The sequence below is a fragment of the Oryza sativa genome, chromosome 9 (genome assembly GCF_034140825.1).
Source record: "Oryza sativa Japonica Group chromosome 9, ASM3414082v1".
NCBI classification, from domain to species: Eukaryota; Viridiplantae; Streptophyta; class Magnoliopsida; order Poales; family Poaceae; genus Oryza; species Oryza sativa.
This window is the reverse complement of record NC_089043.1, coordinates 13,400,815-13,472,903: the sequence shown is the minus strand read 5'-3', so window position 1 is coordinate 13,472,903 and position 72,089 is coordinate 13,400,815. Positions and strand designations below refer to the sequence as shown.

The window sequence follows — 72,089 nt, the reverse complement described above, 5'->3', positions numbered from 1 at the left end:
AGTTCTTTCTGTTTGATTCTACAAATTTAATAACCAACTTTTGATGAAAGTCTTGGAAGAGATATGTTGAGAACAACAGAGAATGATAGCATTATAGCTCATCAACATAATGCAATTGGGAACAACATAATTTCTAGCCATGAATTCAAATTTTATCGTACAAGGTGATGATTAAGTAATAGCTCAAATCCGGAGTAATACTCCCTTCGGGCTGACAATATTAGTCGCTTTGAACAAGGGTAAAGTCAAACTTTGAAATCTTTGACTATAAATAATTTCCAAAATATTTATCTTAAAAATATGAAAACCATATGCGTAGAGTAGTGTTAAAAAATACTTTAATAAAATCATATATGTTTTGATATTTTTATATATTATAATAAAAAATAGTTGTTCAAACCACAAGTATTATCAACCCAGAAAGAGTAAATATACTAGAAAAAATCTGCGCGCCTAGTGGCACGCCGATAAATTCATAGCATGTATATCTTATTTTAGGACTCATCTACAATATAGAAAATTTACCTACCTTTTTTTAATTATTTGTTACTCTAGCAAATTTCACATCACACAAGAACTTACTGCAAATTACCTTGTTATGCTCATTAACTATATTTTAATAGTATTAAAAGCAATGTTAACTTTGATTACCAGTTATATGTGGCATTAATGAAAGGTGCAGATAGAGGATCACAATCTAAAAGTTGAAATGTCAGAACGATATGTAATTTGATACGGACGGAGTAATATATTTTTACATGAGTAAGTTTCACACCATAAAATATCATTCAAAAGACAAATTAATGGAATTTAATTTTGTGTTTGTCCCAGAAGAAAGAAATTTAATTTTGTGTTTATCCTGTAAGAATGAGAAAAACCAAAGTACGATTGTAATTAGTGATTGCCAATAACTTTACTTGTGATTAGATTTGCTAACTAAAAAATTAAAGTTATGTTTCCTCAAAATTGTTGCGATTTCATTAACCAAAATATTATGCATATAGTATCAATTGTAATATAGTATTGGAAAGTTTTCATCCAATCTTTCAACTTATTTCTGTTATTTAGTTTTTATTTCTGATTATTATTTATTTGTAGAAATATATAATATCAATATGTATGGTTAGGTACGCGACTCAGTTTCGAGTTTTCACCATAATAAATTTTATTTATTCAGATGGTTTTGACAAAATTATTTATACTTTTTTTCTATTTTTACCTTGTTTTATACTATTTCTGCTTGGTCCTAACTGCACAATTAACCTGACAAGACAACAATGCAAATGTTGGCCTCCGGACAACCAGGCCTAGAGCTGACTGGGCTGTGCAGGCCAGCATGGTGTGAGCCGGTGCACACGCCAATAGGCAATAGCCTTTTTTTCTTTCACGGTGAAACGGCAAAGCCATAACACATTCCCAAATAGCTACTACCTCCGTTCCGAGATATAGCTATTTCTAGCATAATGTTTTATCATAAAATGAAGCTATTTTTACACCTACCTTGTCCTGTCAACCAATCACAACCATTCTTCTCACCTACTTCCTCTTTTTAACAAATCACCCACTTTCTCTAATCATTCTCACCTACTTTTTTAATACCCGTGCCAATCTTAAAAATGACTACATTTTGAGACGGAGGAAGTAAAAAACTAGTCCAGAGTTGCCGTGTGGACCAATGAAATGCTGGCAGAACGGCCGGCTTTGGATTGATAGATAGATAGATAGATTAATATGTGAACCAATGAATTGTTATACACATCTGCACCAAATATTTGTGTATAGCTGATAACGTAGGTTTTAGGTAATATGAGGTGATGTTGATGATCAAGGAGTAAACATTATTGTGATCTCAGAAAGTACGAGACACTTCATCCCTCTCTGCAGAACATCGCCCACACTTTCCTCATGCTTTCCAAGCCAAAATTGTTTGTCTCTTCAAAATTGGGTGTCTTATTGATCAGCTGTTTTTAGTATGTAGCAGCATCAGAGATGACCTAAGCGAGAATTAGGACAGAGCAAGAGTGCAAAGTAAAGTTGTAATTGTTTTATCAATGTGTTATCACTGTCTTTTCTTACTGATAGTTAAGATAGGGTTCGAAGATAGACAGTAGAAGCTAGCAGATGGAAGGCTAAAGAGGAAAGCTTTGGCGAGGCAGGAGAGAAGACCATAAGAGACGATACAAGTGAATGAAAGGGATCGGTTGTTTTGGTCGTGCATTGTTACACCTTACAGCTACACCATATATTTATGCATGGTCTTAAGATGTATCCATAAGAAATAGCCTAACAGATACTCCTAACCATGGTTAATCCTGGTCTCTTCTTGTAAAAATGAAATCATTGTGTCTACAGATATGGTGTTACCATGTATTCTTAGTTTGTCTAGAGGATGGAAATTATACTTTTATTTTTAAAAGAAAAAGATAACATCTAACAAGATCGATAACACTAAGTATAAGCATTCAAAAAAAACTAAACCAATCGTTCATGATATTAACAGCAGTCAAAAGGATACCAATTTCAGCATACTTATTTTCCTGACGCAAAAACAGAGTTAATTTTCAGTGGCGCATGAGTAATTTAAACTCACTATGTGACAATACTCGATACTGTGTATGTCGGTCAATTATCCCACATGGCTAAAGTGTAACCGATGATGTGAACACGAAGAGAATAATTACAGTTCATATCAGAGTTGTGTTCCAATATTCATAAGCTGATAACAGTGAGTTCTCTAGAAACCCAAGTGTTGCAAGTGGAGAAGAATGACCTGATATCCTTTGTGTTTTTGTTTGATGTCCACGACGACCGAGCAACTAGCTATCTCCCAATGTCGCCCAATCCAAAATTTTCATGGTACCATAGTGCGCAGCAACGGGAATTGTCGTAGGCTCTCCGGACCTTCCATTATACTTGAGAGATGAAATGAATAATTCAAGTCATCAAACAAGCATAATGAAACATCCGACGCCTCGAGAGAGGAATATTGGAGACATTGCTAGTCCTTTAGCCTGCCAGTCAACTTCAGCCTGAGATGTGCCCCTCAAACCACTCGAAGGTAGCGACCAGATGTGTTATACATTCAGGAGACTTGACAAAAATGGCTAAAGATCTACAACATCTCAAATATTCTTAACTCATACTCATGTGAATCTAGTTCCCAGGATGTGCACTAGATTCACACTTTCATCTTAAGCATGATTATACATAGTAAACACAACTAAGATGAAAGAAACTTAAGACTTACAACAGCTTAATAGATACATAGGCCGACCGGCCAAATAAACTTATTAGAGAACGCCGGAAGCTTGACTACCCAAACACAAGCACACCGACTAGGGGTTTACCCCATTAAGTTCTCATCCTAGAAGAAGCAATCGGAACCCGCATCACTCAAAGACTAAGTCTAAACCTGCAAACAAAGGGTTATATCAACAGCAAGAGTCAGTACATTAAACAAGTTAATGTACTAGCAAGCACAATACAATCCTAATATACTACTTGTAAGACATATATTAAAATGAAGGCAATATGTAGTTCAATTTCAGCATAAAGCAAGTTTTATTTCGCAATTCTTTTGTAAAGAAGTTGATGCTTCAATTAACAAAACAAATTTTAAGTTTCAACATTAAATCCATCATAATTCCATCATAATCAATATCTTGTTGTCATCTTTTGACAACAAGTAATAATATATCACCACACACACAACTCAACACATTTATCAATTTCAAACCAAGGTCACATGTTCACATTTTCAAACATAGTCTATACTCATGACACTTCACCAAAGCGCTCTTGACCGTGAGCACGGCTAATCGATTAGTTTAAAGAACTCTGCAGAATTTGTACACCTTTACCCACATGATGTGATAGAAGCCCGGAGGCTACACTCTAGATGGTTCGGTGCCGGCCAAGCACCCCACACTCTACATTATGAGTGCGGACTAGAGGTCACAACGAAGCCTTTACACTACTTAGAGCCTAGCCTTGCACCATCACGATACGTTTTCCTCCATCCTATGCATACTTAGAAATATGTCTAGAACCGTTAAGTGGTGGGCCCACGCCTTAAACCCACCCACGTGGCACAATACCGTTGTATTGGACAGACTTAGTCACCTAAACTACCACGTCGGGGCAAATAGGAAGTTCCTCTGAATCATCGACTAATTCCTCAGAATTATCGACTAACTCATACACACCGGCCTACCAGAATGCAATGCTAGTTCTAAATAGATTAATCAGCTTAGGCCATCCCATACTAGTACATGTGGATGTACGAATAACTTTAAGTTGGTGACACAAGTTCGGTCCTTACGGTCCTTACGGACTTGGGCAAACACTCCCCCTATCGGCATGTAACTAACACCATATGCACACCACTTGCCGCCCAAGTCTAAAATCACATTTTACACATTTTAGTTCGTAAATACCCATCATATTCATTTTATTCCAGCAAAGGTTCACATATGAAAATCACATTTTAAATATAGATGGAATGAGCATTTGCATATTTCTAAATATGGCTAAGCAAGTAGTTGCACATAGAGCATATATAAACCCATTTGAGCACAAAGAGTGTGCTCTAACCATTTCTAGGGGTTCAAACAGCAAGAGGATCAATTATTCAAGGTAGGGAATGCAGCAAATAGGTCGTAACACCTTAACCCAATTTCAAATACCGATATAATCTAATTCACGGGAGACATCCCTCTGCTCTAGACAGAGTAGAGCTAGCTCGAGCTCGCCGGCGGCAAACGGTGGCTCGTTTGAGGTTGAGGTCAAAAGATAAAATGAAGAGAAAGCTCTCGCGATTCCATTCCTCTAGTTTTCTTGGTTAGGGGACATCGGAGTAGCGCCGATGGCGAGTGTGAGCGGAAGGTGTTTTCAGGTGATGGTGCATGTGCATCTACAGTCATGAATTGGTTAAGGGGGTGCATGCATGTGAGTATTTGAGGTTCATGGGTATATACCATGGTGTTGGCCGGAGTTGATGAGGTCCGGACGATGGCAGCAGACACGAAAATGGCTTGGCGACAGCGCTTCACTCCGGGATGACGTCGACGGCTTGATCTACCAATCCAACTAGCATGCATAAGGTAATACGTTGTTAACGAGGTCTCACGGATGCTTCTTGTGCAAAGAATCGGACAATGGCTCACCGGAGAAGGCAGAATCGACCATGGCTACGGCGGCGGATTCAAATCGGCACCGGGGAAGAAAAGATGCGTTCTCCGTGTTCTTGATGCCTTCGGCTAGGGTTCTTGAGGCGTTTTAAAGAGTAGGTTGAGGTGAGATTCTTGGCGCAGCGGCTTGCTCCGAGATGGTCGAGGATGGCTAGACGACGACGATGATTGAAGCGGCGGCGCTCCGGTGCGTGCTCCAGGGCGTCGTCGGCGTGGTTGCGTTCCGGTGGCTGTGAAGCACAAAACGGGAGGTGGTCAAAAGAGAAATGGTTCGGCATTGTGTGGAGAGAAGGGAACGCGAAAAACATAGAGATGACCTCGACTCAATCGGCGTTGGCGAAGGTCATCGTCACTACGACCGGCGGCGAGGTTGAGGATGACGGAGAAGCTGAGGACCTCTCCCTCGGCTTCTTTAGCTCCAGACTGATGTGTGGAGTTGGGCGACTCGGTCTGGAGGAGATGGAGGCATGACTCAGTGACTTGAAGGCATCGACACGTCGTCACCACGCGTCGACGCGTCCACGACTCGGTTGGTTCTCGATCTCTCCCTCTCTGTGTTTCTTGGTCGGCTGAGGATGAGGGACAGAGGAAGGGCGAGCTGGAGAGGCTGCCAGGTGGGGCCAAGTCGATGGAAGCTAGGCTAGGAAGAGAGGTATGGGTAGGAGTTTGGGTAGGCTTAGTTTTTGGATAATTTTCGGAATTATTTCTTCCCCCTAAGTTTGCAACTCAATATCTTAATATGTGGACCAGAAGAAATAGTGTAAATTTTACTGGTGGCAGATGTTTATATGTAGATTCCATTTTCTTTGGTTGAACTTAAAAATAATGGGTAGACTGCTCACAGAAATTAAACAAAAATGGGCTATAAGAAAGCTAGATTGAATTTTTAGGAGGCTTAAACAGAGGAGGAAAATTCTAGAAAAATTACATTTATTCATGATAAATAATCTGGTATTTCAATGAATTATTTCCCATGTTCACTTATGTGCAGTTAAATGTTCTTTTGGATGAAATATGGTTTTAGCCGATTAAAATTTAATTTCATTTCTTTTAGTTGTCTACTTTGACTGATAAATTTGAGGTATCCACTTGAGTGTTAACATTTGACAAAAATTACAGAGGATAAGTTTGTGCTAATCACTATCTACATAAATTTTTTCATGATTTTATCTTGCACAAAATATTTTAGAGAATTAGGATGACCTTTGTTTGTATATGTGTTCCCACTTCATAATTGCATCTAATATTATTATAGGGATTACATTAAACTTCTTTTAGACTGAGAAGATGATATTTGAGTTTAATAATAAGTCCACAAGTTATCACCCAAGATTAACTATAGGTTTGTTTAGTGAAATAATTCTTTTAGATTATGCTCATGGGACCTATTATGAAATGCAAGACCAAAACTCCAAATGCACAAAGAACTCGAGCCTAGGCATGCATTATGTACATGTATGCTCATATGCTTGGTGACATTTCTAGTCTAATGTTGGGAATGAAAAGATTTTATTTTGCTCTCAAATTTTATTTTGCTCGGATCCAGGCATGTTTTTCTTTTATTTTTTCACCGTTATTTTCTAATTTTTTTAATCTTTCGCACACCTCTTTACAAATGTAGAGTTGAAAGTTTTTAATTTTGACTTGAAAGTTTTAAAATTTTGTGTTGAAAGTTTTAAATTTCGAGTTGAAAGTTTTCAATTTTGTGTTGAAAGTTTTCAAATTTAGGTTAAAAGTTTTCAAATATAGGTTGAAAGTTTTCAGAATTTGACTTCACGTATAAATTTCTTTTCAATCTATTACTTAAAAAAATATTCTGAAAAGAAAAACAAATCTTATCTTAATTATCTTTACTATCTGAAACTAATGGATTTTTTTACACGCTAAAACTAATGGATTAGTTACGCGGTATGGAAAAAAAATCCGAAAAAAAATCGCACCGATGCGCTGTACCGTGCGTACGCGTGGGCTGTGGGCTTGAAGTGTGCGCCGGCGACGCGTATGCGCGAATTAGGAATTCTGCTCACTGGAGGCTGATACTAGTCAATGCTGATGAAGGTGCTCCAAGCGTGGTACATAAATAGTAGTGGTGTACGAGGAACGAGGGTAAAAAGGAAAACCTTACATTGAGATGGATGATGGAAATGTCAGTTGTAGTTACGGTGACAGGTAGTCCATAATTGATTGCCATTAGTTTTTAAGGCTTGCTTTGCAAGCTTTTAGGTCAGATTTTTGAATGACAAATGAAATTTAAAACTGAAATATATTGTTTATGACAATTTTAGAATTTTTGATGAAAGGATGTATTCAAAATCGTAAAGTTGAACAACAATAAACTGTATGCCAAAGCCCATTTTGTTAAGAGGAGAAAAAAACTCAGCTATGAGTCTCTGCATATTTCAAAAGAGTAAAGTAAAGTAAGTTGAGTCATTAGTACATGATTGATTGAATATTAATTATGCAAAATTTTATAAATGGATTAGTCTGGTTTTCGAAAATAATTTTCTATATAAATTTTTGCAAGACACACCATTTAGAAGTTTAGAAATAGCGCACGTGAAAAACGAGAGAAATATTCTACCAATCGGCCGGAGCCAAACGTGGCCTTACTGTAAAATCAAAGTGTTTTTTATTCTTACTGTACAATCGGCATCGGACATTATTGTTTTTGATATTTGGAGATTATTAACGAAGTGGTTTTGGAGATGATTGATTTGCAGGTGATGAACAGGGTTGTTGTTTTTGTCAAGACCAGTCAGATCGGGCTGTGCTTGCTGGTCAGACCAGAGTTATGTGCGCGGTCAGACCGGCCAGCCCACGGTCTGACTAGCCGACTCTGTGTCGGTTTCGGTTTTGGGTTGTTTGTTTGTATATCTGTGATTGTTTCATATTTATGGCTTCTAGATGGATACTATGCATATGTAATACTGTTGTTTGCTAACAATGAGTCAAGTTGGAGATAGCTTGGTCTCGAAATATGGTTTCTTTGTTTGGCTCATGTGTAGGTGATGGATCGGGAGTCGACCTGGGGATAAGGCGACGTCCGTGACGGTCAGATATCGTGCGGGATACTTAAGATAGAGTTCAATGCACGTGGTTGGTGAAGATTCCATATGGCATACGATGGAGGTATTGTGTACGTATGGGATGCGGAGTCGAATTAGGGAGGAGTTCAAATTTGGTATGATTGGAGTTTGTAAAGTTTGTTTCTTGTATGAGAAGGTTTCCTAGGTGGATTAGGACTTCTAGTATGAGTTTTCTTCATGGCTTTAGGCTGCCTACCTACCTCATGTATAAATAGAGAGGGAGCGTGAGGCTTCCTAGTATCGCTTTTGAGAGCATTGAGTTGTGAATAAGTTAGGGTTTCGAGTGTAGTCAACATTTTCATGAGGAGTGTTGTTGTTGCACTTTGTAAATACAGAGAGAAGTAATAAAGTTGTGATCTACATTGAGAGTTCTTCGATTTTTTATCTCGAGTGCGGCGGTCCAACCGGCGAGTTACTAGCGGTCAGACCGACGGCATCTGGACAGTCAGACCAGTGGATCAACGGTGGTCAGACTGGCAGCGGCGATAGGAGGCAGCGACAGGTTTTGGCGGTTAGACCGGGTGATCTATACCGGTCAAACCGACGACTCCCATGTGGTCAGACCGGCGCATCTACTTCGGTCAGACCACAATCCGTCGAATTTGAGGGTAACTTTTAATTCCGCAAAAAGTTTGGGGTTTTGGGTATACCAACCATTCACCCCCCCTCTGGTTGGCTTAGTTCTTGTGTTTTGATCCTACAAGTGATATCAGAGCCTTGTTTTCTTCTTTACATTTTAACCGATCTAGAGTTGTTGCCATGGCTAATAAGCTTACAACTAAGCCCCATGTTTTCGATTAAACGGATTTTCCTTGTTGGTGTAGTAAGATGCAATCTTACATTATGGCTGAGGATCTTGATATTTGGAGAAAAGTTTCTAATCCTTATGTGATTCCTGATCAAACTAATACCGCTGCTTTAAAAATTGAATTTGAAAATAATTTCATATCTCGCAATATTCTTTTGAGTGAGATTTCTTATTCGGATTTTGATCATATTTCACATCTCCAAACCGCCAATGAGATTTGGATTACTTTGAGAAATTTTAATCAAGGAACTACCAATATTAAAGAACTTCGTCAGGATCTTTTTAAAAAGGAGTACATAAAATTTGAGATGAAATCTGGAGAAGCTTTGGATGACTATCTTTCTAGATTTAACAAAATTTTGAGTGACCTTAGATCAGTTGATTCTTCTTATGACACAAAGAAGTTTCTCGTCACTTTTTGAATGGTCTTGACATGTCTATTTGGGAGATGAAAGTTACATCAATTCAGGAGTCTGTTGATATGTGTACTTTGACTTTGGATTCTCTTTACACAAAACTCAAAACACATGAGATGAATATTCTTTCTCGTAAAGTTGATTCTAAATCTAGTGCTTTGGTTTCTTTCTCGACTACTTTGAATGTTGGTGCTTCTTCATCTAATTCTACTCTTATTGCTTTAATTAATGCCATCTCCGATGAGCAACTTGAACATTTCGAGGAGGAGGACTTGGCTTTGGTTACTACCAAGTTTGCTTGAGCTATGAACAATGCCAGGTATAGGTGAAGAAGTGGTCCAAACTGTTGCTTTGAATGTGATGCTCTTGATCACATTCGATCACATTGTCCTATGCTTGGGAGAGGCAAAAAGGAAGACAATGGTGGAGAGAAGACCAAGGAGAACAAGCCCAAGAGCACGTTCAAGGGGAAGAAGACTAAGGAGATTCTCAAGAAGTTGTTTGAGAAAGTCTATACCGCTTTTGAGCCATTAAGCGATGTAGATGGAGAAAGTGAATATGAAGATAAGGGAAAGAACATCTCCGATGTTTGCTTCATGGCACGTGGTGAATCGGATTCAGAGTGTGGAGACAATGAGGCTTTGGTGGCGAGGTAGGAGAACATGTGGATCGTGGATTCCGGTTGTCCGCGGCACATGACCGGTGATAAAAATTGGTTCTCCTCCCTCAAACAAGCATCCAAGATGGAATCAATTATCTTTGGTGATGCTTCTACTAGTGCGGTTCTTGCTACAGTTTTGGTCAAGGTAAATGACAAGTTTGAATTGAAAAGCATAGCTTTGGTTGAGGACTTAAAGTACAATTTGCTTTTAGTTTCACAAATAGTTTATGAAAATTTTGAGGTTCACTTTGAGAAAACAGGAAGTAAAGTATTTGATTCTTGTGGTGATTCTGTACTGAATAGTTCTCGCTATGTAGGAGTGTTTAAAGCTGATTTTGAAAAATCCTGTTTCACCTGTGATAACATGTTTAGTTTCTAAGTTTAATAAAGATGTGATGTTTTGGCATCATAGACTTGGATATGTTGGTTTTGATCATCTTACGAGGTTAAGTGATTTGGATCTTGTTCGTGGTTTGCCTAAACTTAAGAAAGATCTTGATTTGGTTTGTACACCGTGTTGTCATGCTAAGATGGTTGCTTCTTCACATGCTCCTATTGTTTCTGTGATGACGGATGCACAAGGACAACTATTACACATGGACACTGTTGGTCTAGAGTGCAATCCGTTGGAGGAAAGTGGTATGTGTTGGTTATTGTTGACAATTTTTCTCGATATTCTTGGGTTTTCTTTATGGCATCTAAGGATGAGGCTTTACAACACTTTCGTGGTTTGTATCTTCGATTGGATCTTGAATTTCCTGGTTCTTTGAAAAGAATTCGAAGTGATATTGGTGGTGAATTTAAAAATGCTTCATTTGAACAATTTTGCAACGAAAAAGGTCTTGAGCACGAATTTCCTTCTCCTCGTGTTCCGCAACAAAACGATGTTGTTGAAAGAAAGAATCGAGTTTTGGTTGAGATGGCTAGAATAATATTGGATGAGTATCATACTCCCAGAAAATTTTAGGCTGAGGCAGTTAACACTGCATGCTATATTTCAAATTGGGCTTTCTTGAGGTCAAAACTTGGAAAAACTTCTTATGAGGTTCGATTTCGACGTCAACCCAAAGTTTCACATTTGCGTGTTTTTGTTGCAAATGTTTTGTCTTGAAATCTAGAAATTTGGATAAGTTTGAGGCACGCTCTACCGATGGAATGTTTCTTGGTTACCCAGCACATTCACGTGGCTATTGAGTACTTATTTTGGAGAATAACAAAATCGTTGGGACTTGTGAAGTTTCTTTTCATGAGGCTAGTCTACGTACTAGACCAGAAATTGCATGTACATTGTCACAGGTTCAGGGGGAGGATAGTCGTATTTTTGAAGACGAGAGCGACGACGACGACAACGAGGTCGGCTCGGCCAGTCAGACCGCCGGTACACCTCCGGTCAGACCGGCTCCAGACGAGCAGTCAGACCGGCCAGGTTTGTCGGCTTCCGGTTTTGTTGATGCTGATCGAGATGGTCCTCCAGAGGCTACAACTTCGACCAGTGAGGGTACAGAATGCGAAACAACTTCAGAAGTCGCTGCTACTTTGCATATTCAACGACAATATCCGCGAGAACAAATCATTGATAATATAGGTGAGCGGGCTACAATGTTTAAGGTAACGACTCATGATGTTTGTGCAAATTCTGCATTTGTTGCTTCTTTTGTACCCAAAGATGTTACTCATGCATTAACTGATGAATCGTGGATTAACGCCATGCATGAAGAACTTGAAAATTTTGAGAGAAACAAAGTTTGGTTTTTAGTTGAACCACATTCTGGACATAATATTATTGGAACCATGTAGGTTTTCAAAAATAAACAAAATCAGGATGGTTTGATTGTCAGAAATAAAGCTATACTTGTTGCTCAAGGTTTTACTCAGGTGGAGGGTTTGGATTATGATGAAACTTTTGCTCCTGTTGCTAGGATTGAGGCAATTAGACTTTTGTTGGCTTTTGCTACTTCGAAAGGTTTTAAATCGTATCAAATGGATGTGAAAAGTGCTTTTCTAAATGGTTTCATACAGAAGGAAGTTTATGTCAAACAACCACCAGGTTTTGAAAATCCTAATTTTCCCTAGCATGTTTTTAAATTGTCTAAAGCTTTGTATGGATTGAAACAAGCACCTAGAGCATGGTATGATAGGCGTAAGAACTTTTTTCTTGCAAAAGGTTTTTCAATGGGAAAGGTTGACAAAACGCTTTTTGTTCATATTTATGTGGATGATATCATCTTTGGTTGTTCAACTCACGCTTTGGTTGTAGAGTTTGCTGAGACTATGCGCAGGGAATTTGAGATGAGCATGATGGGTGAGTTATCGTACACGAAAGATCTTTTGAGATGGTTCAGGATGGAGAATTGCAAGGCAATTTCAACACCAATTGGTTCTATAGTTGTGTTGGATCCTGATGAAGATGGTGAAGCTGTTGATCAGAAGGAGTATAGAAGTATGATTGGACCATTATTGTATCTAACTGCTTCTAGGCCAGCCATATAATTTGCTGTGTGTTTGTGTGCGTGCTTTCAAGCTTCTCCTCATGCTTCACATCGTCAAGCGGTCAAGCGAATAATAAGGTATTTAAATCATATACTTGAGTTTGGAATTTGGTATTCTACTTCATTTTCTATATGCTTGAGTGGATATTCTGATGCTGATTTTGTTGGTTGTAAAATTGATAGGAAAAGTACTAGTGGAACATGTCATTTTCTTGGTACATCATTGATTGCATGGTCTTCTACGAAACAATTTAGTGTTGCTCAATCAACTGCTGAATCAGAATAAGTTGCTGCTGCTAGTTGTTGTTCTTAGATTCTTTGGCTTATATCAACTTTGAAAGATTATGGTCTTACTTTTGAGAAAGTTTCTCTCTTTTGTGATAATACTAGGAAAGAAATTTGAAAATATACTTTATTTTTTCATATTTTGCGTTTATATACCTGACTGTAATTAATTTGCAAAAATATACCCAATCCGCGGAACGGTTGTGCGGGAGCGAGGATAAACCAACCGGTCCCGCTAGCCGGGGACGCGGTACCGCGCCGGTCGCGCGGGCTGGGTGAGTGCGGCAATGCTCCCGCATGCCGGATGTGCGGGACCGGCGCTCCCACATGCCGCCCCTCATCTCGGTTCCCAAATTGGATCCGATGTCCTATGCACGAAAAACGGAGCAGGCCATTAGCACATAATTAATTAAGTATTAGGTAATTTTTTTTAAGAAAATAGATTAATATGATTTTTTTAAACAACTTTCGTATAGAAACTTTTTACAAAAAATACACCGTTTAGGAGTTTGAAAAGCGTGCGCGCGGATGAGTTGGTAATATTAGGGGAAGAACACATCTCCAACAACACGCGGCCTGCTCGGTTCCGCGCGTTGGAACCTCGGGACAGCCTCGGTCCCGCGCCGCTGTTATGCGGCACCGACTCGCTATCCCGTGGGCTCCATCGCTCCCGCTCAATGGCATCGCCGTACCGACTCGGTCCCGCAGTCCAGTCGTGCGGGACCGGCTCGGTCGCGCATCCCGGTTCCGCGTGACTGGCTCGGGTTTCGCTCCCGCATCCCCAGTCTGCGATTTGTCCTCGCTCCTACGCACCCGTTTCGCGGATTGGGTATAGTTTTGCAAATTAATCACAGCCAGGTATATAAACGCAAAATATGAAAAAATAAACTATATTTTCAAATTTCTTCCATAATACTAGTGCTATCAATATTGCTAAGAATCATGTACAATACTCACGCATAAAGCACATTGATATTCACTTTCACTCTTTGAGGGATCATGTTGAGAAAGGATATGTTCAATTGACGTTTTTGGATACAAGTTGCAACTTGCAGATATTTTCACTAAACCTTTGGATTCTAATCGCTTTGCTTTTCTTCGTGGAGAATTGGGAATAATTCATCCTTTTGGCATGATTTGAGGGGGAGTTTTTGTACCTCATGGTTTTATTAAGCAAAATTTCATAATAAGAAAAATTGAGAAAAGAGTGTTTTGTTTTATACATATAGTATATTTTTGTGCATGCTAGCAATACTATGAAGGTTTATTTGTCTCTAGCATAGCTTGTATGTATTTTAGTCTTTTTATGAGGCTTAGATATTGGTTTTAAGGGAGATGATGCATGACACTTAAACTCTATACTTGAATTAAGAAAATATGCAATATTAATGTTAGTATATGGTTTGATTTATAAATGCTTATATGTATATGCTTTATTGATTTTTTATTCCTCAAATAGCTTCGTAATTTCTCATTGTACAAGAGAATAAAATATCTATGAGAGAAAAAAATGAATACCGAATCCTTGGAAACAGTCTTGATGACAAGGACGTATTCGATGTGGGCAAAAATTATGGCTGCCGAATCCTCGGAAACAGTCTCGACGACAAGGATGTACCCGGAATAATTGAGAGAAAAAAATATGAGCAAAAAGGTTCAAATAAAAGATAAAAATTCTCTTGGTTGTTTTGTGCTAAAGCTAATTTGAGAAAGAATGCTAAATGCAATAGGTATATATATATAGTGTTTATTTTTCAACCTATGTGCTTGTAAAGATGTTGCATTATAAATCGTATGAAATCTTAAATTTTGATTGTTGAATTGATCTTATTTGTAATATATTTGATTCATGATTGTACTTTAATGCATGCTTGCTATATTACAGATGGGTTCATCTTCTTTTTATTACAACACATGACTTGATGTGCTATATGTATGCTAAGCTCTTAAATATTAATGAATATAATTTCTATGCTTGATGAATTCATTGTTAAAAGGGGGAGAAGAGAAGTTTTTCAGAAGAGCATGTTTTTCTGTTTTTCGGACAAGGGAGAATTTCTTTCTCTTCAAAAGTGAGAGAAGTTTTCTTTTAGATTTTGAGCACGACGTGTACTTTTGTACGAAGTGTGCTTTTTACTATTTTTGTTTTTATTTTTTCAAACAACAAAACATTTTTGATGAGTTTGCCAATGTGTTCATGAAGGGGGAGATTGTAAAATCAAAGTATTTTTTATTCTTATTTTGTGATGAATAATTGGCATATGAGATTATTGGTTTTGGAGATGATTGATTTTCAGGTGATGAACAGTGTTGCTGTTTTTGTCAGGACCGGTCAAACCGGGCTGTGCTTGCCGGTCAGACCGGATTTATGTGCATGGCGCGGTCTGACCGGCCGACTCTGTGTCAGTTTTGGTTTCAGGTTGTTTGTTTGGATATCCGTGATTGTTCCATGTTTATGGCTTCTAGATAGATACTATGCATATGTAATACTGTTGTTTGCAAATAATGAGTCAAGTTGGAGATAGCTTGGTCTTGGAATATGGTTTCTTGGTTTGATTCATGTGTAGGTGACTTGATGCCTCGGGAGAGTATTGCCGGTGATGGATCAGGAGTCGACTTGGGGATAAGGCGATGTCCGTGATGGTCAGATATCATGCGGGATACTTAGGCTACAGTTCAATGCACGTGGTTGGTGAAGATTCCATATGGCATACGATGGAGGTATTGTCTGCGTATGGGATGCGGAGTCGAATTTGGAAGGAGTCCAAATTTGGTATGATTGTTGTTTGTAAAGTTTGTTTCTTGTACGAGAAGATTTCCTAGGTGGATTAGGACTTCTAGTATGAGTTTGGTTCGTGACTTTAGGCTGCCTACCTCATGTATAAATAGAGAGGGAGTGTGAGGCTTCCCGGTATCGCTTTTGAGAGCATCGAATTGTGAAGAAGTTAGGATTTCGAGTTTAGTCGAGATTTTCATGAGGAGTGCTGTTGTTGCACTTTATAAACACAGAGAGAAGTAATAAAGTTGTGATCTATTTTGAGAGTGCGGCGGTCAGACCAGCGGATCAACGGTGATCAGACCGGCAGCGGCGACAGGAGGTGGCGACAGGTTTTGGTGGTTAGACCGAGTGATCTATACCGGTCAGACCGACGGCTTCCAGGCAGTCAGACCGGCGCATCTACTTTGGTCAGACCGCGATCCGTCGAATTTGAGGGTAACTTTTAATTCCGAAAAAATTGGGTTTTTGGGTATAGCAACCATTCACCCGGCCCTCTGGTTGGCTTATTTCTTGTGTTTCGATTCTACACTTACATGGATTTGTAACTAACCCTGGCAGGGTGCTATCTTTGGGCTATTAAGTTGCAGGTCTCTCAACCAATTAATACTAGTTAATCAAAGTATAACAATACTTTGCTGAAAGTAGTAGTTTAGCCATTCTACGGAGCTGCCTGGTACAAATTGCATGATCTATACATGACCCCAGGAAAACAAACATCCCCACAAACTTGTTAAAGCACCAACTGAAGAAAGTTAGATTGAAAGTCTAGTTATCCTTTATCATCGACATCCTAATGATGTTGATGTAGTGTCGCACAGCCAGAAGTAAGCCAACCAAGGGAGTACCCAAAAACAAAACTTTTAGCGCAATTAAAAGTTACCCCATAAATCGATAGGGATCGGTCTGACCGGAGTAGCCGATCTAACCGCTCGAAGAGCTTCGGTCTGTCCGGTGTAGTCACTCGGGTCTGACCGCACGATGCACCGATGTAAACGTCGTTGCTGCCGGTCTGACCATCGGTGTCCTACCGGTGGACTGCCGAACCCGAGCAAACACAAATTAAAGTTCTCTCATAGTAGATTGAAAATTTATTATTTTTGTTCATGTTTATAAAGTGCAACAACATCACTCTTCACAAAAAATCTCGATTAAACTCAAAACCTAACTTCACTCTAAACTCAACTATCTCTAAAATCGATATCGGGAGGCTACACCCTCCCTTTATATTTATAACCGAGGTAGGCAGCCAAAAGCTATGAACCAAACTTGCACAAAAGTCCTAATCCCCTAGGAAACCTTCCCGTACAAGAAGCAATATTTACTAACTCCAATGATACCAAATTCGGACTCCTTCGAAATTCGACTCCGCATCCAATACGCACACAATATCTCCATCGTATGCCATATGGAATCTTCACGAACCATGTGCATTGATTTTTAGCCTAAGCATCCCGCATGTTATCCTGATCGTCCGGACGTCATCTTCTCCCAAGTTGACTCTCCATCCATCACCGACAACGCTCTCCCGAAGCATCAAGACTCACCTACATATGAACCAACAAAGAAACCATATCCGAGCACAAGTTATCTCCAACTTGACTCAACATTAATACACAATACTATTACATACGCATAGTATCCATTTGGAAATCATAAACATGATTTAATCACGGATATCCAAAGAAACAATCCAAAATCGAAACCGAGACAAAATCGGATGGTTAGACCGTCGGGTTGGCCAGTCTGACCGCACAACATATGCCGGTCTTACCGGCAACACCTGCCCATTTGACTAGACTACACTGTCAACAATCTCTTTTTCGTCATCTGAAAGTCACACATCTCTAAAACTGTGAAGTGTTTCACGTTGGTTGTGTAAGGGTAAAGGTCCTAATATATAAGTGGGAGAGCCCCTCACCTCATTTGTTAGCTTTTGGGGTGGGAAAAGCCCTTTACGATTCTACAATTGGTATCAGAGTCTGGCTTGTTCAACCTTCGACCCGAGGGCAAAGTGTGTGATGCCCTTATGGACCGACCGTGTGTGCTTGCGGAGCCTGTATGCTTGAGGAACCATGGGGATACGATGAAGGGGCGGGGAATAGCTAAGGAACACCAATGTGAAGGGGGAGATTGTTTAATAGTCCTACATTGGTTAAGGAAGGGTAAATGACCTAATATATAAGTGGGGGAGCCCCTCACCTCGTTGGCTAGGTTTTGGGGTGGGAAATGTCCTTTACTATCCTTAAAAAACCACTTCGTCAATAATTTCTGAATATCAAAACCAATAATTTCATATGCCAATTATTCATCACAAAATAACAATCAAACATTTTGATGTTACAGCTGACAATGTGGGAAGCTCTTGGCCATGGTTAGAACGCAATGTTGCCTTTCAGCAGCCATCTGACAACCATTCACTAGTTGACATACAGTGTCTTAAGAATTTGCCGTCACTTCTTAACACCAGGGTTACATTTGGTCTTGGCACAGTACTACCTATGCTTTCCTAATGCCTCGTACGCCCAGAGAGAGGATACATTCAGCCTCCTCCCTTCGTCTGTAAAAAAACTGTATTTTCAGCTAGTCAAAGGCAGATTAAGGAGGTAAAACACTACTATGCTCTTCATTAATGTCCAAGGAGAGGATGTATTGCCGTTTTGATATAGCCCCTCGTCACATTCCCTAGTTTGTTTTCTTGGACGGAGTGGGATGTAGACAGAGGTAATGAGCAGTACTGTTGGAGGAGATGAATGATATAAAGACTGAGAGGTGGAAACTCCTAACATTCATGAATGATCAACGATTCGTTATTTAATGTAGCAACAGGTGTGAATGGTAACTCTGATCCTGGGAATGGGGATGATGATGTTGATGACTTGGGTGATGATAAGAAGGATGATAAGCAAAAGGATAAGAAGGGGGATGATAGCGCAGGTGATAAAAAAAAAACCCAAGAAAATGCCTCCTGGTCAGAGCTATACTGGTAGTGAAAAGATGAAAGGGGCGCAATCTGCACCCCCACCTACCAGACCAGGGAAAGGTTGTGTTGGTAGTAGCACTATCTCTGCTATGGATTGCAAAGGGGTTGCTAGAGTTTGTGTTGAATATGTGTACGTAGTCGGTTACAGTTTAGGACTTGGAGTTGTAATAGGTATTAGGACTAGAGTATGAGTCAGACTCTATCCTAGGATCTCTCATAAATAGAGAGGCGTGCCTGTTGTAACCGCATGGTGACTTAGCATAGCGTCCGGCCGTAAGTAGTTGTAACACTGATACGATGTATATGCTGGATCGGGGAGGAGCGCCCATAATCAGTGCTTCCGAGATGTAGGCTACGGCGGAACTCCGTTATCAAATATCATGCCTCGGTGTCGTCATCGTGTTTGGATCGCCTATGGCATTTCTTTCGCGTTTGGTTTCCGATGTGATTTCGGGGCCGGTTTTGTAACAGGGGTTGTAACCAAAGACCAAGGGACAAAAAAGCTGAGGGAGATCTAAATAAAGCTATAGTTGGGTGGAAAGGAGAGAGTGAGTTCTCTCAACCTGAGCTGTTTGAGTCTGAATCTCAGGAGTCTGATTATAAAGAGGGTGAACTGATGACTCTCATGGATCTTGACCTCAAACATGGGGAGATGGAGGTGGGAGCCCAGGCAGGAAAAGAACAGAAGTGCGGTATTCCCACTGACTCTGACATCGAGAATATGAGATCAGAGGAAGATAAACACGTTAGTGTGCTAGAAAGGACAATCATCTTTTGTGCTAGAAAAGAAACGTTATGAACAACAAACTTGCATATTGATTTGATAGTAAGGATGTGTCACTAGAACGGATACCCTCATCTCAATTGGGCGGTAAGCCCCATCTCAATCAGGCATGGCGTCCGTCACAGGCTAGAAGTCACTGATGTGAAGACCTATCTCAATCGGGCAAACGGTCGTCACGGATGATCCTATCTCAATCGGGCCCTAAGTAAAGCCCGTCACCGATAGCTTTGACCCAGACGACCAGTCAAACTATAGCCCGTCACAGATGACCTATCTCAATCGGGCCACAACTAGCGCCTGTCACAGATAACCCTTATCTTTGACGGGCATTAACTATAGCCCGTCACAGATAAGTCATCTGTGACGGGCATTAATTATAGCCCGTCACAGATGAGTCATCTGTGATGAGTATTAACTTATGCATAAGTTAATGCCCGTCACATATGAGTGTAATCCAAAAATAAATAAATTTTATTTTTTGGCTAGCCCTCACTCGTGTGCACCCACGCCCGAAATTGCTCCAGACCAAGCACACTTAATGTCAAAGTTCTTTGGAGATTGGCTTCTAGAAAAGTAGTAGTAACATGTTGGTATGAGTATTCTATTAATCCTATTATGCCCTAGGCCAGGATGTCAAATTAGGGTTATTAAATGATTTCAAATGGAAAAGTCACCAGAACCAAAGTTGTAGAACTCATCGAGGTGCAAAATTTTTATTTTGGTCATTTCTCCATCTGACTCTATTTAAACAATTCGAAATTTGAAATTCGAAGTTTGAAAAGTTCAAATAGAATTTTAGAACAGTGAACGACATCAACTGAAAAAATCATCAACAACAAAGTTGTATAACTCATCAAAATCTATAACTTTTATTTTGGTCATTTTTCTATATAACATTTTTTGAACCGTTTGAGTTTGAATTTGAAAATATGACAAATTCAAACAACATTTTCAAATACTAAATGATATAAACTAAAAAAGTCATCAACAACAAAGTTGAATAACTCATCAATATCTAAAACTTTTATTTTGGACATTTCTTCATACGACAAAGTGATAGTAACATTGTTCACAAAATTGACATATCTCTTATCTGGTTTTATAAACTATAACACCTATATGTAAAATTTGTGAATAATATTACTAACATTTCGTCGGATGAAGAAATAACAAAAATAAAAGTTTTAGATCTTAATGAGTTATTCAACTTTGCTGTTGATGACTTTTTCAATTGAAATCATTTAGTATTTGAAAATATTGTTTGAAGTTGTCATATTTTTACTTTCAAATTCAAATTGTTCAAAAAAAATGTTATATTGAAAAATGACCAAACTAAAAGTTGTAAATATTGATAAGTTATACAACTTTGTTGTTGACATTTTTTCTATTTGAAATCATTTACTATCCGTAAAATTATTTTGACTCATAAAATGAATTATTATACTGCACTAAATTATTTTGCTATAGTCAACTTACAAATATAAACATTTCATATGAAAAATGGAAAAGTAGTCATCGGTGACGGGCTTTAGTTAATGTCCGATAGAGATTAAGTATATAGCCCGTCACCGATGAGTCATCTGTGACGGGCCTAATTGTTATCTCAAACGGGCCTCAAGTTGGTGCACATCACAGATGATGGTCATTGTGACGGGCCACAACTTGAAGCCCATTTGAGATAACATTCATTATCTCAAACGGGTCTAAAGTTGTGGCCCGTCACAGATGATGGTCTAAAGTTGAGATATGGAATGTTATCTCAATCGGGCCTAAAGTTGTGGCCCGTCACTGATAGGTGTCATCCGTGACGGGCTTAAGTTTTATGCTCATCTAACATGTCTGTGCGACCATATCTCAATCGGGCACTTTTCAGCCCGATTAAGATGACTTCCTTGTGACGGCCCGCTATTTCTAAACATATTAGAGCCCGTCACAGATAGAAGGATCTGTACTAGTGTGTTTAGTTTACGTCAAAATTTGAAGTTTGATTAAAATTGGAATGATGTGACGGAAAAGTTGGAAGTTTGTGTGTAGGAAAGTTTTGATGTGATGGAAAAGTTGAAAGTTTGAAGAAAAAGTTGGAAACTAAAGCAAGCCTAAGTAGTTCAATAGAACATACAAAATATAAGTAAAAGGAATGTTGTGTCTCTGTTATATACTTTGTCCAAAGCTTTGTCACGATTTCTAGAGCTTTGTGCATCCGGGGGTGAGTAATATGGCCCTGAACCTATCCCTCCAACAAATGATAATCACTAATATTCCATAATAGAATAATTAAAACTTATCACCTAAAGCTACATTTTTCCAAATATATTGTCACCTTATGCTTCACTAGAAGATAAAATCAAAATTTACACCTACTTGCTCACAACTAAATTAACTGTAATTGAAACACACTTCCCTCCCCAAGTTCCCCCTCCAGATTAATTGCCTCATCCATTGAGCACACTTCCCTACCGAAGCACTCCAGATTAATTGCATGTTTGTAATTTAAACTTCATTCCATTAATTTTTTAAACGAAGAAATCTACTTCACAACCCATGCAATCCTTTACGTTTAACCTTGGTTTGTGATCTGTAAAGAAAATATAACATCTAATATCAAATGACAGTGAAGTATCATCTAATATTATTTAACAGTGATGAATTTTTAATCCTAAAGTTAAAGATTATGATTTTTTAATGTTGATGAAATATAATTAATTCATGATTTCTAAATACAAAAGTTTGTAAGTTTGTCTCTTTGGGAATATGTATATGTAAAACATCATATTCATATGAGTGGTGTAAGCAATCACATTCTTGAAGTCATGTCGTACGGTGTATCCCATATAACGAGCTAGTTGCTATATTAGGGAGCATGATTGCTTACACCACTTATACTAGTAATATGTCCGTGCTAAACGCTACGGTGTAATTATATTTGCTTTTAATAATTTTTAAAATTTCATGTTAGCAAAAATTTATTTTTATATGGTCTGTGCTGTGCATGTGAGCAAAATCAATTAATGCCGAACATCAAATATATTAACATATTTACATCCAACTCACCGCCAGTAATCCAACTCATATTTACAATACTTCCAGATGCACCATTTAGGTACAAATATAGATCAAAATAAAGGAACTATACAGCACACCGGCAACCATGTAACAGATTCTTAATAAAATATGCATAGATAAGCCCACCTCACAATTGCTTATTAACATGTGCTCTATATTAAACACCATCGTAATATCTAACACCATATAGTTTATTTACATATTGGAGTGCAGAAAACACTAAATATGCATCCATGGTGCTGAAAAATATTGATTATACAAACAAATTGGAAATATGAGCTCTGAGTCTTGTATGTTCAGAAGCTAGGAAGGAATCAATTTGGAAGTACTTGAATGTTAAATGACACTGAAAAATGTACCATCAACAGAAGAAATGGCAAGTACATGACATGCTCTTTATAAGTGGTCATGACATCAAAATAGCAAAATTCTTAATGACAGTACCTATCTCACTAATTTATCTCTCGATACAACTGGAGAGAAGGTGACACAGCTTCAGCTCCCCAATCACCCTATCCCTTGTATATGAGAAACAACTAAACGAATCAGTATAGAAAATCACAAGCATCTTTCATAACAGTAAATCCACATGCAGAGATGCGTAAATTACAGTGAAATTCCCAGATTAATTCCCATATCCCGTTAAGCTGCATTGCCAGTGGCAATGTAATATAGGATGTGTGGCAATGTAATACAGCCCACCTCATAGGATCCGTGGCCATGTAATATAGGCCATGACGTGGATTACTAACAGATCAAAGACCTTGACGGCTGGGATATTACTTGTGACACAAAAGAGAGATCATGCTATTTTGTCTAAATAGCAAATATAGGGTAAATAAATGAATAAATTTCAGAAGTGAAATAACCCTACCAAAGGTAGCTAAACAACAGAAGAAATTTCTATTAAACAGAGTCTAGTTAGCAATACCAACAGCAAGTAACATGAACATTGACGGAGGAAAATCATGATGTTTATTGCTCAGAAAGTGATCACCTGTACATAAATAGAATTGAAAACCACCACGAACCTCATGAGATGGTACCTGCCAAGTCATAAAAGGAGTGGAGCAAGCAGTGAAGCATGGGAATAGGACAAAACGTGGGCTGAGAAAATATTATCTAATTGTTTGCTCATGAAATCTCAGCCCCTTCTGATTATGTCAAGACATATCTTCTCATTGATTATGTCAAAAATAATAAAGGTAAAGAGAATGTTAGTAAGGTAATATATCCACTAATTAATCAATAGGAAAGTTTTTTTTTTAAAAAATAATCAATAGATCAGTTGGCATTTTTAATTACAGAAGCACTACAAAATTTTGCTCAGTTTTCATCTTGGGGAGACACCTATTATAAGTCCCTCATATTGTCGAACTCAGCCATTGCCCATGAATCCTACACTAAGTTTCCCCATCAAACAATATATGATTAATTACATACAGAAAATGTAAATTTAGTTGCTACTGACTATATGCAGATTGATTTCATTTCGTTCTTGAGTAAGTTCTTTCATGAAAAGGACCTGCAATTAGCATGAGGAGATGTATTCCGTTTATTAGTTGACTATGAATACTTGTACCTAGCTACAGCCAGCCAAGTCAGGCACTGAACTGCAACTGTCCCCTCCAGTTGCCAATTCTGGTTTAGTCAACATGCCATGCAAGTTAAGCGAACAGTTACCAAAATGACCAAATACATACTCCCTCCGTTTTTTAATAGATGACACCGTTGACTTTTTCTCACATGTTTTACCATTCGTCTTATTCAAATATTTTATGCAAATGTATAAGATATAAATCACACTTAAAGTACTATGAGTGATAAAACAACTCATAACAAAATAAATTATAATTACGTAATTTTTCTGAATAAGACAAATGGTCAAACATGTGAGAAAAAGTTAACGGCGTCATCTATTAAAAACGGAGGTAGTATTTAGTTTCTTTCACATAGAAACATAATTGTTATGTAAATCAAAATGTATCTTAAGAGCATATGAGATGGTATACAACAGAAAAATCTCTTTTCATTACCAAAGGGACATAAAAATCATTTAGTTCAGCCAGCCTGATGCAAAAACTCACTGTTTTTCCTTTTTTTCCACTTACTGTCATGTTAAGTCCTAAGGGCTGAGTGCACGCTACCAAATCCTATACAGGTTAAAGAATCAAATATCCCCAACCTAGCTCGACAACTCGAGCATTGAAGTTTCCTGGAATGATGGAGGTATACCAAAATGAACTATCATTTAGATAGAGAAACCAACAGGCACATGAATCATGTATGCAGATTACCTCGTAATGTGGAAGCCTGTGTACTCCTCACTCCTACCGGCCATGAGCAACGGATCAGGCCAAGACCCCCCTCGACACTGTCACATTAGCTGGTTTAATAAAAAGCATGAGATTTTCTTCAGTAGTTGTTTGTCTACAAGCAGACGAAGACGATATGGAAAATGTAAAGTTTTGATGGTAAAAAAGCCATAATTTAAGAATGTTCAATGAATCCAAATTCCAACCAACCAAATCTAAAACTGCATGGATAAGCCTTCAACTTCTGGAATTTTAGCATCTAAAACTACTAAAATGTATTGAAAGATTTTTCTAACCCTCAAGAACAGTAGAGATACGCGGACGGCGGTGGAGGCAGCGACAGCGACGTTCGGACGGAGGATCGGCAGCGGCGGCGGCGGCGCGTGGACGATGGACCAGCAGCGTGGGCAGCGTGGGGTCGGTGCAGACGGAGGTTGTGGCATCGTCGCGGATGGAGGTGGTGGTGGCGACGTCTTCCTAGCCGCGGAGGGGGCAGCGTCGAGGATGGAGGGGGCCAAGTGAGGAGAGCGCGAGGAACGGGCCGGTCTGCAGCGGGACGACGGCGCCCCTCCCCTCCCCTCCCATGCTCTGCTTGCGAGTTGCCCGACTCGCAATATGGGGATCGGAGCGGAGGCGGCGATGGGGGCGATGGCGCCGGTCTACAGCGGCCTGGAAGGGGTGGCAGCCTTGTGGGATTTGAGCGGAGATCGCGGGCGCGATGATTAGGGCTGCGACGCGGTTAAGGGAGGGAGCGAGGAAGGTGAGAGGGCGCGCGGGTTGCGGGATGAGGGGGAGATCGATGTGCGTGGGGCTGGGGGATGCAGAGGTGGGGAGTTGGAGATGATCTGATGCGTTGGATTTTACACGGATGATCTAAACCCTTGAGTGATGAATGAAATAATGAAAGAATGAGTGAAAGTATTTGTTGAACTATAGGGTAGATTACTCCCCCCTTGTTTCTACATTGCAAAAATTACTGGCACACTGTTTATATGGCTAGTTGCTATCTATTTCGCCATACAGACATTGAAGTCCCTGAGTCGTATGCTCTGTTTTAAAGGAAAAAAATTCCCTCAGTGCTTTTAGAATTGAGACCCTCGGCCCTATAATGCACACGAGGGCAGCCTAACACCATTCATCCCATGTTCTGAATCCAGAGACTCTTAGATACTCCTTACTCCTCCATGCTGGATGGCACTGGAAACACTATAGAGCAGGTAGCATTTTTATCTATCACAAACCTTTTCCTCGTCTTTTCCAAGACAAAATCATTCCTCATCAACATCACTTGGCGCTCCTCTTTGTCTTTTATTCATGGTTGCAAGAGAGGTGAGTGAATCTCATCTAACTTTATAAGATGGCAGTGGTCTTAAGGTTTGGAGTGGAAAGCATTAGGAAAAGGTAGGAAATAGGGTCTGCAATCCTTCCATATCGAAGTGATGAGCAGGTGGTAATGTAGCCCTGAGTTGCAGTTGCATAGAAGGGCCTTTGCGGCAAGCCTTGTACGGGCCAGTGAGTAGAGATTGTGATCAGCAGCACCACAGAATATGAAGGTTGCATGACATGATGCATCTCCTCCATTAGCTAGCAATAATATTACTTCCAATAATGTTATAAAGTGTGGAATAAAATAAGATATACACTCATGAATTCATGATTATCCGAAGTGTACATCAAACGATGTAGCTGCTGTTGTCTTGGCTTGAACTTAAATGATGAAGAAGGCCGGCCTGAAGCCAATTAGCCAAAGCAGCTGTTATTGAGTGCTCAAATACATCCTCCTATTCAACTACATCAACCGTTGAAAGAAAAGAGACTAACATATGTATTTTTTCTGCCTAGTATTGTTTTAATGACTCTAGTCAAGTACAAACAACATCTCTATTGGCAGTTTACAAATAAGTACATTTTGCATTATCTGTGCAAGTTTATATATTAACTTCATCTTAAGAAATATGAAGTTAACAATGCGCCTCCGTGGCGTTCAGCCCCAGCATGAGAAACGGGCACATTGTATGCCACGTCCACCACAAGCGGAGTCCAATGACGAACGCGTAGCAAATGTTGGTCACTAGTTCTTCCCACTGAAAAGCCTGAAAAAGCTGGGCACAGCGGCTGGGAAGAGGGGAGAGAGAGTGTGAACGCTGTCGATCTGCAGCCACCGTCGTCGAGGCCGCCCACTCCATGGAGGGGGCGCGGGATGGATGTCGTTGAGCTGTTCCTGCAGTCGAGCCGCCGCCGCCGCCTTTGAGTTGATGCTCCTGCAGTCGAGCCTCCACCACCGCCGCCACCCAAGGCCAGATCTGGCGACCTTAAGGCCGGATTTGGCCAGGAGGGGCACGAAGTGGCCGTCGTCGAGCCGCCGCCGGTGTTGTCGAGCTGTAGATGGGAAGGGAGAGTGGCAAAGTTGGGGAGGGAGATAGCGGTGAAAATGGAGCTTTGGGCGCTGGTAGCCAGCGTAGAGGGGGCGGCACGGAGGAAGGCCCACCCGACGTCGTCATCGCTGTCCTTCGCTCGGGCCTCCCCGTCACCTAGCGCCGTCGCCTCCACTCGACCCACCTCTGGCGCCGCTGCCGCTCGAGCCGGGCGGCTGCCGCCCTTTGGGGTGCCCTGTTGCCCGGCGTCGTCGCCTCCACTCGACCCACCTCCGCCGCCGCCGCCGCTCGAGCCGGGTGGCCTCCGCCGTTTGCGCCGCTCCGTCGCCCGATGCCGTCCCCTCCGCTCGACCTGCCTCTAGCGTCGCCGCCGCTCTAGCCGGGCGGCAGCCGCTGTTTAGGCCCTCCTCCCCCGTCTCCTGGCGCCATCGCCACCGCTCCTTGGCTACCTGTGGGAGACGCAGAGAGCAGAGAGAGAGGGGAAAGAAGCAGATAGGAAAGAAAGGAGATTGAAAATACTGGTGGGACCCATTATAAAATAGTATGCACTGTGGGACGCACTATAAAGGACTACGAGCTGGATGGCCCATTTAGAAGAAACAAAGCACTGCACGGCAGATCGGACGGCAATGAACACAAAAGAGGCCACGTTTTGACGGGAAAAACAATAGGTTTATTACTCCGTCCATTTCGAAGACACTGTTGACTTTTTAACGACTGTTTGTCTTATTAAAAAACTTTTGTGAAATATGTAAAATTATATGCCTACATAAAAATATATTTAATCATGAGTTAAATGATAGAAAAAGAATTAATAAATACTTAAATTTTTTAAATAAGACAAATGGTCAAGTATATAATAAAAAGTCAACGGCGTTAAATATTTCGAAACAGAGAGAGTACGATGCAACGAGGTGGCGGGGACGCATGCATGGCCGGACGTTGGAAAAAGGCTATATGTACAGATGGGCGGACGGCGGTAACGGGAGAGCGTACGAGATGGCACCAGCACAAGAAAAAGGCTACATGGAGCCAGAAGGGAGCACGCCGGCGGAGGTTCAGCGGCGACGTCGGCGTGAAGGAGGCGCCGTCGATCACATCCGACTTTTGGAAAGAAATATGTAATGTGCATAGCTATAGATAAAATAGCTTTATACCCTTTTAAATCAACGGTTCATCTTATTTATACTGGTAGTAGTATACTACAGCTCTTACAAGAATAAATATAAGTTGTGAAAAACATTATAGGAACTATACTTTTTATCTTATTTGTTTAAGTTCACCCCTTCTTGTTATCTAATTAGGTTGTCAAACATGACCATGAAGATATGGCGATCAACTGTCTCTGGTGAGCAATGAGCAATGTAGCAGAAGCTCTTCACGACATCGAGGAATGTTCTATTGGACAATCTGTCAGCAGCATTATAATTCTGAAGAACAAGCAGGGCTAGTTTTTGCATCTCCATGTCCACTTGTCGGTCTAGCTCCTCAGCTTTCTGCAGATCTGGACCCTCCTATTTTGATCATTAACGAAGAAAAAACTTTTGTTAGACCACCAGTATTAAATAGCACATAGAAATTAATTGAAAACATTGTACACTGGGTAATAAATGTGTGATAACGTGTGATGCTATTTGTTACTCCCTCCATCTACTTTTGATAGTCATATTTTCCAAATCTAAAAATTTTATTTTTGATAGGCATATTTCAATTCAACAACCTATCATCTTAATGACTTTCTCGGATTTAATACATGACTCTCCATTCTTTCACACAAGATTGGCTACATGGGCATCGAGAAATGTAAATATTAATGAATCGCTTGTTTACGAAGAATGATTAGTAGCATGTTTAAATGGATGGTAAGTAGAATTACTTATCCTTAGTCTGTGTGCCAAGATGAAATTTGACTATAAAAAGTAGATGGAGGGAGTATTACTTGTGCAATTACTCTGGCCGCGAGTCTGCAGCAGATTGAAGATGTGATCTGCTCAAGCTGAGAATACTCGAGATTCAGCGTATGATCGTCTGGATCATATCTGGTGGAGACAATCTCTACCGTCCGAACTATCAGAAGTGCTGTATTCTCTTCAGGAAGTGCATTATGGCATCCCATGTGATTCATGGGTATTCACCTGAATACCCATATAATTTAAAAAAAAATAACTATATATATAGGTATGTTATGCATATATACATGAGAAATTAGAAGGAAGTACAGCATGTATATCCCAAATGAAAAGAAGCCCATTTATTCGCAGCAGACCATACATTCCTCTCCATCTTGGCCAAACGAATAGGCCCACTGGCCCAAAAACGAACAAAACCCTAGTCCCTATCCCCCGGTCAGCCAGTCCCCACCCCTTCTCTCGTCCCAGCCCCAATCCGCCGCGCCTCTAGTCATCCCCACCGACGGGCGACGGGGCATCGAGAGCTCGACGCTCGGCGGCGCCGGCCGCCGGCTCGGCGCGTCGCCAGAATCGCCACTGCGGAGGCGGCGTGGCTTGCGACGACGCCGCCGCCTCCTCGGGGACGGGCGACGCTGAGCAGCTGAGGTTCGCACGGACGGCGGCGGCGCTGCGGCGCACGGTGGCAGCCGGTTCCGGCGACGCACCCCCGCGTCGGCGCGTCCCCTTGGTCCCTAGACAGCTGGATAGTGGACTGGCACTGGTAAAATAAATCCTCTTGTCAAATTCCCCAAGCGATTGGCCATTGCTTAATTGCTATTGCTTAGAAGTTAAATTAGTCAGAAATTTGAACTGGAGGTCTTGAAATTTGAAAAATGAAGAAGAAGAAGACAATAGATTTGAAGTCTTTGTGGGAAAGGTCAACCAAGTCTCAGAAAGTAGCTTCCACCTCTGATCCAAAACCATTAACCATTGAGAGTGAAGTTCAGATCCCAGAAAATACCCCTTCTAGTCCTATTCAGCTACTACTTGAAGCACCCAATGCCCATGATAGTGATATGTCCCCAAGTATACAGTTGGAGATAGACATCTTGACTATTGTGCTACTGTTTGTACCTTTAAGGCTTTAAACATGTCATTACCACTCCTGTATGATTTTCCTAGTCCAATTTTTTGAGTTCTGTATGATTTTTTTTTCAACTTTGAATACCCTTCGCTCAAATCCTGGATCCGCCACTGGAGACGCTCATCTGCTCGGTTTGGTTCGAAGATGTTTGCTGCCGCTAGGAAGAAGGCCGTTAACGCGCTCTTGTGAGTCACACCATATACCTCAAGATCGTTCTCGGCATACCACCTGCATGCACATATATATTGCAATTAATTATTACGCACTCTGAATGTACTCTCTCTATCCCATAATATAAGACGCGGTCAAATAAGACGCGGTCAAATAAAGTTGTAGTTGCACAATCTCTAAAACTAATTTTTAGCTTATAACTAGAAAGGTAGCCCACGCACATGCACGGGCACGTTGCTGATGCCTTGTTTAATGTTGCTTAAATTTTTATGAATAATATTAACATGTGGGTGATTTTTTTTGGTAATATTTTTTTATTATATTCTAAATCTGTTTTTGTCCATGATTTGTTTAGGATTGCTTTGAATGTTGGTCATGATTTTCTTCTAACTACCATATCAACATATAAATTCTACACTAAAATTATTTGAATTCATAAAATCTTGAGTTTATGAGAAAATATCGTATCGTGGAAATGGAGTTGATTCACATGGACCTATCATTTGTACTATACGTGTTTTTAATATTTAGTATAACTTATTTTTGGAGTTTCTAAACTTTAAGTAATAGCTTTTCTTGTGTACTATAGATATCTTTATTGAATTTAGGATATTTTAATGGAACAAACGTTCAATTAAGATATATGGTAAGAGGAAAATTGTATCCAATTATGACAAATTTATAGTTACTTCTACTGCCTCCTTTTTTTCATATGCTTACTATGTTCTTGGAAAAATGAATTTAAAATTGAAATAAGAGAGCAATTATATAAATAAAATTAGTATATGTAGAGTATTTATAAATAAAATTGTTGATGACATTTGTTGAAATTGGGCATTGGTCAATAGCATTTTTGGATTTTGTCATCCTATTTGGTCGTAAATATTTGTCAACTGATAATATATATAATGATATACTTTCTACTGTCATTTGTTATATAATTTTCATGTATGTTTGGATTACATGAAAAGAATCAAAATGCGACCTAAAATATAATTTTATTTTATAAGTTGAAATATATTCAAAACAGATAGTAAAATATAATTTAATGGTAAATAATATGATGGTCTAAACTTCATTTTCAATTGTAGAGAGAATTTAGTTATGCATGTTTGTAAAAGTGATATATGATAAAATAATATATGTCGCCATTTGTTTGTCATATATGATGAAAGGGGTCAATATACGACCCAAAAAACATTTATTTATTTATTATAATTTAAAATATGTCAGCACCAGTTTAATCCTGTCTCAACTATTACATTATATGTATGTAAAAATTGTATGCGTAATTTTGAATTTATAGTTGTTTAGAATTTATTATGATAAATAACAAATATTATCTCAGCTACTATAAAAAAGATTAAAGGAAAGGGAAGAAAACGTGAGGAGGGTCGGTTGCGTGCATGCAGTATGAAGATATTTTATAAGGGTTAATGGGATCCATGCCACTACAAATATGCCATTTTAGAAAAATATCATTATTATTCACGATATTGGCTACGTGCCATTAGAATTTGAGAAAATTAGAACCATGCCACTCCATCACGTTATCCGTCAAAAATCTCCGTTAGCCCCAACTGCAAGTGGGACCTAACTGTCTGTTTCATCTTCACCTCCCTCCCATCTTTTCTCTTTCCTCTTCCTCTCTCTCCACCATTGTCGTCGACCACCACTGACGCTGCCGCCGTCATCGACCACCTCCGTGAAGGCCTCCGGAGCCACTGCCGTCGCCGATATCATCGGCCCTATCCACGGTGGGAGGCTTGGTAGCTGTCGCCGCCGCTACCATCTGTAGTAGGAGGCTCGGGAGCAGCCGTCCTCAACGCCATCCACGTGGGAGGGCTCAGGAGCCCCCGCCGTTGTTACTATCCTCGACCCTATCCACGACGGGAGGACTCGGAACATGCAGCCGCCGCCGCCGCCGCTATCCTTTACGCCATCCGCGTGGGAGGGCTCGGGAGCCACCACCACCGTCTCTGTCCTCGATCGCATCCGCGATGGGAGGTCTTGGGTGCCGTCGCCGCCACCATCCTTGACGCCATCTGCAATATCGTGAATAGTAGTGGCATTTTTCTAAAATGACATATTTGTAGTGGCACAAAATATAAGTGATTTTGGTTGAATGGGATATCATATTACTACGAATCTAAATCTATGTCCATGCATCCAACAAAAATGTCTTATATTTTGGGACGGGGGAATATGTATTTTCTAATTAAGTTCTTATTATTTTAATCTTATTAATTTGTTTTATGTGTTTTATATTGTCTAGTGTAAACTACGTGTTGTTAATCACATGGTTTAAAAATCTATGTGTTAAAAATCTATGTGTTTTTCCATTCAAAATGTGTATTGAGTGGCCAATAGGTGGTCCAAAGCAATGTATTTCTTTTACTTGTTAAATACAGTTAATTTGGGATTTGAATTATAAGTTTTGTTATAAATGATCTAATAGTATACATGGATAAAAAAAATTAGCTATATAGAAAAATTTTATAGTTATTCAAGAAAAATTTTACAACAAAAATATGTTTCAATGTAATAAGGCATGAAAATAGAAAAGAGGAGATGCACCGGCCGGTTATGGGTGTACGTATGTACAGTTTGCAGCACACGTACATGTACAGGCCCCATGGGCCTTTTCTTTTATTATTAAAGTAAATGCAACGAAGGAAAATAGTGGGTCCTTTGTTAAATAAAAAAAATTGGTGGGTCCACCTTATTTAAAAGTGTCACGTGTCGAATCAAGAGCGTTTGTAGGAAGACATATGGCGGCTTAGGAGTGTTTATAGGAAGTTTGATGCACTTTTAGGATATAATAGATAGATAGATAGATAGATTTCTCATGTACACAAAATTATAACCATATGAAATTAAATTCAAATCTTAATCTAATAATATAATTTTTAACAAATAAAATTCATTTTATATTATACTAAGTGTCAGTCAAATGCTTTATTGGATGGAGTAGTATATTTGACCCGGTAATTATTACGCACTTTGGATGTAGTACATATGACCCGGTACTTCTTTCGTCCCTAATAGTTGTCCTTTTGTTTAGCATAGATTAATATTTAAGAAGAGAACTCTATATAACACCCATCATTATTGAGTATGGTTTGGGAGTAGAAGGTGGTTTGGGTTAAAAAGAAGAGAAATTTGAATATAATGTAATTAATGAGACAATAGTTTAAAAAATTGCAAAGTAGATTTAAACTATTTTAGGACAATTTTAATCCTATAAACACAACTATTTTAGGAGGGGGTAGTACGTAGTAATTCTTTGTTTATTTCCATTCCAAATTAAAGTAGATCAGTCGGATGGAGAGGCAGGAGGCAGCTCACTTGTTGATGCCATGCCACTCAAGTTGGCAGCGCCTCTGGAAACACTTGAAATCAGCTTTTGCCATGTTGTGATAGAGATCATTGTTCACGAGTGGCAGCCTGCAGAAAGGTTTAAGACCGTGTACGTCCAGTATATATGAGGATGATGACATGATAAAGAGAGAGTATTTCACAATTGTTGGTTAATTACCGTGCTTTTACCTGTAAAGCGACTTACCGATCCACACATCTCTGCCGGCGCCATATTGCTCCAGATACATTCTTGTTTCAACACGTGGCAGACTTGCTTTCCAGGGGAAGTCTAGGGCGTAACCAATCTACGTGTCGACATTGATCAATACAATCAATCGACAGACATTAAATTACTAATTTTACACATAGTTTTTGGTCTCTATAAATACGTACGTTTGTCGTAGTGTTAATTAGTTGTATACAACCTCAATCAAACAGTACCTCTAAAGATAGATTCCCATCGCTTTATGCTATAGTAAGAAGGAGGCATTCCTCGGTTGCAAATGTTATGTCTTCTGTTCTACTGAATGTCTCTTTTGAAAGAGCTTTAGTAGGTTAGAATTTGTTTAATTGGCATAATTTGAGTGCTTTAATTGTTCATATTCATTTGACAGAGGATAATGACGTATTTTGATGGAATTTCTTCAAAATGGTCAATTTTCAGTCCATTATATGTATTTAGCCTTAATTAATAATAGCTACATTGAAAGGAATAAGTTTTTATGGAAACTTAAAATGTCTCTTAAAATTAAGATTTTTATGTGGTACTTGCTTAAAGGGGTCGTGTTAACAAAGGACAATTTAGCAAGGAGGAATTGGTATGGTAGTTTGAAATGTTGTTTCTGCATGAAAAACGAGTCTATTCAACATATATTTGTGAAATGTCACTATGCAAGATTTCTTTGGAGAACTCTACAATTTTCTTCTGGTTTAAATACTCCGCTTAGTATATCTCATATGTTTGAGAATTGGCTGATGGGGGTTGATAAAAAAAACTAGCAAACTTATTTTTGTTGTAGCATCCGCTATTTGTTGGGCTATATGGTTGTGTAGAAATGATATGGTTTTTGACAAGTCACCATCTATATCTTATATGCAGATTCTTTTCAGAGCAACATACCGGCTCCGGTCTTGGGCTCAACTACTAAAGTGTGATGAAGATATAAAGTTAGTGAAGACTGCATGTCGCAATCTTGAGTCGACGATTATGCAGTTTTTCACCAACTTTAGATCGAGATTCACAAATAGAATTTAATAATTTTGTTAACTTCTCATGTTGTGTGCGTTTTTAGTAGTTAGTGTGTTCCTGTTTTTTTTAAGACTGTTTTTTTATTCTGTTGAATTGTTGTAATAATTGGCTGTAGCTCTCTGAGCAACGGCTGGAATTCTATTCCATTATAAAAAAATCAAACCGTCACATTCCGAGACAACTTTAGTGGTAAATTAAGAGGAGAAATAATACGATGTTCCTAACAGAAATCTAATCTAGTTTTCACGGATGGATAGATAAAACTTTTCGAATCGTGGACAGAGGATAGGTATTCTAATGAAATGTTAGTTCAAGTTTTTTTAAAAAAAAACTTTTACCGTACTTCTGTGTATAAATTGTGATGGTAGTTTCAGCCTTCATATACCATTTTTCGTACTTTTACTGTATTTGATATATGTGTGGTTATGGGCAATTTTAGATTTCACTGACTCTGCCACTGGAGCAATATATATGTATAGTGTAACTTTACCATTCAACATTTGGTACCTCGAAATACCTGATACTACTCTCTCTCCACCTCATCCATGCACACATGCATGTATTTTAGCAAGCTTCAAAATAATTTTTCTTTTAAATTATTTATTCAATCCATGATCCGATCACACCATTATATTCGTTTTAATTAAATCTTTACAATAAGATATCGCATGATTATATTTTGTTAAAAGAAAAACACATGTTTCAATCCGTTAATACTTGTTGTTTCATACGTGACAGTGACATGTTTCAACGTGTATCTTCACCATGTTTCATAAAATATTTAAATGTTTCAGTTGCTGATTTTTTTATTTCACCATATATAACTTAATGTTTTACTTGTTGGTGAACTGCAATATTTGATCGTTCAATTTTTTTTAGGCATCGGACGTCCGATAGGTAGCTTCCTCCATACACTACTACAGAAATGGATATACAAGTCAGCACTATAAGTGTCGAAAATAGCATAACTAGCACCTATAGTATTTTTTCCACCTCCACAGGCTGAAAACACACACAAAAAAAACTAACACCTTCAAGCGACTATAGGTGCCGGTTCTTTAGAAAAACCAACACCTATACAATAGATGCTGCTTTTTTTAAAACCGGAACCTCTAGTGTATTATAGGTGTTGGTTCTTTAAAAACCTGGCACCCTTAAAATCAGGTCGAGCTGAACTGGTAGCCTCCTGTCCTTAGCTTCTCCTTCTCCTCATCTCTCTATTATTACGCTCCACCACACCCTTTCCTCTCTCTCGGCTCTCACTCTCTCTCTCGTCTCTCTCTCTTGGCGCCAGCGGGAGGGGAGGAGCAGGCAACGTCGTGCAGCAGCGGGGGGGGGGGGGAGGTGATGGCAGTGGTGGGAATGGCTTCGGCAGTGGTGAGAACGGCTTCGGCAGTGGTGGGAACGGAGGCAACGGCAGCCGGTGACGTCCTCTCCTCCGCCAGACCGGCAGTAGGGGAGATGGTGACAGCAGCGTTCGGTGATGGGAAGGAGCTAGCAACAACGACGTGCGGCAGCGGGATGGAGGTGGCCGCAGCGGCGGACGACGGCAGCAGGCAGCTTCGCCCTACCCTGTGCCAGATCTGGCAGGAGGATAGGCGGCGGGAGTGATGTGCAACAGCGGGAGGTAGGAGGTGGCAACGGCGAGCGGTGCCCTCCCCTCCGCTAGATCAGGCGGGAGGGAAGCTGGCGGGAGCGACTTGCTATGGTGGGCGGCTCCCCTCCACCAAATCCGGCGAGAGAGGAAGCAGTGGCGCCCTCCGCGATGTCGGTCAGCCCATTCTTAATGTTTTACTGTTCCTTTTGTTCTTGAGTTGTTGAATGTTCTTGTGTTCTTGTATTTTCTTGGATTGGTCGGGGGTGAGGGTACGAAGGGGAGCTGCTCGATGCATTGGCTCGTCTACTTTTTTTTTTATATTCGTGGAACCTCAAAGATGCGCTATGGTATGATCGCTCATACACATGAAGCGTGGGTGTACGTTGCCGCCGTCGCCGCCATCGTCGCCACTGGAGTGTGTCGTCCATGACTACGAGACCTCACTAGTGACGGATGTAATGAGATGATCCTCAAAGATGGGAGCACTCATCTGTGACTGGGTCATTATTACTAGCATTGATGGAGAACATTATCGGTGAAGCTTGGTAGTTACAAAACGTTATGAATGAGGGAAAATTTAAATTTTTGAATTTTTCAAGCAACCTCGTATAGAGATATACTTCACATGAAAGTTGTAAATCTCAACGAGCTGAGCTCTGCAGCGCATCACCTTGTTCTGTTCAGTCACCGGTGCCAATCACAGCAATTCTTCGCCATATGGCCATATCCCAGTGTGTCCTTCCATATCTTGCATCTGCATATATCTTAATTACCTAGACCATAGCTCCGATTTCACTATCCAACATCCATACTCCACATACCAAGTCTGTTGGTTCAAAACTAGGAGACATTGGTCTAACTAGGAGAAAGCTTTACTACACCCAAAAACTAGCTCAAGAGATAAAGAAACTCTTCTACTTTTAAGTTGGTTCAATCCCTAATCAACAAATATGAGACTATTCCCGACATAGGAAAGCTTGCATGCTGACAAGACCGAGCACGATGGCCAACCACTTCGCCTGTTTCCTGTTGTGTAACAAGGCTTTGAAATGGATCATGTACTTGGACCTTCCAACATCACAAATTTAACCCAACCACCACACCCAGCTGCCAGGCTCCATCCATCCAAAATCTGCAAATAACGCTGCCTCCCTCTTACTTAATTATTCATCATGTGAACGTTCTTATCTGTGTTTATGTTATGGATGTGTGGCTAGCTGTAGATAACGGGACTATATGATATACACTCGAGCAGGGACGAATTGAACATCGGTGCAGGGCGGCTCGAGCCACACCTACCCCATTATATTGGATCCCCATGGAGAGGAGAGAGGGGATGGGTAAGTAAAGTATATGGGCTCGACGAGGAAGCAGATGATGAGCTTTCCTCCTAACTTATTCTAGATCCACCCCTGCACTCGATTATTCGGGAATTCAGTCCCAAAGTGCCAATGACGATCAAAGTCAGATATCAAAAGAATTAAAGAACCAACAGCATCAGTTGAGAAATAACAGAAACATCAGTTGCCTGTTGCTTACTTGGAGAGACACTATAGCCATGCAACCGGAGTAGACGAAAAGCCATTGACCCGGTATCAATATCCTTCACAGAGCTGTGCCAGTTGTATGTCACGCCTTCCTTAGTCCAATGCCTGTTCCATTAGATTTATAACATTAATTTGACAAGTCAAAATACGTATTTTGGTACACAATGTGGTCAAATGATCACCTGAAGGTGTATTCTAAGCAGTACTCATCAATTTCAGTTTTGAAGTAGTAAGATATGCCTAGCCGCTCCAACCGGTCGACTGCCCATACGCGCTCAAATATTTCGATAGGATAGAGAAATGGTACTCAAAACATTGAACAGAGAAACAAACAATACTCTATTAACGACTGTTTGGGTGGATCATAATACCGTCATTTGGTCGATTCACAGAAAGGTTAATGCTACAATAATTTTTTTCATATCTGGGGCAGTATGAATTGAATGCATATCTGGACAAATCCGATTGAATAATGTTACGGCTATCAAAAATGATATCCATTTTTTTCAATTCTGGAACTGTACAGAAACGAACTTTGCATCAAATAGGTTCTATTCAACTAGAAATTAAATGAAGTCTCGAATGAGAATTTATTTATAATTGAAAGATCATTATTTACCTCCCCCATGGAATTTGCTAACAATTCCATCAAGGAACTCGAGACATTTCTTGTCGCCCGTTTGCATCAAAACATAGGCCGTTGCAGCGGGTGAGGATAGGAAGGATCCATCTGAAAGTTGGAGCTTGAGGAGCCTCTTCCAGTCCAAGCCTCGCAGTCCCTCTATGCTAAGAAGCAAACTTGTTGGTAGGGAGTGAAGTATTTCTCTTGGGATCCTACGCAAATGTAACAAAATTATTAATGTGTGTGTGTAAATTAAATACATATGAATAAATTGGAGCCTTTCCCTATTAGAAACAGGTATGCAGATTACTTCTTAAGCTTTAGCTCCCTTTGGGCATATATCTTGTGCAAAGCAGGGTCATCATAAGGGATGTCAAGAGCCAAGTCCTTGGCTATCTCTAAAAGTGAGGGGAAGGTGATCTCAAAACCAACTGGCATCCATGCCTCTTCCTCTTGGGCCAGCCTCCATATATTTTCCCGAATAAACGACAAACCTAAAATCAAATGGAACAGTCTTAAACTCTCTGAAAATTAAGATCACAATACAGTTACACCGAAAACCTCAAAAAGCCTCTCATCGTAAACAGATTGATCTGCCAACACTATGGTACCTTTCTCACGCTTGTCACCATGAACCTTCCACTCCATCAGCGCAATCACACAAGCTAGGGTGTTGAGGAGCCTATCATGAACTAGAAAGCACAAGTCATCACCCCATGAACCATCTGGCAGCTGATTGTGAGAGATCCAATCAATGGTCGAGGGGAATTGTGGGCTGTCGCTGCCGTTATGATTCTTCACAAGTGCGACCCACGCGGTGTCATAGGCAGAAGCACTTATCTCCCCATCGCCCATTGTCCTTAGCATTACTCTGATGGTATTGACCATTTCTTCCATGTCCCGCGGTTCGTCCTGGATAAATATGCAAATCATTTCTTTTTCTTAATTTTCTATATTTTTATGACTATATAATTAGAACAAACAATTAATGATCAAATATATGTATAGGTAACTATGTTAATGTTCTAAACTTCATGAAAAAAATCCAAGGGTCTATATTTATTTTTAATAATAGAAAACAATATAATCCAGCCTACTCCATCGGCCAAAAAAAACTCAACCAACCCCTCCTAGGATAATGAATCTAGACTAGTTAGCTCTAGGTTAAGTTTTTTTGGGACGGAGGGAGTACATCAACCAACCTTCATTTTTTATAATCAAGAATATTAAGTTGAGAACTGAAAAAAGAATCAAGAAATACCATTAACATTTGTGTACGCCTGCACTAATCCTATTACAAAACAGAAAGGAAGTATAACATAGAGCTGTAAAGGAAAAAAAGATGGGAAAAGTAGTCTGTGCAACATTAATATATTACTTTTCCACCGCTCCTCCTGTCAACTGTTTCTTGTGTTTCTTTGGCTTTGCAATATACTATTCCCTTTGATTGCTCTTTATCTACGTATATATATAGAGACAAAAATGTTAGAATACCAATAGTAGTTTAGAAAATTAAGTAAACGAAACCACTAGCTATATTGATCGGATTCACTATCCCTTGGTATATCTTCTACTGAGACAAAACAAGGGATGAGTGTTGTTAAAGACAATGTCGTCCTCGTTAAAACGATTTAGTTAATTAAACTCCATTTATATAGTGGTAGAGCATGTAGTGCGAATTGCATGACTGCATACACCCTTTATGAACAAAAACAAACATTAAAGAGCCGTCTCATCTAATCAATTTTCCAATGAACTAAATTGACTTCCTACTACACCCAGAATGCCTAGAGCTACCTTGAATGAATCAATGAATGAAAACATCACAAATCACAGAAACCGAATCATAAGTTTTGGCACGATACACAATTGCGTCACTCCTCAAGTTAGAATTAATCTACTACCCAATTACCACTTTTCCATACACACAAATCATTTACAAGCATCAACCACTAGTACAGAAACCTCTATAGTTATCGATTGGGAACTGGCTATAGGTGCTGGTTTCCCAACCGACACTTATTGATCGGCGCCTATACCTCAATCTTATTAGTGCCGGTTAACAATGGCACCTATACTTCCGCTGGCTGCCACCTTGCCCATACGCTGCACTGAAGGAGGGGGAGGTCCCCCAGGAGAGGGGAGGCCAGCGAGATCCGGCGACTGCGCCGGCCGCCACCACACGTTGTACTAGAGGAGGAGAAGGGAAGGGGGGAGGTCCCCCTGGAGAGAGGAGGCCAGCTTGTCAAAATTACTGATAAAACTAAATATATTCAGTCATCAGCTGCCCGTGTCGCCGTCGGCTGCCGCTACACGCGTCCTACGTGGCGCTCTCCGCCCCACCAGCCCACCTGCCTGCGTGGTTTCCCCGCCGGCCGCCACCACAACTCGTGGTCGCAAGCCATGGCCGAGCCAAGTCCTGCCGCCTAGTACCAGCCCTAGCCGAACGAGCTATTAGGATTGGGCTAAAACAGATGGCCCAACTGCTGTTGGAGTGAGCTTGTGTTATGTCCCATGTCGTCCCCATCTCCCCAATCAGCGTCCTTACTGTTCTTCCCCGACCACTCAACGTTGCCATGACTGATTTTGCTTTGCTATGAGTATGGGATATTCTTTTTTTAAAAAAAAATCAGAGGATAGGCTAGAGCCTGATGGAGCCTACCTACTAGATTCATCCCTGCTTAGTAGGTTCCATGACGACCCAACATCATCATTTATCCGCTTTGCTACGTGGCATGTCCAGAACGGTTCAGACTTCTGCACTGCCACCATGGATTCAGACTCCATGGATCCATCTGGAGTCGGTAGGACTGCTGATTCGGCAACTTGGAACAGCATGACTGTTGCACGATCAAGATGAAGTGGCGCCTGTGCCTTATAGTTAGCGAGTGGCACTTGTGAATCGGCGGGAATCTTACCGGGGAGCGGGAGTGGGGAGTGCGTCAAGGGAGGACGAGTTGGATTCTCATGTTAGAGCATAGCCCCAATCACAATCAGTCCAAAACATAGCAAGCACCACAAGAAAATACCTAAAAAAGTCCCAAAATCCAGAACACCTAGACGAACCCTAGACCTAAAAAACAGATCAAGAAATCTTTCGCCTTAAATCAAGGGTTAATAGATCAGGCAAGATATATCTATTGCATAAATACAATTGGCAAATATCAAATTATTTAAGTGGGATCTACGGGATGGCACATTAAAACCACCGGATTGCAGGAGGAAGGCGGCCTGTGATTTTCCTGTGCGGTTCTTTTATTTTGTTTTCTTTCCGTGCGGCAAAAATTCCGAATTTGCTCGCGTTGACTGGGCTGAAAACCACCCTACCGTGGACGGGGATGGATCGCGTGGATTGGGCCGGCTGCAAGTTAGCAGAGGACGGACGAAAGTCTGATAATGCGTGCGCGATCACGATGAGACGGACGAAAAAGATGTGTGACGAACAATTTTGCTATATATTTATCGATAAATTTTCTCTCAAAAAATTAATAGATGTAACCACAGTACAATTATATTATAATTATACTGTAACTTATATGTAATTACACTATAATTTACATGTAACTTTCACATAATTTTGAACCGTTTGATTTGTTTTAATATTTGTGTAAGTGAAGAAGGAAAAAAATCACTGCACGCATATATGTGAGAGAATTTGTTCCCACGACCTCCATTTCATGAAAATAATATGTTATGGAAAGATTTTTGGAACTTACGTGCAAGTTACATATAAGTTACAATGTAATTACATCATGATTATACTATAATTATATCTGTCAAATTTTTAGGATAAAATTTATCGATAAATGTAAAAGTGATCCCATTTTTTAATTAGTTAAGATTGCGGGGCATCACAACTGATAAGCATGGTATGTTGTCGGATGCAGAGGGGTTAAATTGGCGACCCATGTATAAACATTTTTGATACAAACTTTGCTATAGATTGAATTTCAGTCGTTCACTTTGCAATCAAGATAAATAAGATTGGACAATGGTAGCGGTGAAGAAAATACCTTATACGAATCTCTATCTCTACTATTATAAAAATTAAAAATGTTTCTGCCGGTACTTTGGTATGTCATCCGTGTATGGATCGGTTTTTAAATTCATTCGCTTTTAGAAATACAGAAGGAGTCGTATAAGAAAACTCGCATACTAACCTTAGACGAATGGACTCCTAACTGCAGCTGGTGATTTTTAAAAAATATATGTATCCAAGTGAATTCCCACAGTAAATTTCATCTTAACTAAACCATATAAAAATAATAAGATTAAAATGATTTTCATCCGTTGCAACGAACGGGCTTCTTTTTAGTAATTCTAAAATCGAATTCTTACAAAAAAAAACATAAGTAAAAATCCTTTTAGAAAACGTAGTGCCAAGCCTTAAAAGTTTGCAAGGATGTTTTGGTTACCACGTGGACGCGGAGCGTGCATACGCGTATGATGATCTGGTCGCCGGCGATCCCACGCCGGGGACCACCGCCGGCGGTCGAGCAACGCCAAGTGCGGCGGTGCATTTGCACAAATTAGTATCTGCATGGGCAATATCCGAGAAAGTCCGTATGGTCGTAAGTTTAGTGAGCAGGATCCGTCAACTGGAGGGCCCGTACTTAAAAAGGCAATCGTCCAAGCTACTAGGCAAATTGATCAACCCACCAGTGAACGTAAGAGACTACGAGCCACACGTATGGCCCACTAGCGAACGTACGACACACGTATGTCGGCCCACTGGTGAACGTACGACGCACTTATGGGTCTTTTCATCGCGACGTACATAACTTTGACTGAGGACTAGAGCGTCCAACGGATAAGTTCCAAGAGCTATATATATTGTCGTTTGTTGATTACTTTGATATACTCCCTCTGTTTTAGCTTATAAAACATTTCGACTTTAGTTAAAATCAAAGTGCTTTAAGTTTAACTAAATTTGTAGAAAAAAATAGTAACATTTTCAACCTAAAGACAAATTTATTATGAAAATATATTTAATTATGATTCGATGAAACTAATTTAGTATTATAAATATTAACTATATTTGTCTATAAACATAGTTAAACTTAGAAACAATTTGTCTATAACCTGAAACACGGAAGGAGTTGATTTTTTAAGATAATGGAATAGAACATCCCTACATTTGCTCAAAAGAGCTACAATCACAACCTAACACATGTAGTTCAAATAAATATAAAAAGACACCAAACATAAATAAGAAACAAACCAAAACAACCAATCAAGATAAGGAGTGCACATTTATTGAATTCTATTTGTGACACTCCATTTGAAATTGGCAAACAGTTATATAACTGTTATCTCAAGGTTACGACAGTCAACTTTTAGAAACTCTCGATATTCATCACACTATGATATAGATATGCTACCTCGGTCCCAAAATAAGTATAGCCGTGGGTATCCATGTCCAACGTTTGACCGTCCGTCGATGGTGATGATGTCAGCGACGATGGCGGCAGGCGAGGTCCGGCGGCGACGGAAGGGCTAGTGCAGCGAGGGCAAGTGTGGAGCGGTCGTGGCAACGCGCGGGCAAGGGCGAGGTCCGGGAGCACCGGCGGCAGGCGGGCGAGGGCGGAGGGCCACGGCGCTTGACTAGCGGCGCCGGCGGGACAGTAGGCGAGGTCCAGCGGTGGCAGCTACGTGTGGAGGAGCGGCGGCGTGGCCAGACGACGACGACTGTGGTGTGCGGAGTGAGGAGGCCTCCTGGCGCCGAAGCGCGGAGTGTGGAGGAGCGCCGGCGCGCAGAGTGAGGAGACCTCCGGCGCCGCGGCCGCTCCGCCCTAACCCTCCCACCGCCGCCGGACCTCACCTGCCGCCATCGTTGCTGACATGTTGGATAGAGAGAGAAGAGATGAGAGAGAGAAGAGGAGGGGATAGAGAGAAGAGAGATAGGAAAGCTAACATGTGGGCCGAAGGCTATTTTTGACATTTCACACGATTTCTCTCTCCAATTCAACCATAAATTATTATATTAATGGTTGCGATGTCCACCAGCAAATATCAAACTTTTGGGAGTGTTTTCCCCCAAAAGTCAATTCATGCCATATCCTGTAGCAAATTTGTCAAATATTTAACGGAGTCGCTAACAGGGCTGATTTAAAGATCACAGCAGTGTCAAATTTGACTTAGATTGATTTGGAGATAACCTCCATCTTGTGGGAGAATCACAAGGTTTACGTAACAAACTTACGAATGATTTACAACTCAAAGCGACAAAATTGGGAGAGCTAAGGTAAAGTAGAAAACATGGCTAAAAAGTAAAAAGTAAAGGTAAAAGAACTTGATTGGAGTGCAAACTATTCAATTGGGTATCAAGAACAAAATTGACCAGTTGACCAAGGAAGTAAACATGCAAACTAGCTGATTTGGACTCGGTCCGATGTTCGGACCGGCCCCATATGGAAGGCTCAAATTCTTTCCAAATATGACCAAACTTTGCCATATTTTGTTCTTGATACCCAATTTTATTGTTAACACTAACTTTAGCGCACTAATCTGAATAGTTTTATTTAAAATATAGATGGGGGCAGAGAACAAAGATGTTCACTCAATAAGAACAATCAAACACAACACATATTGCATTTATAGTTCAATCACATAACTGCGATTGTTATTGTTTACAGTATGCGTGTGTTGTAAAGAGACGGTCTAATCTGTTAGACGTTCACACCTTGTTATTACTAATTTTAATGGTCCATGACTACTTTAAGGGTGTAATGGGGTCTTGGAGGTATGGTGTTGGAACAAATTCCAATAGCCCCAACGAGCATAGCAGGGGCTCCCCCATCTATCAGAGAGAGCCCTAGCTTTGTCTCCCTGAGGAGAAGATCCGAGAAGGAGAGTCCTTGTATAATGGATGGAATGGGCGAGATCCTCCTCTCCCTTGCAAGATGGCAATGAGGACCCACGACCCGATACCCGATGGGTTTTTACCCTATTAAGAGCTAATCATGTCCTAAATCTTATACCCATGGGTCTACTAACGGGTAAAAACTCTTACCTATTGGGTCCATTCTTTACCCACCCGTACCCACTGTTGGTAATTCTTACGATCACAGGAAAAATCTGCAAGCGCACGGATATACCGATGTAGCACTTCCCCCACGGAGTATTCCAAGGGTATCGAATCAAAGGGAACGTGTGTGGTCAGATCTTCCTCCGGTTCATCCAAGGACACCAAGCAAAGGATATGACAGGATGGAGAGGATTTACTGGTGAGAAACAGTGTCTAGGAAAAGCTTAAGTTTAATCCTAACGCAATACTTCAGGCACTGGCAACCCGCTGTTTCCAGATGTCGCTCTACTACGTACCCGGACAGCGAGGGCTTAAGTGATCTCGATGGCTGTCAACATCTCTACACATATCTCAAACGTACTGTGGAATACACAACAATTATTGGATAACAATTACCTAAACACCACGTCTAAGCAATTAATATCTACTTTAGTTTTTATAACTCACCAAAGCAATCACTATATTTTAGTTGATTATAGTGAACAATAATCCTGTATGCTATTTACGAACTAACCAAGAGATAATCCTCACAAGATAAATCTAAATTACTCACGAAGAATATTATATTGAAATTAGAGTAATAAACAGAATAAAAGAAATGAGAGAAGATTAACGACAACTCCGGAATTCTTCCGACTTCTTCTACTCTACTCTCTTCCTATTATAGTATATAATATAGTACAGTAAAACATCTTATAATTCAGCTCAAGCTTGGAAATATGTGTGAGTGAAGGAATGAAGCTCCTTATATAGAGGTAGGTATGACGGTTATCCCTATGTGAATTGTCTGAATTGCCCCGCAACCGCCATCAGGAGTGCATTCTGGACCGTCCCTGCCAAACCCCAGGATCAACGGCGATTAGAGGGGTTCGGCCGAACCTGGGCTGGGCCCCTCTGGCCTGGCTTTTGGCCCATCTCCTCCCCTGGTCTTTTTCTATCCATTTCTCAGAGTTTTGGGCTGATTCTCTGGTATTTTGATGAAGTCCACAACCCATCCCTGTATGGATACATATTTTCTCTCACTTTAGTATGATTTTCCTCCCAACTTTGGGGTTCATTACCTGCATACAAATATACACCAACATTTGTGGAATATGTGAGATTAAAGTTCTATCACTGTGTTGGATATTTTATTATCTGAACTTTATGCAGATGTTGGCGGTATAGAATCGGCATTTAATAACCGCTAACACCCACCGACCCGTGGGTGAAAAAAACCCATAAGTTGAGCCTAAAACTATGAGTAACACAAGTCTCAACGACTACTAAATCATAGCATAAAACTCTTTTCACATCTTAAGCATTGTTCTAGTCTAGTTATATGAAATTATTATTTGATTTATTGATTATGTAGCGTGGTTCTAGAAATTTTTTTACTCGCCTTTGAATGCTAATGTTAACAACATTGTTGCTAGAGAAAATATTGATGGTTTACAGTTCTAATATGGCTAATTAAATTACAAAATTATAAATTCTATAAGTCAATTATATGGGTAAGAGTACTCGTTGGATACCTATTACCCGCACAGGTGTGGGTATGGGGATGATTTTGCACCCGCGATGGATGTGGGTATTTAAATGGGAATATTTAGCCATCGCGGGTGTGGGTATGGGGTAAGGGAACCCGATGGGTATGCACCCATTGCCATCTTGCCTTTGGAGGGCTCCTTTTATTCATATGTAGTAGGAAATTACAGTATTACCCTTAATCGGTTACATTGAAAGGGTATTGCCTTAGGGGTGTTTTTGTCCATTACTATACTAGTTTATACAACACCCTAGCTATGAGGGTCTTTTCCAACGATGCACCCTAGGCATGGGGTTATTCCCCAACATGTGGGGTGACACGGGTCGTAGTAGGGTCGGTCAACCCATCTTGTCAAATGGGTAGGTCCACCCCTGCTCGAGGAAACATAATTAGAGACCACTCAAAAGGATTTTCCGTTAGGCTCTTCATCTTATACTGTCGTCATATACTGTAATGGTTCTGAACTAGCTAGCAATGCACGACATATTCCAACAATTTTTAGCATGCAACTTTCCAAGTCTTCCGCTTTCAGACTCTCAAACTTTAGCAATACACTAACAGATTTATCAAATTCTGAAAGCTTTAGAAACAGGTTTTTTTCTTTTACTGTGATGATTGTTCATTCTACATTGAATTAAGCATCCGAGGAAAATAAACTTATGAAGATAAATAGAGCAATGCGTAAATAGACTTGCGACTAGTCTTTGATATCAGTCATCGCTGCTCACCCCAAGCTATTCAACTTGGACTTTCAGTTAGATTGTGTAGTTGATCTCATCAACTTCCACATCAAAGCTTTGTTCATGATGAACATCGAGATTATCGATCGTCAACGTGCACATTGGTCCTGAGTAGTTCAAGATTGAGTTGGATTGAACCGGTTCAAAGATCTCTAGTCCCTTCTTGAGATCCTTCGATGGTTTAGAGGTCATGTCTCTTTGTACCCGATAGCCACTTCTCTCCTAATGCCTCCCATGCCAACATTGCAGATATGTATGTATTATGTAAACAAAGTAAGTTCATGTTTGGGTTACCATTTTGTATGTAAGAGATATTAATAGATGTGTGGTTCTTCAGATCAACATACTAAAAAGATGACTGATATGCAACTAGCTAGAAATAGGTATATGGCTATATGCCTTGACAGTAATAAATGTGGGATTTCAATATTTGTCTAGCATGTTTATGTTACAGAGATTCTAGATGTTTAAGAATGAGAGGAAAAAATAAAAAAAAGGAAGAGAAGGATGGAGGAGGAAAGAGATAGGGGACTAGGAAGAAAAATTGTTGGGGGAGCTAGGAAGATATAGTTTCAGCATTTTCTTCCAGAACAAAGAATACTTGGGTTGTATTATGTAGCTTGATAGTTAATTACATCTAGTTGGGTTGGAAGGAAGGACCATGTTTACTGTGTAGGTAACTACACAAGTGAACAGGAAAAATGATATATACGAGTATAGGCTGATATGGATTAAGTGTATTCGTGAAAAGGGATGTAGCCTAGTGGTTGCAGTGACCTTGAGTAGCAGACAAGGTTCTGAGTCCAAATGTTGCAGTATAGTAATTGTAGTGCAGTCAAATTTTTTGTTTAAAAAGGCAGCAGTCAAAATTTTTGTTTAAAAACCTGCATATATCCAGTTGGATATAGAGGCTAATTATAGTGCAGTCAAAATTATCGAGCAGGGCACTTTCTGTTCCACCCTAAGGCTGTGTTCGGGAGTAAGGGTTGGGCTCCCTAGCACGCAAAACGGAGCAGCATTTAACGCGTGACTAATTAAGTATTAGTTTTTTTACAAAAATAGATCAATATGATTTTTTAAACAACTTTCGTATAGAAACTTTTTTTAAAAAAAACACATCGTTTAGTAGTTTGAAAAGCGTGCATGTGGAAAACGAGGGAGAGGGGTTGGAAACTTCCTATACCGAACGCAGCCTTTCGTTACCTCCTGTTCCCAACTTCTCTCCCTCGTTTTCCACGTGCACACTTTTCAAACTGCTAAACGGTGCGTTTTTTGTAAAAAAAAATTCTATACGAAAGTTGCTTAAAAAATTATATTAATCTATTTTTAAAAAAATTAGCAAATACTTAATTAATCACCCGCTATAAAAAAATTCTATACGAAAGTTGCTTAAAAAATCATATTAATCCATTTTTGAAAAAATTCTAGCAAATACTTAAAATCACTCGCTAATCGCTGCTCCGTTTTCCGTGCTAGGTAGTGAGAGTTCCCACCCCTCACTCCCGAAAGCAGCCTAATTGTGTAAAGTAATCGTTCTTAACAAACCAGAACTGTGCAACACACTGCAACATTTTTATCTGATTTATCGAAGTATCTTCCACTTAATTTGCAGACTAAAAAAATAATGCAATAAAAATTATATTATCTGATTTATCATTATTGGAAACTTTTACAAATAGATGATGTGTTTATCTGGTACTTGTGAGTGCATGAGACAATGAGTTATAGTATCTTCAAAGGACCGTAAAAATGTGGCACAATCACTGCCAAGTGCCAACAATCTTTCTAGATGCCGGACAAGTGCAGAATATATGCAGCGTCATTCCAACCCTCAAATTTTGATACTGTTATACTACTCCCACTACTGGAAAAAGAATTTTTCCCGATGTGCGGTCTTTTTTTCATAGACAGACATAACCCTTGGAGTCAAATGACCGCCTACAAAAATATAAATTGGGGTGAAGTTCGTTGACCACTTAAGCGGCGCTTGCGAAAATAATTTTCGCAGGCAGACAATATATTTTCACAGGCGCACCTTATGTGATCCGCCTGCAAAAATCGTACCTACCCAAAAAAAATAAAAAAAACTTTAATACTTATCTACTCCTCCAACCCCTCCCCACCACTCATTTCCCCACACTTATCTTCTCAACTCTCTCTCTCCCTCCCTCCACTGGATTCTCAGCTCCCCATCCCCTCCCCTCCCTTCCCCTCTCTCCCTCCACCGGCGGCGGCGGCGGTGGCAGCGCGTGCGGACGAGGCGGCGGCGACGACGGAGCGCGCGGACGCGGTGGCGGCAGAGCGCGCGGACGCGGCGGCGACCCGGTGTGGCGGCGGCGGCTCCCTGGCCTCCCCTCCCAGATCCGGCTAGAGGGTGACCGGGGGAGGGCGGCGGCGACGTGGGCGGCTCCTCTCCCCTCCCAGATCCGGCCGGAGGGAGGCCGGGGGAGGGCGGTGGCGGCTCCCAGAGCGGCGGCAGCGATATGGGCGGCTCCCCTCCCCTCCCCTCCCAGATCCGACCGGAGGCCGGGGGAGGGCGGTGGCGGCGACTCCCGGTGCGGCGGCGAGGCAATTTTTTTTATTTTTTCATTGGATTTTCGCGGGCGGGCCATTGCCCCGCCTGCGAAAATGGATGATTTTCACCGTCGTTGGTCTGCAGGCGGTTCTCCCCTCTACTTGCAAAAATTGCTTTTGGCAGCCCGCGAAAATGCTTTTTCAGTAGTGTCCTTCAACAGACTTGATGCGATCTTCTATACAATGATTCTACTGCGCTTCAGTACATATCTTCAGCAAATGTACGCAATGCTTGCTTCGCACTTGGGCCGATGCATTATTTATACTAGTTTCATGCCCGCGTGTTGCTGCAGGATTTTGTGGTAATGATAAACAACTTTATAAATATGTGCTTATAAACATAATTGAAGAATTGAACATTCTAAAATTATAAAGCGTAAAGTTGGCATGTGAGTAGTAGATGGACAAGGGACACAGCAGTGGCTTAATATGGGGGATGCATGCATGACCGGAGCACTTAAGTGGGTCATCCATTGATGTGTTTAATTACCCATGACAGTTTGCTTACTTAAAGCCTGCATGGCTGTTCACTATGCTAGATCCTCACACCTTTGATGACATACCTAGGACGGGCATATATAAGTGCTGGTCAGTGATGAGGGTCACCTTTAACGAGTTCTACGGGATGCCGTCATCGGTGAGCCATCCGGCTATGGCCCGTTACAGGTATCTAGTCACTAGTGACGGGCCATATAGATCCAGCCCGTCAAAGATGTTATGAAACCATCTTTAACGGGTCCGAGACCACCCAACCCAATCCTTATCTATCACCCACCGACAGTCTGAGACCACTCATCTCTCGTTTTTTTCTTTCTTCCTTATCCATCCCTCTCTCTCTCTTTTCTTTCTTTCTTCCTCCTCCGCACGCACCGAGCTTGCATGCTCCAAGCACCGGGTCTGGCGGCGGCCTCTGACTCCACGCGCTAATAGCGGCCACGGCCGGCCGCTTCCTCCTCCGCCTCCCGACCGCCGGCCGGCACTGCCTACCCCGACCGCCTCCCGACCGCCGGCCGGCACTGCATACCCGGCCGCCTTTCGACCGCCGGCCACCGGATCTGGCTTACGAGGCGCGGATCCGGCCACCGCGGGCTCTCCCCCCACCGCCAGCCACTTCCTCCTCTGTCTCCCGACCGCCGGCCGGCGCTGCCTCCCCCGCCTTCCGACCGCCAGCCGCCGGATCTGGCCTATAGGGCGCAGATCTGGCCACCGCGGCTTCTCCCTCCACCCCCGGCCGCTTCCTCCTACGCCTCCCGATCGCAGGCCGGCGCCGCCTCCCCCCCGCCTTGCGGCCGCCGGCCGCCGGATCTGGCCTACAGGGCGCGAATTTGGCCACCGCGGCCTCTGCCCCAACCGCCGGCCACTTCCTCCTCCGCGTCCTGACCGCCGGCCGCAGCCACCTCCCCCGCCTAACGACCGATGGCCTCGACACGTTTGGGGGACACAGATCCGGCGCCTCTCCCCCGACCGCCAGTCGCCTCCTCCTCCGCCACCCCACCTCCACCTGCTAGATCCGACGGCAGCCTCCTCCACCGCACCACCAACCGTTGGATCCGGCGGCCTCTACCACCGACCGCCGGTGTCGTCCACCGTCTCCTTCACCCGCTAGCTCCGCCACCATTTCCAACTCTTGTAGGTTGAGCAAATTTTCGTTGCCAAATTTCAGATTGGGTTATACTCATGGTTGCTTGTGTGGATTTGTAGTTTATTACTAAATGTTGTCTGGATTTGTGATATATATTACTTGTGTGGATGTGCTTCATGTGTCAACATATCTATCAATAAAATGCAAAGTTATTGTGTCATGAGATCTTGAGATGTTCTTCATGTCATGAGATATGGCCTGAGGGCTGAGAGCTGAGAGCTAGAGGCTGAGGGCTTTTGAATTGTTTTTTTGGTTGATTTTCCACACCTATGACGGCTGGTAAGTTGAACCTATCAGAGGTGTTTGTCACCTTTGACGGGCTGAAAAGATCCACTCGTCACAGGTGAGACAGTCTCACCTGTGACGGGTTATTTTATTCGGTACATCAGAGGTTCCAATCATCATTGACAAGCTTTCACCCGTTTGAGATGAGGTGTAGTCATCAGTGACCACTAATCTGTGACCAAAACCAAATCCGTCAAAGCTGAGGGTTAGAGCCCGTCACAGATGACGGGATCTGGCCTAGTGGTTGAAGGAACAAATGCATGCCAGTTAAACAAAGAAAGATGCACTTGATCTGACGGCTATTGGTTATTGATGACATGGCTTAACCTAGAGGCTTCTTTATAGTGTTAATGCTTGTAGTGGGTACCAACTATATAGGAAGAATGGATACACGGGCGTGAGAAGTTGTCATTTGGTTTGTGCTTCTATTTTCCTTGTTCTTACCCATACCCGTTATGGCATGGTCAAACATCTCCGATGACAGGGCATTATGGATCCCTGGTTCACTGTGCCTCCCCTTCCTAGCTAGCTGATGTTCTGATATGTACCCTTGTTGTATGACGCGTCCGTATTGGGACACGGTCTACACCAAAGTGAAGTTGTATGCATCTGCCATGTAAGTTGTGAGCTGTCTGTGCATGGACCACTAGGAGAGATATGATTTTTAATACCGGTTCTCAACCCCTATTAATTCTGGTTGTAGCAATTGAGAGAAGAAAACCGAGACAAACAAGAAAATGGAGACTAAAGTTGTTGATTTTTAGTACCGGTTGAAAGAACCTTTTCAACCGATACTAAGATATATACTAAGTCAAAAAAATATGTAGGATGTGGGATTCCAACTCACGATCTCTTATCATTGCCCTTAAGAGCATTACCATCGCACATACTACACACATCTGAGTTCTCTAGTAGTGGACCCTTAAGTAAGGGGTCATTGTAACAGTCCTAATTCATTTAAAGCCCCTGCAGTAGTGGTGTGGTTTTGGCCCAAGTGACCGAGGAGTAGATCGATTAGTCACATACTTTTGCTAGTTTCATCAGTCGTGTGGGCATGAATTCTAGCAAACATTATCATCCTGATCTTTTGGCTTATGCTTATACTTATAAGCCAAAATTTTAATTTTTAACCTTAAATTTAGAGTTGATTTTAGGGCTTTTTTATCGTAGTTTATTTGTTAGCCTTTGCTTTAAATAACTAATAACATGTAGATAAAAGTTTCATTTATAAATCACTTTCCGTTGCAAATTTGCCGTTTTGCTTATTCTGTCGATAAGCAAAACGATGGAGTCCTACCAATATGTATATGGTAACACACATTCCAAACAAATTTCTATGCATATTGAGGTTTCCGAGGAAATGTTTCTAATTTATCAAATGCTACCAGCCTGCGAGCTTTAGATATCAGACTACGAAAATACGATGTTTTCTATGGTTCTTTGGGTGTGAAAGTGATATTATGTTTGATGAAATGTAGAAATGATGTAATTAATGGCATTGCTAATAATCATGCTAACTAAAATAATCGATATGCATAGTTCTTGCACAACACAATATCATCAACACAAGTACATTGTACGACCCTGTGCCACAGTATTCTCAAAGCCTTCTCTATCCGTCGGTGCCGATGCATGACCATTTTGGCCCCATCGCCTTGTATTTCCTAGGTCCGCCCAGTCCTAGATCCTATTTTTTGTGGCATGCATCTAGAGCACATGTTTATTGATCTTAGTTTTGAAAACCGTAGTACTCATTCTTCATCATTGTACCACTCTTGCTCGACTCTTGGGACAATGATTTATATAGCTGAAAAGTTTAGTCCGGCTTTATATTTTTGTGCAAATGAAAATCGATATCAATGTCATCACATGTTACCTTTTAAAGTGCTCAATTTTGTATATTACTTGTAGAGTTACTTATATGGACCTTTCATTCAACAGTGTTTTCGATTAATATAAAGCATGACTTATTGGTGGCTGACTGCTACTTAGTTATCTCTATAAATTACTAGTGCTTTGAGATTTGTAAAACTATACTTGGAGAATATGAGAGCATCATTAAAGTCAATAAAGGGCCAGCCAAGATATGTGTAAACATCGGGTAAGGATTCTCTAACATAATATCATTATCATTACAGTCACTAGTATATATGTGAATCTCACCCTTTGTGGTGTGTGTAGTTTTTACCTTTCCTACACTTTTCGTATCAATTCCTCCCTCTTTCCACTTTCAACATTTTGGGAGTTTTATCATATAATTGAATTAAATTGTCTTAGCATTTTGCATTTGCTCTCTTTTGGGACCTAAAATCCCCGGGCTATCCTACTAAACATATATTCCCACCATACGGAAAACCAACTCAATCTTCAATCAAAATGACCCATCAGATTTGTTAAGGTGGTCACGTTAGAACTCACTTTTTAGTTTCAGTATTTTCTTCAGAATAACATCCTTTATTAATCTTGGTTTAGGAAACCGCACTACTGCTTTGGCATTCTTCACCAGTGAAAAAACTATTGCTCAATTATTGGGAGTTGGGACAATGCTTTATATAGCTGAAAAGTTTAGTTTTGTGCCATTTTTCTCCAAACAAAAATTAATATTAATATCATCACCTTTCTATGCTTTAAAGAGCTCAATTTTGTATATTGTTTAAAGACTTGCTTCTATGGTCCTTTAATTTAACCATGCTTTGGATTAAATTAAAACATGATTTAGGAGTGACTGAGTGCTACCCTTTTCTTTAGATAATGGAAATAGGTTACATCTCTAGCCTCTGCCCGTAGGCACACAACAAAAAAGTCTAGAAGTGAACAGAAAAGAGCTCAAAAAAGGCGAGATGGGACAAACCCCCAATTTCAGCCGATTATATGATCTACAAAAATAATGTTTTTTAAAATCACGTAGATTCAAACAAAATTCTGTAGGTACTACACCATCCAAACAGGAATAAAAGTTCCTTGGCTACCAATTCCAAGCGTGTAGCACCATTGCGCATAGTATCCTGTTGTTCCTGTAAAAGCATCATACACCAAGAGGTGGAGCCAATTGGAATACATGAAGATAACCTGCATGATGTTAGCCTTTTTTTATGTTTAAAAACTATATCATTACGGCAACACCAAATTGACTAACATAGAGCACTAGCTCCAAATAAAATCATTTTTTTGTGGGTCTAGGCACTCCCCTTAGCCAGTTGCCAAAAATATCTTTTGCATTGTGGGGAGGGGGGGTATTGAAGGCAAAGAAGACACATCGCCAAGCAAAACATGCAACATTACAGTCAAAGAAAATATGTTGGATGGTCTCTTGTGTATTACAAAAACAACATTGCTTGTTTCCCCTCCATTTTCTCTTTATGAGGTTATCTTTCGTCAAGATTACTTTTTTGTGAAGAAACCACATAAAAACATTGATTTTTAGTGGTACCTTTACCGCCCATAAGATCGTCTTGCGGATCCTTACATTAAAATTGATGATCGCATTAAACATGGATTTGACCGAAAAATAGCCATTTTTATGTAGCGACCAAACAAAGCAAACCTTTTCATTTGACAGGGTTATGTTAGCTAGTCGAGAAATCAAATCATTCCACTCAACTAACTTTGGTCCTACAATTGATCGTCGGAATGAAACATTCAACGGTATTGTGCTCGTAACCTCTGCCAAAGTAGAATGTCTCTTTCGAACCACAATGTATAGAGAAGGATATTAATATTTGACAGATTGCAAGCCCAACCATGTGTCTTCCCAAAATCTTATGTCCATCCCATTACCAAGTTTAAAAGATCCATTTTGAAAAAAATGATCTTTTACTTTCATTAGGCCAGCCCAAAATTGAGATGTTCCTGGTTTGTGTGACATGTGGGAGAGGGGTTTACCCTTTAAGTACTTGTTGCGTAAAAGATTTTTCCATAGGCCATCACCATTAACAAGCTTGAATAGCCATTTGCTCAAGAAAAATCTATTCATGATATCAAGATTTAGTACACCCAGTCCACCTTGATCTTTTGGTCGGCATATATAATCCCATTTTGTTAACCTATATTTCTTTTCCTGCCTATCACTGCTCCAGAAAAAGCTCGATCGGTAGTAATCTAGTCTTTGAAGTACACCTCAAGGTATTTCAAAAAAGGATAACATAAACATGGGAAGGCTTGAAAGAACTGAGTTAAGAAGAACCAATCTCCAACCATAGGAGTTATTTTTGCCTATCCATGTGCTAAGTTTTCTTTGAAACCTATCCTCCACACATTTCCAATCAGAATTTCTGAGTTTTCGATAGTGTATGGGAATTCCTAAGTATCTGAATGGAAAGGAACCATAATTACAACCAAACAGTTGTCTATATTGGTCCTCCATTTCCTTAGCTCCCTCAAAACAGAAAATTTCGCTTTTATGAAAGTTGATTTTCAGCCCCGAGAGATGTTCAAACACACAAAGAATGGCCTTCATGTTTTTTGCTTGTTAAAAATCATGTTCAAGAAATATTATTGTATCGTCGGCATATTGGAGAATGGACAAACCATCATCCACTAAGTGTGGAATTACCCCTCTAATTTGGCCATCGGCTTTGGCTCTTTCAATAAGAATGGCTAACATATCAGCCACTATGTTAAAAAGAAATGGGGACATTGGATCCCCTTGTCTCAAGCCTTTGCATGTTCGGAAATTTTTTCCTACATTATCATTGACTCTGACACTTACAGTTCCTCCTTCAACCTAGTTAGAAATCCAATTGCACCACGATTGTGAGAACCCTTTCATTCGTAATGTCTGCTGAAGGAACTGCCATTTAACTTTGTCATAAGCCTTTATGAAGTCAATTTTGAATATGATACCATCGATCTTCTTTGTGTGTAACTCATGGACAGTCTCATGCAAAATCACCACCCCTTCCATGATATTTATATCTGGCAAAAACCTCGTTTGGGTTGGGCGAATTACTTTGTGAGCAACCGTTGTAATCCTATTGGTGCCAACTTTTGTACAAATTTTAAAGCTGACATTCAGTAGGCAAATAGGCCTATATTGTTGAATTTGTTTTGCATCAGCCTTTTTTGGCAGTAGCACGATGATCCCAAAGTTTAGGCAATAAAGGGGTAATGTCCCTTTATGAAATTCTCTGAATAGAGCCATGAGATCATTCTTAACGATCTCCCAAAAGACCTGATAAAACTCTACAGGAAAGCCATTTGGACCTGGGGAGGAGTTATGATCCATTTGAAAAATTGCCTCTTTGACTTCCTTTTATGAAAATTCAGCAGTAAGGATGTTATTTTCCAAGTCAGACACTTGACGAATATCACCAGTCCATCCCTCTGTCATGGATACATGATTATGATCTGGAGGACCAAATAAACCTTTATAATAATTGGTTATATATTCTTTGAGATTCCCATCACCCGTTATTATAGTGTCCTCTTGTTCCAACCGACTGCTACTTAAGTACTTATATCCTAAAAATATAGATGCTTTAATATGGTATGATGGACTTCCATTCTTTTTTACGGAAAATGGATTAAAAATCCCGGCCTCTACATCCATGATTGACTTCCATGCTTTTTCAATTTCGATTATGAGGTAACTAGTAAGAATGTCTGATACTTGGACACATAACCTAACTAGAATCTGATAAAAAAAATGAGTTGTGCAAGGGAGAAAGGAAAGAATATGGAGAATCACAGCATGGCATAACCTTAATTAAATCAGAACGTCGGGACCTTGCTAGAGAGTGATCAAATCAGGATCTTGCTGTCTTGTATGTTGCGATTATTCTATTGTTTATAATGTTAATCTTTTGATTGGTTTTATTCTTCTCTTCAGTACTTGTTAACTTAGGGATATTTTCCCCAGTAAACTAACAATAAAATAACACTTAACGTACCAGAATTATCCTATTTTAGTATATATATATATTTGGATGACCAGGATGTACAAGCATTAATTAAGACAAGATAAATCACATGAGTAGTCAAGACAGAAATTTCACCTGAGTAATATTGTTATTCTATATGATTCCTCTATGTGTGCAATACTGTTGTGTGCTACTGTTGAGTCAAATTGGGATGTTGGGGTAGAACTTATGCTCGAATATGATTTGTTGTTTCATTCATGTGTAGGTGTGTCTTGATGCATCGGGAGAGAGTTGCCAGTGATGGATCGGGCGTCAACTGAGAAGAAGATATCATCTAAACGGTCAAAGATATCATGTGGGATAATTAGATTAAAGAACAATGCATATGTGTCATGGTTATGGATAAGGCATATCTTCTACCTCACAACTTACGGAATATATGGATACAACATACCTCTGTATGTACGATATGTTTCCGTATATGATAAGAAAATCTACAAGAGATTATAAAAATAATCCTCGCAGGCAAGTGAATAACAGAGTCCCACTCGGTGAGGATTAGGATTGTACTATATCGTGTTGGGTTCGGTATTTACGAGTTCTACTTGGAGATAAAGGTAATTCACGGTATAAATAGCGCCAACATCACCACCATAGCCTACAATCCGGAGGACGTGAAGTCTACTCGCTAGGAGATCTCGTCAAAACCATCTCGACAAGGATCTCGCTGGTAATCTCGGGATCGCCGGTCTTCTATTGTAATATGTGGTTTTTCCGTATCAATCTCATATAAACTGGATTAGGGCTATTACCTTATGATGGGCCTAAATCAATATAATCCTTGCCTTCCTATGTGCTTGATATTCTATCGTGTAGATCATCGTACCAACGTACCCCAATATCCTATTCATCCGGTCTACGGGTACTCCCCGTCGACAATATGGTTGATGGAGATTCCATGCTTCATACGATGGGAGATTGTGTGCATATGACATGAGTCATGAAGGAGTCCAAATTTTGGAATACTGAATTTTGAATTGGGAAGAGATAAGATAGTTTCTTGTACGGGAAGGCTTCCTAGTGGACTAGAACTTCTTCAACAAGTTAGATACATAGTTCTAGAGATACATAGTTCTAGACTGCTTACTTATCTCGGTTACAAATTGAGGGGGTTGGGGTTGCACTTTCTAAACACAGATAGAAACAATAAAGTTAAATCTACTTTTACAAAATTATTTTACTTTTATTTCTATTTTTTACCTTATTTTATCCTATTTCTGTTTGGTCCTATGTACACAATTAACCTGAGAAGACAACAATGCAAATGTTGCAGAAACGGCTCCGGATGACCAGGCCTAGAGCTGACTGGACTATACAGGCCAGCATGCATGGTGTCACCAGTGCACATGCCAATGGGGGTTGCTAGCGCGCGTGCGCGCGCCAGGAAAGGAGCTGGCGCAGCGTCCCTACGTATTTCTTTTGTTACCTTTTTTTTCAATCTCCTATTTTGGTGCATTTCCTTTTTTTCTCTTTTTTTTTCTCAATCTCCTATTTTGACGCCACCGTTTCCTTTTTTTTGTTTTCTTTTCAGATATTTTTAATTGTTAGCATGCATATTTTTGAATGTTTTGAATTTTGTTATGAAAATTTTCAAATTTAAGTAAAAAAATTTGAAATTTAGGGTGAAAGTTTATAAATTTGAGTTAAAAGTTTTCGAACCTGAGTTAAGTTTTCTAATCTTGACTTGAATTTTTAAAAATGTAAGTTGAAAGTTCCAAATCTTCAGTTGAAAGTTTTCAAATCCGAGTTGTAAGTTTTTAAATTCAAGTTGAAAGTTTTCAAATTCGAGTTGAAAGTTTTTAAATCCGTCCTGAAAATTTTCAAATCCGAGTTGAAAGTTTCTAAATCTTGAATTGAAAGCTTTTAAATCCAAGTTGAAAGTTTTCAAAACCGAGTTAAAAGTTTTTAAATCCGACTTGAAATTTTTTAAATCCGAGTTAAAAGTTTTTAAATATGAGTTTAAAATTTCAAAAAATCTTGAGTTGAAAGTTTTAAATCTTGACTTCTATACGCGTGCAGTAGTCAACAGAAAAAAAAAGAAACGCGACACTTGCAAGAAAAAGAAAAAAAAGAACACACGTGAGAGCGCGTGCGCTCGGAAGATGGGCCGTGTGGGCCGGCGCGTGCGCGCCAATTAGCTTTTCTGCATGCCAATAGCCTTTTCTTTCTTTTGTTTTTCTTTCACGGTGAAACGTCTAGACTAATCCAGAGAGCAAAGCCATAGCACATTCCCTAAATCATTAACAAACTAATCCAGAGTTGCCATGTGGACCAATGAAACGCTGGCAAAATGGCCGGCTTTGGATTGATACATAGATTAATACATGAACCAATGAATTATACACATCTGCACCAAATATATGTGTATAGCTGATATCCAAGGTTTTGGGTGATACGACATAATATTGATGATCAAGGAGTAAACATTATTATGATCTCAGATTGTACAAGACACTTCATCCCTCTCTATAGAACATCGCCCACACTTTCCTCATGCTTCCCAAATCCCAAGCCAAAATTATTTGTCTCTTCGACTAAGAAACAGTGAGAGGTGGGTGGGTGGGGGGTGGGGGGGGGTTCTGATTGAGCTGTTTTTAGTATGTAGCCGCATCAGAGATGACCTAAGCGAGAATTAAGACAGAGCAAGAATGCAAACTAAAGTTGTAATTGGTGATACTATGTTTGTTTTATTAGTGTGTTATTACTGTCTTTTTCTTACTGATAGTTAGGATTGGGTTCGAAGATAGACAGTCCTAGAAGCTAGCAGATGGAAGGGCAAAGAGGAAAGGGCGAGGCTGGAGAGAATTGAAGACCATAAGAGACGCGGTACACGTGAGTGAAAGGGATCGGTTGTTTTGGCCATGGATTGTTTACATCTTATAGCTAGCTACACCATCTATTTATGCATGGCCTTAAGATGTATCCATAAGAGATAGATACTCCTCCTAACCATGGTTAATCATGGTCTTTTCTTGTAAAAATAAAATCATTGTGTCTACCGATATGGTGTTACCATGCATTCTTAGTTTGTGTAGAGGATGGAAGTTAAATATACTTTTATTTTTAAAAGGAAAAGATAACATCTAACAATTAAGATCGATAACCCTAAGTATAAGCATTAAAAAAACTAAACCAATCGTTCATGATATTAACATCAGTCAAAAGTATACTAATTTCAGCATACTTATTTTCCTGACACAAAAACAGAGTTAATTTTCAATGGTGCATGTGTAATTTAAATTCAGTATGTGACTGTACAGTGTATGTTGGTCAATTATCCATTACGTTCCTGATGGCTAAAGTGCAACCGATGGTGTGAACATGAAGAGAACAATATTACAGTTAATACGAGAGCTGTGCTCCAATATTCATAAGCTGATAACAGTGAATTTTCTGGAAACCCAAGTGTTTCAAGTGGAGCAGAATGACCTGATATCCTTTGTGTTTTTGTTCGATGATCACGACTGCCAAGCATCTAGCTATCTCCCAATGTCGCCCAATCCAAAATTTTCATGGTACCATAGTGCGCAGCAACGGGGAATTCAGAGGTAGTGCACATAAACTGCAAAACTCAGATGAATTTTACCTTTCGATATTTGGATGCATGGCAGTCAGGAACAAACATATATGAAACATTTTGATCTCACTGGAGGCTGACACTAGTCATTGCTGATAAAGGTGCTCCAAGCGTGGTACATAAATAGTAGTGGTGTAGGAGGATACAAAAGGAAAACCTTACATCGAGATGGATGGAAATGTCAGTCACTATGCTGGACTAGGTCATCTCTGACGGGCCCAAACCCTTACCTTTGATGGGTTTGGTCTTGGTCAGTGATTAGTGGTCACTGATGACAAAATTACCTGTGACGGGTGAAACACCCGTCACAGATAACCCATCTCTGACTGGTATATAAGTCATCTCTGACGGGTTAAAACTTGTCACCCGTCACAGATGAGTTATCAGTGACGTGTCGTAACTACCTGGCCGTCACTGATGACTCATCTCTGACGGGTTGTAACTTACGACCCGTCACTGATGACAAAGCAAGAAATACAATTTTTGAATTTTAAACGCAATGAAAAAACGTCAAAAAAATATTTTGAATTTTACTAGCCATCCTATACATCGTTACACATCACTACCTACAAATTCACAATTTTTCACGCAATATAGCCTGCATGCTACATATGAGATTTGAACTCCAGACCTCAACCTTCCATAAATTCACAATTTTTCATGCAATATAGCCTGCATGCTACATGTGAGATTTGAACTCCAGACCTCAACCTCCATAAAGAGCTCCCTTACCAACTCACCTACTCAGCACATATTGACTACTCACCCAATGTTATTATTTTGTCTATGCTTGTCTGAATCATTTAAATATATTTAACACCCTAAATGACTTCAAATGAAAATATTATCAACTAAATAGTTATAGATCTCATCGTGTTTTATAACTTTTACATAGAAAATATCTTCATCCGATGTGTTTGAACTTTGAAGAATTCAAAATTTCATTTTTCAAAATATATCTCACTTTATAACCTGTATTTTGAACATGTAAACTTTGTGAAATGAAAATATTTTCAATTATAATGTTGTAAATCTGGTTGAGTTCTATGACTTTGATATGGGGCATGTATCCATCCATGTCCATTTGAAAAAAAACTCAAAATTTTGTTTTTAAAAGTAGATCTGATCACTTGTAATGCATGTTCGGGGATGTAAACGATCTCTAATAGAAATGTTGTTAGTTATAAAGTTGTGGATATCATCGAGAGCTACAACTTTTATATATGACATATCTCAATCTGAGGTTTTTTGCAAAATTTAAAATTTTGAATTTTCACTCATCACTGACGGGTCATAACTACAACCCGTCAGAGATAACAATATCTGTGACGTGTGTTAGTTAAAGACCCGTCAGAGATGAGTGGTCTCTTTTGTGATGGTTCATAATACTACACCCGTCACAGATAACATGTCATCTATGACGAGCCATGGTTGTGACCCGTCACAGATCGTCACAGACGATCTGTGACGGGTTCCAAGTGCAAGCCGTCACAGATGACCTCACATCTATGACGGGTCCTCCCTGGTAGCCATATATTGAAGAGGATATTTTTTCGGCCCGTTAGAGATGACTCATCTTTGACGAGATGCGTTGTCCCGTCACAGATGACCTGCCACTGAAGCCCGGATCTGTAGTAGTGAGTTGTGGTCACGGTGACAGGTAATCCATAATTGATTGTCCATTAATTAGCTTATCAGGCTGGGTTGCAAGCTTTTCAGTCAGATTTTGAAGACAAATTAAATTTAAAACTGAAATATACAGTTTATGACAATTTTAGAAGTTTTGATGAAAGGATGTAATGTAAATCGTAAAGTTCAACAATACAATGTCTGCCAAAGCCCATTTTGTTAAGAGGAGAAAAACCTCCGGAGCCATCGTTCCACTTATTCGCGGCATATTTGCAAACGAAAAGTAATTTGTGAAAAAAATATTTATATATGTGTTTTTAGCGATCTAAAAGTAAAGGCTGAAAAATAAATTTCGATGTAAAAACCTCAAAATCGTGAGGAGGGGAAAACTAAGAGAAGATTGAGAGAGAAGTAAAACAAGTTGAGTCATTAGTACATGATCAATTGAGTATTAATTATGTTAAATTTGATAAATGGATTAATATGTTTTTTAAAACAATTATCGTTTAGAATTTTTTGTTGCAAAAACACACCGTCTAAAAGTTCAGAAAGCATGCGCATAAAAACAAGAGAAACTTTTTACGTGGGTTTGTAACTATTAAGTTACAGGACTCTCAACCAATTAATACTAGTTAATCAAAGAGCAATTCTACGGTCCTTGATAAGGTGCCAAAAATTTAGTGTAAAATTTGGTACCATATAGGACCTATATAACACGAGGTATCAAATTTACATTAAAAAAGTTGTACCTCGTGTTACCTACTTAAGGACCATAAAATTGCTATTAATCAAATTATAACAATACTTTGCTGAAAGTAGTAGTTTAGCCATTCTACAGAGCTGCTTGGTACAAATCACATGATCTATACATGACCCAGGAAAAAACAACTCCACAAACTTGTTAAAGCACCAACTGAAGAAAGTTAGATTTTTTTTAAGCATCTGTAGAAAGTTAGATTCAAACTCCACTACTCCACTCATCCTTTATCATCGATATCCTAATGATATGCTGACAATGTAGGAAGCTCTTGGCCATGGTTAGAACTTAGTGTTGCCTTTCAGCCGTCTTCTCACCAGCATTCACTAGTTTCCATACAGCGTCTTAAGGGTTTGCCGTAACTTCTTAACACCAGGGTTAGATTTGATCTTGGCACAGGACCACCTATGCTTTCCTAATGCCTCATATGCCCAGAGAGAGGATACATTCAGCCTCCTCCCATCGTCTCTAATAAAAAACTGCATTTTTAGCTAGTCAAAGACAGATTAAGGATGTTAAAACACTGCTATGCTCTTCATTACTGTCCAAGGAGAGGATACATATTCGGCCTCCTGCCATTGTGATATAAGATGTAGACAGAGCTAAGGAGCAGTACTGCTGGAGGAGATGAATGATATAAAGACTGAGAGGTGGAAACTCCAAACATTCATGAATGATATGCGATACATTAATCAATGTAGCAATAGGTCACCTCGTCATCTTTTAATTTGCTGCTCCACTTCTTGTTATTGGAAAATTCTGAGATGGCGATTCTGCTTTGAGACTGCTTTTGGCTCAACAGTTAACAGTATTAGCTCGAATAAAAAGATCTGCAACTTTTAACAGTAGGAGTCAACCTAATACTACAAAGTGAACAGTGAAGTAGGGATGATGGTATGTGATCACTATATTTTGTACCTTTGGACAATTGAACTTGGGTTTTAACTGTAAGTTCAAGAAAAATTCTTGTGGTAATTAAACTACAGCTCGAGAGTGAAAACAACACTGGTATATCTAGGGGTGAAAACGGTAACGGTAATTCCAGGCCGACCGGCGTTCGTTTTCGATTTTCTACGGGCCGAGCCATATGGAAATGGTAATCGACCGAAATAAAAATAGAAATGGTAAAAAATATAGAAATGAAAACGGAAATGGTTTTGCTGTTATACCGATCGTTTCCGTATTTACCGTATTCTTGTGGAAATTACCGTTTCTTATTAATATGGTAATTACCATATTCTAAATATGTCAATATTTATAAGCCATATCTCTACTTGACCCATAGCTTACAGATTGATTGACTCTTCAATCAAATCTCTAACTTTTATTTTTGTGCATGGCTAAAATGGAGTTAATTTATAATTTATATAGTATAAGCTTGAATTTATGTATGTAAAGTTAAATATATGTTTTTATAGTTTAATATTTTCGTATTTGTTACCGGTTTCCGCTCTGTACCGACCTGTTTCCATCCGTATTGTTCCGTTTCCGGTTTTCCGATATTTTCGATATCGTTTTCGTTTTCGACTTTACTGTTTTCGATTTCGTTTCCGAGAAAAATATGGTTCCAAAATGGTTGAGGCTGTTTTCCGATCGTTTCCGACCGTTTTCATCCCTAGGTATATCTAGTAGTAGAGATATCCCTGAATCCATATGGAACTTGGCTATAGCTAGTAACAATTAATTATCAGGCTCTAATGAAAGAAGCTACAACTCACTGGATTGGTACCGATCCTCTGCCACCGGCAAGGAAACAGCAAGGTCGCCATTGTGCCTATCCACCGTCCAAATAGATTGGATGGCTAGAAAATAACGCCGAATTCTTTTCAGCAACTTGAAACGGCAACATTCTTCTTTTCCATTAGCACACTTCTCGAACGGATAATCGGTGTGTTTTGTAAAAAAAAAGTAGATTTTTTTAAAATTTATGTTAGTTAATAGGTAAATAATCATGCGGTGATTATCCACACAGTTTTCCATTTTACGGGGCTTATATCTTGTTTCTTTTGGAGTCCAACCATTCTTCTCCATCGCTAGGAAGAGAAAACAAGTATAGAATTGCTAGTTGGCGATTACGCGCCATTAGCTTAAGTCGCGTGCATTTTTTTTCCCCAAGGCTCCGTATGCGGTCCACGTACTCACTAGCAGCCCATCCGATTGGTTTTTTCCTTTTTCGCGTGGCAATAGTCTTCCTTTTCTTTTTTCCCCGTCGCGAAGCCGTGATTAGATCCGATAATCGGGAGAAAATTGTGATCAGCTGCACTTCTACGTAATTAGATCCGATAATCACGGTACTTCCTTTTTTTCACATAACATTGTTTTCCTTTTTTACTAAAGATTTGAAACCTATCAACTTGAATTTTAAAAGCTTTCAACTTTTCATCTCAAATTTAAAAAACTTTTAACCTAGATTTGAAAACTTTCAACCCAGGTTTGAAAACTTTCAACTCAAATTTAAAAATTTTCAACTCAAAAATTGAAAACTTTCAACTTTTCATCTAAAATTTAAAAAACTTTCAAGCCATATTTAAAAACTTTCGACCCAGGTTTAAAAGCATTCAATTCAAATTATAAACTGTCAACTCAAAATTTAAAAAAATTCAACTCAAATTTTAAAACTTTCAAGTCAAAATTAAAAACTTTAAATTATACATTTGTAAAGAGATGTGTGAAAGATTAGAAGAAAAATGGGAAAGGAACGGCGAAAAAAAGTGCGAATAGAGAAAATTAAAAAGCGCCAAAAGAATAAAAGAAAAAGGCCCACAGGAGGGGTCCAGCTAGCGCACGCCAGTGAAATTGCTGGCGCTTACGCGCGCATTAGCGCCCCCCAAACAAATATGCTACTACCATATCCTTTTCATTTCTTCAAGTTCGCCAATATAATATAATAAATCTCTTTATTCTACAGATTTTTTTTATTCTACAGATGATTCCAACTTAGCAAGCTTTCATACACAGCTAATTGCGGAATTGCCTAGGAGGTGTTTTCTGGTTTCCTGCTATTTTCTTTATTAAGTATTTTCTACTCCAGCGTTCATGGCTTCTTGCCAGCATGTTTATCTTTAATATGCATGATCTGATCAGCCTTTTCCTGAGGCCTTCCAAGCCAAGACAATAAAATATTTGTTTTCTTTCGCAAGCGAGTTGAGTACCAAAATCTTCATTGCACGAAAGAACAGAGAGATAGAAAAGAGCTAGGAGTGTCGCTAAATTATATAAGGAATTGAAAGTAGCCAGTAACTCTTCAAGAGTAACTGCATGACCTACAAATCTCTAGCTTCATTCTAACTTCAGTAATACTACTGTACTCTTTTAACAGTAACTATACAGCTACAGTTTTGAGTCCAATGTGTGTGCAGCAAGTGCTTTTCTTTTCTGGGGCTTCTATCTATGATGGGAACATATTGTGCAAATTAATTAGTAGGTTTGCATGACTATAGATTTTTTTTTCTTGAAAATGTAAATGCTATGCATTTCATTTCATTAAAGAGAAGAGAAAGTATGTACAACAGAGCAGAAAACACAAAAATAAAAGGGTCGCCGAAGTGATGGGCAACAACTCTCATAAGAGCTAATCTCCTAAGGCCTTGTTCGGTTTAGAGGGGATTATTTAGAGGGGATTAAAGAGGATTGGAGAGGATTGAGGAGGAATAGTTCCACACCACAATAGGAGTGGAATAAATTCCCTCTAATCCCTCTCTCCTAGGGATTAACCGAACATAGCCTAAGTGGGGATCGACCAGCCCAAGAATTCGTGAAAAGCTCTTCCTACGGCATCACACCATAATAAATTCTCCTTTGCCACTGCATCCAAAACAAAGTAGTACTAGGTGTGGGATTGTTAAAGGCGCAGTCATTCCAGTGCTTTAAAATTTCCCAAGCCACTAAGATAATCAAAGAGTATAGCCCTTCCTTAGCATCCTGAGAGACACCTCTGCATGACCAGGGATGAATGTAGATGCAGAGGGAGGTGGGTCGATCACTGCGAGATTTCAGTTTCTTTAAAGAAACGTCTATAAAACAGAGGCTACAGATCTAGAAGAAATATACAAGAACAATAAACAAAACTCATGTTGCTGCTTTTGAAACAGCAATTTGATCAATTTGTTTTTAAAACTTGATGCTTGGATCTAGAAATTGAGGCTGTTCTGCGGTGCTTTGAAATTTACCGAGCTACCTGCAACCAGAACCTCAATCCGTGGAAGACTTTGGTGCTCCAATTTGAGTGTCCATGGAAGACAGGAGAATTACACTATGATCGTAAATGTTTCGTTTGATGTTCCATTGGACCTTCTGGTGTAGTGAGATTCATCGACAATATCCTCATCAGTGCCGGTTGGAAGGCCTCATCAGTACAAGTTTCCCAACCGGCACTACAATTTGGGCGCTGATGTGGGGTGCCATCAATTCCAGTTTAGGCACCGGCAATGATAAACCTGTATGAGCCCAAAAAAAAAGTAAAGACCGGCTCGAAAAATCAGCTAATTGAGTCGATTCTTCGAGCCGGCCCCTCTCATTCCACATGCCAATCCATATCCAAAACCATTCCATGTTCAACAATAAGAACACTCATTCCCCATTAAAGAACGGATCAAGAACACAACAAATATTGATTTAACACATTCGATGAACATTATATACAGATTGGGATGAACACATATATAACCAACATTGGCTCAACATACATATTAATCCATCCCAATGGTAACCATATCAAGAATCCCAATTATCATCGAATTGTAATATCCCCAATCAATCCCCAATTTCAAGAGTAGTAATATATATTCAACAGATCAAGAACACATAATCTAGTACCTACACAAGGTTTGCCTCACCGCAGCCATCCCAGAGGATACACCAACGCCTTCGTCGATCTCCTTCGCTGCCATCATCTCCCTTCAGCCATCAACACCACCTCCGGCTCGCTTTCACGTTCTTCCGCTCGGCAATGCCTTCTCCTTCCTCACTGGCTTCCCCATCGAGCCGCTCAATCTAAACTGCTTCCCTGAATCCCCTCTATCTGGACGGAGAGAGGAAGAGGAGGAAGGTGTTAGCGGCAGCCCTGTAGTTCACTCAAAACTCACACTCGATCGGAGGTTGAAGACAGTGAACAGTAGAAACATCAGGTGTTCTACATGAGAATTTTTTGCACTGCGTAGAATGTGCAGCATTTTCTGGTTTATCATGAACTTAAATAGCAATCATACATGAAGACTCAAAACAAACAAAAAGGGAAAGAGTGGAGAGAACTGGTTGTTAGGAAACGATAAGCGAACAAACGATAAAAAACAATAGATCAATCACAGAAGACACGAGATTTAACGTGGAAAACCCTCCCAAAACAGGAGAAAAAAAACCACGGGTGCCAGCCAGCAAAATATCTTCACTATATCTGGGGTGAGGTTACATCGCCGCACGGCGGTTTACAAGAGGTATATATATGGTGGAACCCTAAAAGGGATGACAACGGGCCAAGCCTTTATTAAGTACAAATGAATTTGGATCACAACTCAACAAACTCCACCTTGAGACAAATTCCTTCTTATAGCATGAAACAATCCTTCACCCTGAACACAACAAAGACAAAAACACTTTCGGCGCCAAATAGCCTCTTGGGCTAAACCACTATACCAATTAAGCTTGAGCAAAGCTCAAACTTAGCAACAGGAACAGGCTTTGTCATCATATCAGCAGGATTATCATGAGTACTTATTTTGCATACCTTCAGCTTACCTTGCGCGACTACATCGCGAACATAATGGTTCTTGATATCAATGTGCTTTGTCCTCTCATGAAACATCTGATCTTTAGTGAGGCATATAGCACTTTGACTGTCACAAAACAAGTTAATGCAAGAATCAACTCCACAAAGCTCAGCAAACAATCCTTTCAACCAAACTGATTATTTACATGCTTCAGCAATAGCCATGTATTCTGCTTCAGTGGTAGACTGGGCAACAACAGGCTACAATGTTGCCTTCCAACTCACAGCACAACTACCAATGGTAAACACATAACCTATGAGTGAGCTTCTCTTATCCAAATCTGCAGTAAAATCAGAATCCACATATCCAACAAGCCCCTTATCAGTCCTGCCAAACTTCAAGCAAGCATCAGCTGTGCCTCTGAGGTACCTGAAAATCCACTGAACAGCTTTCCAGTGTTCTTTACCAGGATTAGCCATGTATCTACTAACCAAACTCATAGCATGAGATAAATTTGGACGGGAGCAAACCATGGCATACATCAAAGAACTAATAGCACTAGAATATGGAACTCTAGACATGTATTCCACATCCTCATCAGTACTAGCACATTGTAAAGCTGATAATTTAAAATGAGGTGCAATAGGAGTAGTAACAGGCTTTGCATCATGCATGTTAAAACGCTAAAGAACATTCTTAATGTAGCTTTGCTAACTAAGAAATAGCAAACCAGAATTTCTGTCTCTAGTGATTTCCATACCTAGAATTTTCTTAGCAGCACCAAGATCCTTCATATCAAACTCACTACTCAATTGTTTCTTCAATGTACTGATTTGTTCCTTGCTCTTGGTAGCAATCAGCATATCATCAACTTATAACAGCAAGTATATAGGTGATCCATTAACAAATTTAATATACACACAGCTATCAAATTCAGACCTCTTAAAGCCATGTGACAACATAAATGAATCAAACCTTTTATACCATTGACGAGGAGACTGTTTCAAACCATACAAAGATCTTTTCAACTTGCAAACATAATCCTCCTTACCAGGCACTATGAACCCTTCTGGCTGGTCCATGTATATCTCCTCCTCAAGCTCTCCATGTAAAAATGCTGTCTTCACATCTAACTGCTCAAGCTCAAGATCATGCATAGCAACAATACTGAAGAATGTGCGAATTGAACTATGCTTTACAACTGGAGAGAACACATCATTATAATCAACACCAGCAATTTGACTGAAACCTTTTGCTACTAACCTTGCCTTAAACCTCGGAGGCTCGCTAGGAGATAAACCCTCCTTTCTCTTGAAGATCCATTTACAACGAACAGGCTTCTTCTGTTTTGGCAAGTGCACAAGCTCCCATGTGCCATTCTTCTCAAGAGATTGCATCTCCTCCTACATAGCTGAGATCCACTTCTCACGGTCTCCAGAGACAACAGCTTCAATGTATGTGGCTGGCTCAAGAGTATTCTCCACCTGTTCAGCGCAACTAAAAGCATAATAAACCATATCACATTTCTCAATAAGGCGGACTGGAGCTCCACAACTCCTCTTTGTTCTGCGATGTGCAATAGGTTCATCTTCTGGCTGCAAAATAGGAGGTGAGTGCTGAACAGTATCATTAACATCATTACTAACAATTTCAGTTTCCTGATCATCCACGTGCTCCACCTGCACGCTAACATATTGCTGCTCCTCATCAGAACCACCTGGTATGACATCTGTGGGCAAGCTGTCTTTAAACATAACAGATTCATTGAAAACAACACTCCTGCTCATGAATGTCTTATTAGTTTCAGGATTCCATAACTTATATCCTTTTACTCCTGAACCATAACCAAGAAACAGACACTTAATAGCTCTAGGCTCTAATTTTCCGTTATCAACATG

The 72,089-nt window shown here is 40.0% G+C and overlaps 1 protein-coding gene and 1 long non-coding RNA gene across 2 annotated transcripts; both read right to left on the bottom strand.

The window, feature by feature from the left end:
- Positions 1–26,476: 26,476 nt before the first annotated feature.
- LOC136351944 (uncharacterized) lies at positions 26,477–27,724 on the bottom strand. Its single transcript, XR_010735271.1, has 2 exons — positions 27,344–27,724; positions 26,477–27,234 (listed from the first exon to the last, which is right to left on the bottom strand). It is a non-coding gene; the product is annotated as an uncharacterized lncRNA (long non-coding RNA).
- A 798-nt stretch (positions 27,725–28,522) lies between these two features.
- On the bottom strand, positions 28,523–43,392 carry LOC4346705 (syn-copalyl diphosphate synthase, chloroplastic-like). The gene is given in 12 exon segments (XM_066303951.1): positions 28,523–28,744; positions 30,254–30,491; positions 33,783–33,881; positions 33,984–34,095; positions 34,097–34,099; positions 38,180–38,292; positions 38,370–38,493; positions 38,807–39,021; positions 39,120–39,303; positions 39,421–39,721; positions 40,188–40,267; positions 43,225–43,392. Coding segments are annotated over 12 exon segments (1,713 nt in total). The 5' UTR covers positions 43,247–43,392.
- Positions 43,393–72,089: the final 28,697 nt, after the last annotated feature.